This window comes from Cryptomeria japonica, chromosome 5 (assembly GCF_030272615.1).
Source record: "Cryptomeria japonica chromosome 5, Sugi_1.0, whole genome shotgun sequence".
In the NCBI taxonomy this organism is placed as follows: Eukaryota; Viridiplantae; Streptophyta; class Pinopsida; order Cupressales; family Cupressaceae; genus Cryptomeria; species Cryptomeria japonica.
The window spans coordinates 808,444,122-808,516,210 of record NC_081409.1 but is presented as its reverse complement, the minus strand read 5'-3'; the positions used below and the strand labels follow the sequence as shown (position 1 = coordinate 808,516,210).

At 35.7% G+C, this 72,089-nt stretch overlaps 3 protein-coding genes across 3 annotated transcripts; 2 read left to right on the top strand and 1 right to left on the bottom strand.

The window, feature by feature from the left end:
• Positions 1-16,623: 16,623 nt before the first annotated feature.
• LOC131876200 (uncharacterized) lies at positions 16,624-17,175 on the bottom strand. The gene has a single exon (XM_059221036.1). It carries the CDS (start codon positions 17,173-17,175, stop codon positions 16,624-16,626), a length of 552 nt encoding a protein of 183 aa, XP_059077019.1.
• Positions 17,176-22,028: 4,853 nt separating this feature from the next.
• Positions 22,029-25,294, top strand: LOC131042296 (polyphenol oxidase I, chloroplastic). Its single transcript, XM_057975640.2, has 2 exons — positions 22,029-22,989; positions 24,053-25,294. The coding sequence occupies exons 1-2, from the start codon at positions 22,076-22,078 to the stop codon at positions 24,897-24,899; spliced, it is 1,761 nt and encodes a 586-aa protein (XP_057831623.2). The 5' UTR covers positions 22,029-22,075; the 3' UTR covers positions 24,900-25,294.
• Positions 25,295-41,595: 16,301 nt separating this feature from the next.
• LOC131042285 (polyphenol oxidase I, chloroplastic) lies at positions 41,596-43,872 on the top strand. Its single transcript, XM_057975630.2, has 2 exons — positions 41,596-42,637; positions 42,766-43,872. Exons 1-2 carry the CDS (start codon positions 41,724-41,726, stop codon positions 43,610-43,612), a joined length of 1,761 nt encoding a protein of 586 aa, XP_057831613.2. The 5' UTR covers positions 41,596-41,723; the 3' UTR covers positions 43,613-43,872.
• Positions 43,873-72,089: the final 28,217 nt, after the last annotated feature.

The window sequence follows — 72,089 nt, the reverse complement described above, 5'->3', positions numbered from 1 at the left end:
GGAGATATTGATATTCAGAGCTATATGCAGGAGATTGTTGGTTGTCTTCCACAGGGGGAGACTTGTTTGGCATTTCTTGGTACTTAGATGTTTTTCACATCTGGTGTTGCCATCAATGCCAAAGGGGGCGATTGTTGGCAATATGGAGAAATTGATTATGTGTTGCATTGATGTTTTGTCATTGATGTCAACACTAGCTATTATGGTTGGTTACTGACATAGATGTTTTGGTGACCGGTAGAAGATCTTGTGTTACCGGTAAGGGTTTAAGGCTTAACCGAGAGAGCTTTTACTAAGAATCTTTGATAGAATGCATAAGTGGTGTTGGTGCAGCTTCTAGCTAGAAATCAAGATGCAGAAGGTGATCCTTGATCATGGCTCAATTGATTGGAGACATCTCTTTGGAATGGTGGACCCAGATTAGGTCTGGTACCTATCTAGGTTATGGACTGGTATCATGTTAACGTTTTCTCTACACATTACTAGGATGATTTATGGATTCGTTATTGTTGTTTTGGTCTTAAGCCGACATGAGATATAATTGTAATATGGATATATGTAATTATCTTATTTTAATATCTTTTAGGTGGCCAACCTAATTGGTTTAGGCCTTAGGGTTTGTATAAATTGATGTAAGATCTCATTGTAGATTAATGGAATGAGAATTAGAGTGTCGTTGTCATGGAATGTAATATCATATGCGAAGAAGATTTGGTCAATCATAGGTGATCAAATTGGGTTTAAGTAAGAGGTCAAAGGCCTCCGGTATTGAACTTAATCGAGACTGTAATCAGGCATGGTAGATGTTATCTCTGGGAGTTCATTATTCTAGATTGTTGTCCAATTATCTTGACATGGTTATAACCTCTCTGTAGTTAGTGAGACTCTTTTGTAATGAGAAGTATACCTTAAGAAGTGTTCCTTCCTGCATGTGTAGGCCCCTTATTGTATCACATACCTTCTGTAGAAGTATCATCTAACTGTGGGTAGGCTTCCCACTGTGGTTTTTCCCCTTATCAGGTTTTCCACGTACAAATCATGGTGTTATGTGGTATGGCTTAATTGTGTTAATTCTATGTTTCATTCTTAAGTTTTATTTCTTACCAGTTTCTATTTCTGCTATTCAGGTATTCAATGTTTATGTGCTCTGGTTAAAGGCTATAAAGTGGTTTGATTAATATAATCTATTAACAGCTGATTCACCCCCCCCCCGCCTCTCAGTTGTTCACCGGTTATCCTAACATAATAATTATTCACAAAGAAACATTGTTGAATCATACAAAAGTCCTTTTAATTTAAGAAAGCTAAAATATCTATGGGTTTCTCTAGGTTTTGGTTGGTCCTAAGCATGAAGATGAGCAGCATGGCGAGTAATATTTTCTTTCCCATTCATTGTAGGAGGACAAGATTAACAAGTGGGTGAGCTATTTTATTCTTAATATTTGGTAGGCACCCTAACAACTTATTGGATGCCTATCAATTTTTCTTTCCTATGTAGTTCTCCATAAATATGAAAAGTGTGGTGAGTATACGACTATGGGGATCTAAAAGTGGCGATAGGACAAGAAAATTATTTTTCATTTGCTAAAAAATGCAAAATATCATTTAAATTTTTACTTGGTGTAGATAAAAAGTACATGCTACCATGGTAAGAACCAAAGCAAAATGAATATACTTTTCTAATAGAAACATATGAGAAAAAAATATATATATTGTAATATATCATGTTATAAAATATATTTTATATTGTAACATATTAATGTCATATATTATATAATATAGTATAATATATTATATATTATAATACATTATGTAATATAATATACTATATTAGATGATATAATATAATGTATAATATATAAAATAACTTAACCAATGTTATTCTTTTAAATCACATATGACAAAATAAATATCTATTTGATATGGATACCCATTTTTTCGATAGTAAATAAAAAATATAATTGAAAGTGATGATTTTTTTCTAAACCATAACTACTACTATGAGAAGAGTGACCCCAACAATCAAATATTCAGGTATAATTGATATTTGTTTGATATATCTATCAATTTGTTTTTGATTAAGGAAAAACAGGTTTTGATGGGTCCTTAAAACCCAGTATAGAAGGAAGATCAAAAGATAAGCATTAACACACAGCTAAACAAAAGACATCAACTAAAGAAAAGATAGATGGCGTACGAAATGCCAGTAAGTAAAAGATCATAATAGACTATAAACCAAAAAATAACCGATAGAAGCCAGGCTTAGGTCAAATTTTGAAGAATCTTTGCTGCTTCCAGCTCCAACTAATCCATAGTTTTTGCAGCCCGCTTGATTTCCTCTATTTCTTTGCTCTGGTTTTGCATCCTTTTAGTACTAGCTCTGGTTCTTCTTTCAAGCCTAATTTACTTATCCTCAAGGGTGTCATCTTTGACCTTAATAATGTCCTCTGTAGCCTTTTCCCCTTGGTAGCTCTCCAGCTTGCGGACGAGGGTTTTCATGCTCCCCGAGGCAGCCTTCAGGATCCTGTGGCTCTATTCCCCAATTTTTTTAAGTGTGTTTTCAATACCATCCAGTCTGTGATCAATAGCATCTTCTCTATTTTCTAGGTAATTAAAACTGTTGTGGTTGGCATTTATAATCTCCTCCGCATTTCCAATCACCTTGCTTAGCTCACTAAGATATTCTGGGTGGGAGTTGAATTTTCTAGAACCTAGGGCCTATAAGGTTTCAATTTTCCCAGCTTCATGGGCTTTCTTGAATTTTATGCCCTCAATTTCCTTTTGAATCTAGTTGAGTGCTTGTTTGAAGTTCTTCATCCCGTTATTTATGCAAAGGCCTATGTCCACTTAATGCTCTTCCTGGTTCTTGACATCCATGGTATTAAGATTGACCTCCAGACTAACCTCTCTGTCCTTAGAGTTTTGATCATATTTCATTGTCGTGTCCTCCTCCATGATGCTCTTCTGCTTCAAATCAGACCTGAGAGGTGACCTTTCTTCCACCTCCTTGCCTTTTGAATTCTTCTTTTTCTGTTTCAGGCCCACCTAGGTTTGATCCTCCTCACTTCCAGTGTCTGTGTCATTGTTAGTCCCTTCCTCCTCATTCCAACTATAATCCTCCCCTTTGTTTATTTTTAGAAAACCCTCTATTTTGTCTCCCCTATTTTGATTTTTTCTTTCATCTGCTTGGTCTGGCCATTTGGGGGTCATCTTCAGTCTCTGCTTCCGTATCATAGCCGTCACCTTCTTCCTCTTCCAACTCATCAAAATCTTCATCCGAGTTAGAAATCTCTATAATATTCATCTAGACGATCGTGTTCTTGATGTGATTATATAGAATCACCATCAAGCCTTCATGCATTGTTGGGTTAATGTGGGGATTGGAAATGGCATCATTAATCCCCCCGTTAAGGGAGGAAAAAAGATTATAGGGAAGAGAAATATTATCCTTGTGCCTAAAATGATTTAGCAGAACAAAGTGGTAGCTATAAACCCTAGTATATCTACCATCAAGCATGATAAACTCCATAATAGCAAGTAAAACCTTTTGCCAAATTAATTTGATTACCTTAGGCAAAAAGTAGGTGTGGCTGCCCTTCACCAGCTTAGCCCTTTCCTCCTCATTCTTCGGGAACTTCTTCACAGCAGCATCGAAGATTTTTTTGTCCTTGTAAAACTTGATGCCCTCCATTGGAATGCCAGTGGACTCTGCTATCATTGTCTCAGTCACTTTAATCTTCATGTTTCCAATGGTGAGAATCCCTTCATTCTAGCCCTTCTTGAAAATCTTGGTGATTTCAGGCTGTTTCTCCTACATTTTCTCCATAAATTTTGTCATCTTGGTAGCATGGAGGATGCTTCAGACCTGCGAATGACTCTTCCATTTCTTAATGGTAGTCACCTCCAATCTCTTCCTTTTACCTCCCATGGTTCTATTAATTTCAATCCAAAGCTTCAAACTGATAACTTTCTTCTTGCCAAAGTTTCTGTGAGAGCCACTTCGATTACTACAAAACTTTCTATTTTAGTTGTTGGGGAGGATTAAAATTGCCCATAAAGAATGTGAGATTACACTTCCTCCTCGGTAACCTACATAACGAACACCTATTGCCACAACATTGTCTTTCGCTTGGGAAATGATACTAAATCTATCCCTGCTTACCATGTAATCTTTCATAAATAACTATATCACGTGCCACACACGATAGATCCCTTTCACCATTCTAGGTAATTATAGTTTCACTTTGGACTGTTGCATTGGCTACCCAGTCTGCACTTCGATTAGCCTCTCTGAAGACATGTGTGATGTGGCATTTCTTAAACCCCTTTAGCAGACCTCTGGCAGAGTCTATGATATTCTTGATGGTCCATGAGGGTTGATGATTGCCAATAAGGCAGTTAATTATGTTTTTAGAGTCACCTTCCAACCAAAGAAAATTAACCCCTAACTTGGAGGTTAATTTAATAGCTTGAAGTTCCCCCATAGATTTCGTTAAATGATTGGTTTGAATGCCTAAAGGATAGGCGACCACTCTTGTACAAAAGCCAGCCCCATTACGAATGATGCCACCACAACCAGCCAGGCTTGGGTTTCCTTTAGCTGCCCATCAAATTTGGCCTTGAACCACTCATTGGGGGAGAAAGACCAGCAACATAGGCTTCTTTTGATTTGGTTAATGTCAGTGCTCAAATAGGCAGGGATATTCCATCTTTTGAGAACATCAAAATCCTCCTTGTTGCTACAACACTACACTCCCCTGATCATCACATTCTCAACACAAATGTTTTTAATTTTGAACCAAACCACTTTTGGGGTATTAGTTTCATTCCTAAAAATTCTATTGTTTCTCTCCTTCCATATCCCCCAGAGGATATGGGCAAAGGAGAACTTCCAAATATTTCTTATGGTAATGTTATTGGTGGAGAAATCCTAACTTCCAAAGCAATCCTGCATCTCCTCTTGGAACACCCAATTTAATCTCCACATCTAAAAAACATTCCCCAAATAGAAGTGGAATAAAGATAGTGTAAAAAGATATGGTTCACTGATTCCTCATTATTCAAAGGTAACAAATATTTGGAAAATAGAAGCCCCTCTTTCTCAGGTTGTAAGTAGTCAAAATTTTGTTTTGCAAGAGGATACATAGAAAGATATTAATTTTGGTAATCAACCCATGATACCAAGCCTTCGCCCAACATGGAGTAGGAACTTGGGATTGAGCCAGTAAAAGGATAGAAGAAGAGACCGAGTAGGTCCCAGACAAAGTCCCATGCTACACCATCTAGTCTTTCCTTCCCAAATTTAAGACCGCATGGTTGATCATTAAGTTAATCTGCTTGAGTTTGGGATCAATGTAAGTGAGATCCACCCAAGAATGGTCTCTCCAATAGTCATCGAATTTGGTACCTATCTTCTCTTTGCAATTTTGGATGAGTGTATAAGTGGTCATCTTATTAAGAGGGGCCCCTCCAATCCTAGCCTCATCCCAAAATTTCACCTTCCTTCCATCACCAATGGTTCAGACATTGTCGAGAAGAGAAATATCTTTAGCCTAGGTAACGTTATTCTAAATGAATGAACCACTTGGAATTTGTTCTGAAGCTAGGAACTCCTCAATGGTGGGAGAATTCCTTAGGTATTTAGCCTTCCAAATTTCATTCAATTCCCCTCTTCCTTGATAAGTCCTATAGATTTGTTTGGCTAAGAGAGTTTTGTTCAAAGTTCGGATATTCCTGAGTCCCAATCCTCCCATCTTTTTAGGTTTACAAACATTTTCCCAGGCACTGAGGGCCATTTTATTCTTCTCCTCCACTCTTGACCACAGGAAAGCTTTCTAGATTTTCTCAATGGCATCAGCAAATTTACCAGAGATTTTAAAAAAGGCTTAAGGCATAAATTGGAAGGCTCTAGATGGAAAATTTTAAAATTTGGATTTTCCCTACTTGACTAAGAAGGGTTCCTTTCCATCCTGCCAGCTTTCTGCTTATTCTGTCAACAAGAGAATTCCAAAACAATTCTAAAGGTTTCAAACCCAAGGGAAGGCCAAGGTATATAGCAGGAGACTTACCCAATTGACAACCAAGGATCCAAGCCAATATATTCTTTCTATCTTCAGGGGTATTAAAGAAGAAAACAAAACTTTTCTCCCAGTTAATAGTTTGACCCGTAGCAATACTGTAGGTGTTAAGAAGGTGTTTAAAATTGGAGGATTCTTTGATGGTGGAGGTACCCATTAGAATGGTATCATCCACAAATTATTGGTGGGTGCAAGCTCTAAAGCTTGAGGAGCGAAATGCCGCAGAGGAGCCCTTCAGAAACAAAGTTGTTGATAAATCCTCTCAGACATTGTGCCAGAATAATGAAGAGTATGGGGGATATAAGATCTCCCTACCAAATGCTTCTAGAGGATTTAAAGAAGGTGGAAGGCACTCCATTGACAATGACCAAAAAAGAAGGGGTAGAGATGAGTTGGTCGATCAAATTAATGACTTTCCCATCAAAACCAAAAGCAAACAACACCTTGCCCAAAAAACTTCATTCCACCCAGTCATAGGCTTTAGACAGGTCCAACTTCATCAGAAATCCTTGGTTTTTTGTGTCCACCAATGAATGAATGTTTTCATGGATAGCAATGATAGAATCAAAGATTTGTCTTCCAAGAATAAATCCTCTTTTCTAGGGTGAAATGATCAGGCAAAGATTCTTCCATGAGATTTTGTAGAAGGAATTGCAAAGACTTATTGGTCGGAACTTATCCATAGAGTCCATACCCAAGCCTTTGGGAATGAGAACCAGAAAAGTAGCATTAAGTTCCTTTAAGATTCTTCTAGCTCCAAATAAATCCTGCACATCTTTAACCACATCAGCTTTGAGGATGTCCTTGAAAGTTTGAAAGAAGAAAAGCGGAAAGCCATCTAGGCACGGGGCCTTGTTCCCATCAAAAGAAAAGATAACTTTCTTGACTTCTTCCTCAGAGGGGATAGCCACAAGAGCCTTGTTTTGCTTCTTGCTAATGATAGGAGGGATGAAGTCAATGATAGTATTCTAAAATTGAGCATTGAACCATGGTCCGCCGAGAACATAGACGTAAAGAAATTCTTGGCTTCCTTCCCAATCTCCTCATCCTTCCTAATTTCATTTTCCCCATATTTTTACTTAGATATTCTATTAGCTGCTTTGTGTTTCAACACAATCATATGGAAGAATCTAGTGTTTCTATCCCTTTCTTTAAGCAATAGGGATTTGGATCTTTGTTTCCAGAATTCTTCCTCTCTTTTGATAATCCTATGGTAATTCATCAGAACTTCATTTTCCTCATTGATTGAGACTTCCTTATATCCGCTACTTTGGATTTTATCCTGCATTTCCTTCAGTTCCATTTGAGTTTTAGTTTTGGCAGCAAATAGGTCACTGAAAATCTCCTTATTCCAATTCTTGATGTTGTCCTTTACATTTCTAAGTTTCTTAGCAATTCTATACATAGTTGTACTTTTGACCTCAATAGACCACCACTTCTCAATGTCTTTTGTAAGGTTAGGGTGGTCTAGCCACATTCTTTCAAATTTGAACGATAAATTTCTTTTAACATTGGTGTTAGCTACAATAAAGATTACAGGAAAGTGGTCAGACCCTATACGGGAGATAGCTGAGAGGGAGCATTGATAGTGGTTAAACCATTCATTAGAGCTGAGGGCCCTATCAAGTCTGACTTGAATGAGATCATCCCCCATCCTTCTATTCGACCAAGTAAACTTGGCACCCTAAAGATCAATGTCATACAGGCCTTGATTGTTGATAAAGTTCAAAAGATCCATTCTACTATCCAACTGAGAGGGGACACCTCCAAACTTCTCATCATCATGGAGAGGAGTATTGAAGTCCCCGATAATGATCCACATATCATCCTTGTAAAGGGCCCTAATAGCCTCCAATTTTTTCCAGAATTTGCTTCTGCCAAGTCTTTTATTAGGGGCATAAATATTTATAAGAAGTAAGGATGTACCATCCCCAATGTGATTAAACCTAATGAAAGACAGATTTTTGTCTTGCATGACCAGCTCCTCTAACACCCACTTAAGGTTCCAAAAAATAGCTATACCCCCAGAGGCACCATCTGAGCTTCCCTCGCAAACTTCACCATACTTCAAAAGCTTCATTTTTTCAACTTCCTCTTTACTCATTTTAGTTTCTTGGATAATAATGATGTCCGATCTGTGATCTCAAACTAAATTTTTTAGAACATCCTGTTTATGTGGGCTATTCAGTCTAGGTATATTCCATGAGATTATTTTCATTTCTTGAGTAGGGAACATACCTCATGGATGGTCATTTGAGTACCATCTTCTATGTTCTTGCTGGCCTCTTGATCTCTGATCTGGCTTGCTCTTTTCCTTCTTGGAGGAGATGGGATGAAACTTGTGTCACCATTACTATGGTATCTTATTTTGATTGAGTTAGCTAGGGGTGTCGCCTTAGGCCCTTTTTTTCTCCCTCTCTTTCTATATGCTTCTTCATTCGTATAGCAATCTTTTTCTTCAATATTTGTCTGCTTGTCCCCAACATCATCATATGACCATCTTTCTTTAAGCACTGAGTCTGTAGGTGACAGGTGGTTGGTTTCTTGAACCGCATCCATAGATTGTTGTGATCCTAAAAGCAAGATACTTCCAAGGATCAAGCACTGCTAGGCTTCTTCAAAGTCATTGTTGAGGCTTGCTCCATTGGTATTTTCTACAATGTGGTTTGAATCAGCTTCCTCATTGTTCTGTATTACTACTTGTATTTCTCCTTCTTCCAAGTTATCACTCTTTTGATCCTACTGATTGGTATCATTTTTACCTTTAACACCTTTATCATTTAAAGGTATATCTAGTACTATTTTTCATTATTCTCCATTTGCTTAATAGGGTTTCTAGCTTTCCACTATAATGTCATCTCTTTATTTTCTTTCACTATGGATATCTATAGAGGGCATTTCTTTGCTATATGTCCCACTTTTTTACAATGAAAGCAAGTGAAGGGGATGCTTTCATATTCCAAAGGTTGGTTCCATTTTCCTATTCAAGACTTGATTTCAATGGATACTAGATAGAGGCATGTCTGTTCCTTTTGTAAGTCCAATGTAGATTCTGGCAAAAGTAAGTCTTCTTCTGGCCACAGTTATGGGGTCCATAGAGAGGAGTGTTGGCATTATGTGAACCGGCATGAAGACATAATGATATTGTATGTTGTCATTGATGTCAATATGAGACATGGTGTGAACCGGCACATGTGATAGGTGAAGAGAGAGAGGAACCGACATATGTATGAACCGGTTTATATGCCAAAGTGAAGCGGCATATTTGTTCAAGATGAACCGGCCTGTAGTTATGGGAACCAGCACATGGAAGCATTGTATGACTACCGGTTGGTAGGTAACTTCCACTTTAGGATTTCTAGTTGGAGTACATCAAGTCTGTGTGACTCAATCAGTGATCGTTGTGTGATGAGTCAGCAGTATGATGGAGGATAGATCATGTTGCCACATAAGCTTTGTATGCGTGAAGGATCTTGCATGAAGATGACTATTCCTATCTACCTCAGGAATGTGCGAAGTCTGTCAAACGGTGATAACACGTGCTGGGTTATCAGCTGCCCTGAAATCGGTGGATAATGGATGATGGAGAATGTCTTGAGATCGATTCAAGATTGTTGCATTTAATGTAGTATGATTCAACGGTTAGGATCGAACCGTTTGAATTGCTTAACCTAACAGGTTTAGGGTTTAGGGTTTTTGCTACCGACCTGTATGTTTCCTATAAGGTCGATGTTGTGTTTCTTTCTGAGGTTGTTGGCAAAAGTTGTGAGTGTGTATCCAAGGGAAGTGATACATGATTCTTGCCAGACCAACGGAGAGAAGAGATACCTGCAAAGTGAATGTGCAGAAGGTAAAGATGAGCCTAAACAGATCTGCATTAGCATTGAGTGTTGTTAATAGATCATTGTAATTCCTGTTGATCTCTAACCACTTCAATAGTTCTAAAATCTCCTAACAAGGTAGCCTTAACTGGCTTGATTCAAAATCCCTTAAATCAGGTGTTCCTAATAGGCTTGATTCAAATCCCTTAACTGAGTAACTCGAGGCTAATGAGTTTTGAGAAGCTATAGAGCTTAGGAGATCCTTTCAGCTATTGAGTTCTTGAAATCCTCTAACAAGGTGACCCTACCAGGTTTAACCCTTAACCGGGTGATCCCTAACAGGATCAATTCCTACCAGAACCTATTGTAATGTCCTTAATCGAACAAGGCTCCTAACAGAGCGGACTTCTAAAGAGTTCAAAAAGCAACTTGTGGGTATTCATCCCCACTATGGTTTTTCCTAGTTGGATTTTCAGGTGACAAATATGTGTGTTATGTGTGATGCTTTTATCTTGTGATGCTTTGTTTTACTTGTTAAGCATATGAAGGTTCTATGTTTTATGCATGTCTATAAAACATATTGAACTCACTGTTGTGAAGATCTGATGATTAAGTTTACCTGTTTATGCATGAGAGTATAATGATACTATAGTATTGAGCTAAGAGGGAGGCTTATTGAGTGACGAGTTCATGACTGATTGAGCTATACTTGATGTTACCAGTTGCACTCTATTTTACCAGTATCCTTGTTTGTCAGTCATTTGGGGTATTTGTTGACGAACCAGTTTTGGACTGTATTTGTGTTTGTACTGATTCACCCCCCCCTCTCAGTACTGGTTTGGTACTCGTGGTTCATCATTGAGTTATCAAATGGTATCAGAGTGCCTCCAGGTCCTCTATGTTGTAAGCTTAACCGCTTGAGGAAAGATCCTAGTTAAATGATGAAGAGGGAAGGTCCAAAGTTTAACAAGGAAAATTTTGGTATATGGAAAGACAGGATGAAGATATTCATCAAAATCATGGGTCTTCAACACTGGAGTTATGTTGAAAATGTATATGTTGTTCCTATCGGTACTCTCACCGATTACCAAAAGAGAGAGATACAAGAAAATGGGCAAGTCATGGAAGCCCTCATCAGTAGTCTATCTGACATTGAGTTTATTGATGTTCAGGACAAGGCAAATACCAAAGAGGTATGGGATGCTCTTGAAAATATCTATGGTGGTGATGAGCATGTAAAATAGGCTAAGGAAGAAAGCCTGAGAAGGAAGTTTGAAGACATGCAGATGGTTGAAGGAGAGACCATTCAACAGTATGGAATAAGAATCAAAATAGTTGTTGGAGAAATCAAGAGTACAGGTGGTAAAATAGAAGATTCCACTGTGGTAAGCAAAGTCCTGAGATCCCTGTTGCCGATCTATGCAATAAGGGTTGCTGCTATTCAAGAGCTGAGATCAATAGACAAGTCTAAGATGTCTTTGGACTCCATCATAGCCAAGTTGACAGCCTATGAGCTGAATAGTTTTGATGGCAGTGTTCAAAAGATAGAATCAGCTTTTAAAGCCTTTGCTATTCCTTCCAGAAAAGGAAAAGAGGCTAGCACTGGTGGGGAACCTAATCAGAGCAGAGAAATGAATGATGAAGAGTTTCTGATGGAATTTGAAACACTTCTTGCAAGGAAATTCTCAAAAGGAACTGGTAAATACAAAGGTAAGCTACCTTTGAAATGTTTCTCTTTTAACTAGATAGGACATATTGCTATGAATTGTCCTAATAGTAACAACAAGGATAAACTGGAAAGGTTTAAGAAATTCAAAGGAGGAAACCGGAGAAATTGTTTTGACTGGTGACCGGAGCAAGTTTCTATCCTTAGAGGAGTATGATGGTGGTGTGGTTCGCTTTGGCAGTGATGCACCATGCATGGTCAAAGGTAGAGGGTCCATCTCTTTGAATGGAAAGAGTAGTGCTGACAATGTGTACTAGGTTGATGGTCTCAGACACAACCTTCTAAGTGTTACCCAGCTAAATGACAATGGCCTCACTCTACAACTCAAGAATGGAGTTTGCAGAATCAAAGGAAAAGATGGTAAATTGGTAGCCACCAGCATGCAGACTAAAGGTAACCTATTTCATCTGAATGCAAATATAAGTACATGTCTTATGGCTAAGCTTGATGATAGCTAGATATGACATAGGAGACTCTGCCATGTGAACTTTGATAACATTGTGAAGGCTAGTAAGATCAAGGCAGTTAGAGGGTTGTTGGTGCTGAGCAAACCAGATAATACCTTGTGTAGAGAATGTCAATTGGAGAAAATGTCTTCCTCAACTTTTAAAGGTAAATCTTTCACTGCTGACAACTTGCTTGATTTTGTGCATACCGATTTATGTGGTCCTATGAAAAATAGAAGTGTGCAGGGTTATAGGTACTTCATGATTCTCACTGATGACTGCTCAAGAATGATGTGGGTCACATTCTTGAAAGACAAGTCTAAAGCTTTTGGGAAATTCAAATCTTTTAGAGCATTAGTGGAGAAGGAAAGTGGTAAAAGGATCAAGTGTCTCAGAACTGATCAAGGAGGGGAATTCACTTCTAGTGAATTCAACAAGTATTGTGAAGAATTTGGCATCAGGAGATAGCTGTCTGCCCCCCGGACTCCACAGCAGAATGGCCTAGCAGAGAGGAATAACCGGACTGTGGTTGAAGCAGCTAGAACCATGTTAATTCAAGGAAAGGTAGCTCACACCTTTTGGAGAGAAGCGGTGAGCACTGCAGTCTACACTATGAACCGAGTACTCATCAAAAAGGGTAAGGACAAAACTCCTTACAAGTATTGGACCGGTAAGACACATGTGGTTAACTACTTTAAGGTATTTGGTAGAAAATGTTACATCAAGAGGAGTGAACATCAAGGCAAATTTGAAGCTAAATGTGATGAAGGAATATTTCTAGGATATTCCACCAAGAGTAAAGCTTTCAAGTGCTACAACAATAGGACTCAAAGAATTATGGAAAGCATCAATGTAAGAGTTGATGAATCCTCTAAGAAGACTGAGGAAACCGATAGTGAGCAAGCTGTAAATGAATCGGTTGCAACCTTCTTGGAACCAGTTGTTAGCCAACCAAGTACCAATAATAGTGTCCCTGAACCGGTGAATGCTGATACTGATGAAGATGAGGATGAAGAAGAAAAGCAAGAAGAACCAGTTAAGACCATTCCTCGGTATGTAAAGTTGAATCATGATCCCAAGCAGATCATAGGTGATAAGGATGCAGGAATCCTTACTAGAAGAAAGATCAGAGAAAACTCATGTATGATCTCTAAATTTGAGCCTAAGTCATTCAAAGAGGCTCATAAAGATGAAGATTGGATCAAGGCAATGGAAGAAGAACTTGACCAGATAGAGAAAAATGGTACATGATCCTTGGTACCTAGACCAGAGCATAAAAAAGTCATTGGCACCAAATGGGTGTTCAGAAATAAGTTGAATGAGGATGGCACAGTGATTAGGAATAAAGCCAGATTGGTATGCAAAAGATATGCTCAAGAAGAAGGAGAAGACTATGGAGAAACCTTTGCTCCTATAGCTAGATTGGAAGGAGTTCGTATGCTTCTTGCATATGCAGCTTTTAAGAGGTTCAAGGTATATCAAATGGATGTAAAATCTACATTCCTAAATGGTGTACTTGAAGAGGAGGTGTATATTGAGCAACCAGATGGGTTTGCCCTATCTGAAGACAGTGACATGGTATGTAGGCTACATAAAGCATTATATGGTCTAAAGCAAGCACCTAGGGCATGGTATGAGCGCCTACATTCCCATCTTGTAAAGATTGGATTTGAGAGAACAAGTGAAGATAGCAATATCTACTTGAAGTCTGAAGGAGATTAGATCCTGATCTGTGAAGTTTTTGTTGATGACATCATCTTTGGTGGAGATGACAAGATGAGTCATGAGTTTGCTAATGAGATGAAGAAAGGGTTTGAGATGTCACTCATAGGGGAGATTAAGTTCTTCATTGGATTGCAGATCCAGCAAATGGAAGATGGAATCTTCATCACTCAGTCCAAATATGTCAAAGAGGTGTTGAATACTTTTGACATGGAAGATAGCAAACTAGTTGGTACACCGTTGGTGACCAGTTGAAAATTGACAAAAGAGGATGATTCTGCACTGGTTGATGAGAAGGAATATTGATCAATGATTGGTAAGTTGCATTATGTAGTGCATAGCAAACCAAATATTGCACATGCAGTTGGCATTACTGCAAGGTTCCAAAAGAGTCCAAGAGAATCTCACTTGATTGCAGTCAAGCAGATTCTTAGGTATCTAAAGGGAACAGATGACTATGGATTGTGGCACCCATACAACAATAATTTCAATCTGAAAGTGGTCACAGATGCTGATTGGGCAGGTAATGTGGATGACCGGAAAAGCACAACCGGTGGTGCATTCTTTCTCGGTGGTAGACTAGTCTCACAGATGAGTAAAAAGTAGAGTTGTATCTCTCAGTCTACAGTGGAAGCAGAGTATGTTGCAGCTTTCATGAACTGCACTCAAACAATTTGGATGAAGCATGTACTGGAAGGCTTCAAGATCCCTGTATCTAAACCGGTAAGTATATTCTGTGATAACACAAGTGCTATCAATATATCAAAGAATCCGGTTTTACATTCTAGAACCAAGCACTTTGATAAAAGTATCATTTCTTGAGGGAAAAGTTTCAGAATAAAGAGATTGCACTAGAGCATGTGTCCAGTAAGGAGAAGTTAGTAGACATATTCACCAAGCCTCTCCCAAAGACAACATTTGTGCATTTGAGAGGTGAATTAGGGGTATTGCCCCTTCAGGAGGTGAACTAAAAGTAATTGTTCCACAAAAGTCGGGTACTTGGAAAGACAAATTATTGGTTGATTGATGTGTTGAAGGATGCTACTCCTCAGGGGGAGTAGCATGATGAAACAGAGATGATTATACCTCCACTTTGGCATTGTTGTCAAAGGGGGAGAAGGAGTAAAGCAAAAAGATATCTGCAGCAAATGGGGAGAAGATATCTTTTGTATATTGCCATCAATGCCAAAGGAGGAGATTGTTGGCATTATGTGAACTGGCATGAAGACATAATGATATTGTATGTTGTCATTGATGTCAATATGAGACATGGTGTGAACCGGCACATGTGATAGGTGAAGAGAGAGAGGAACTGGCATATGTATGAACCGGTTTATATGCCAAAGTGAAGCGGCATATTTGTTCAAGATGAACGAACATGTAGTTATAGGAACTGGCACATGGAAGCATTATATGACTACTGGTTGATAGGTAGCTTCCACTTCAAGATTTCCGGTTGGAGTACCTCAAGTCTGTGTGACTCAATTGGTGATCTTTGTGTGATGAGTGAGCAGTATGATGGAGGACAGATCGTGTTGCCACGTAAGCTCTGTATGCATGAAGGATCTTGCATGAAGATGACTATTCCTATCTACCTCGAGAATGTGCGAAGTCTGTCAAATGGTGATAACGCGTGATGGATTATCAGCCGCCATGAAATCGGTGGATAATAGATGATGGAGAATGTCTTGAGATCAATTCGAGATTGTTGCATTTAATGCAATATGATTCAATGGTCAGGATCGAACCATTTGAATTTCTTAACCTAACAAGTTTAGGGTTTAGGGTTTTTGCTACCGACCTGTATGTTTCCTATAATGTCGATGTTGTGTTTCTTTTTGAGGTTGTTGGCAAAAGTTGTGAGTGTGTATCCAAGGGAAGTGATACGTGATTCTTGCCAAACCAAGGGAGAGAAGAGATACCTACAAAGTGAATGTGCAGAAGGTAAAGAGGAGCCTAAACAGATCTGCATTAGCATTGAGTGCTATTAACAGATCATTGTAATTCCTGTTGATCTCTAACCACTTCAATAGTTGTAAAATCCCCTAACAAGGTAGCCTTAACTGGCTTGATTCAAAATCCCTTAAATCAGGTGGTCCTAATAGGCTTGATTCAAATCCCTTAACCGAGTAACTTGAGGCTAATGAGTTCTGAGAAGCTCTAGAGATTAGGAGATCCTTTCAGCTATTGAGTTCTTGAAATCCTCTAACAAGGTGACCCTACCGGGTTTATCCCTTAACTGAGTGATCCCTAACAGGATTGGTTCCTACCAGAACCTATTGTAATGTCCTTAACCAGACAAGGCTCCTAACAAAGCAGACTTCTAAAGAGTTCAAAAAGCAGCTTGTGAGTATTCATCCCCACCATGGTTTTTCCCAGTTGGGTTTCCATGTGAAAAATATGTGTGTTATGTGTGATGCTTTTATCTTGTGATGCTTTGTTTTACCTGTTAAGCATATGAAGGTTCTATGTTTTATTCCTATCTATAAAACATATTGAACTCACTATTGTGAAGATCTAATGATTAAGTTTACCTATTTATGCATTAGAGTATAATGATACTATAGTATTGAGCTAAGAGGGAAGCTTATTGAGTGACCGGTTCATGACTGATTGAGTTGTACTAGATGTTACCAGTTGCACTCTGTTTTACCGATATCCCTGTTTGTCAGTCATTTGGGGTATTTGTTGTCGAACCAGTTTTGGACTGTATTTGTGTTTGTACTTATTCACCCCCCTCTCTCAGTACTGATTTGGTACTCATGGTTCATCATTGAGTTATCAAGGAGTTCACCAAATGACTTAGCGATTCCTTTAAACACATCTTCCACCTAGAATTCTAAGGGAAGCCCTGACAATCTAACCCAGAACGATGCCTGGATAAAAAAGGATTCATCGAGTGCCATCTTAGGTGCCCATTTTTGTAGAGCTAGCATAGCTTTACCAGTCAACCATGGACCATCACAAAGCACCCTTGACATATCTCCCTTGCATGAGAATGCTAAAGTCAAAGCCCCTTTTGGCATAGTTGTAATCTCCACTTGCCCTTTAAACGACCATTTACATTTAGCAAAAGCCCTAACAATATCAATATTCGGCCTAGGCCCCAGAAATTTTCCTACCAATGTCATTGCCATAAGGTTAATGTTATGGTCAATAACAGTGTCTAGGATTTCAATGGAAAATCTCCCCTTTTCTGCATTTGAGATATTGTGAACTGGGGAGAGTGAGAACTTTCCACTCGGTTTGACCTCAAATAGAGAAGTCCAAGACCTTCCACTATCCCTCCACACCGAGTCCAAACCAGGAGTGTCTTCCTCACGTGATTCATCATTTTTTTCCACCAGGATCGATGGGCTTGTCGCCTGCTTGTGGGTCCCCATCTACCGGGTCCTTTTTGCTTGGTTGAGTCTATCAATTTGTTACATTTCTTGCAAGGTATGTGAATTTATTTTTTTTCCTTAAACAAATTGTATCAACATTCTTTTTTAAGAATTTTAGTATTTATATTAGTTTTTTGTATACACATTTTACTTTATATTTAATTTTTTTAGTTTTTAACTTGTATCAAGTTAACCAATGGTTGAAAAACTATTCTCCCTTACCAAACCCTACCCTACAAACCATCCTTTAATTTAGGATTAATTAATGGAAATCCAATTGAATTGAAGAACATTCGCCAATTATGATGAAGGAAACCTCAATTTTTCTCAATGACAGCCACTTTAGAGGCAATCATTTCTCATGTTGAAGCACTGAAAAACCAATATAATTCCTTTTTAGAGTGGTGCGATGACAAGAGGTAATGTATATGCCATTAGCATATCATATTATCAAGTGAAGGAATTATGTATTTTTGAAGTACAATTAGCCCAATTTTTCATCAATACTAAAAATACACAACACATTGATGTGCATAAGTCTAAATTTTTTATCAAATTGTGCATGCATTAGGGTATCGAATATAATTTGTTAAAACTACAAATATTTCTATAATTTTAAACTTTTTTATTGTTGTGCTCTTTGTAGACTACTCTAGATAGAGCACCCCATGATGGTTAGATTATTTTTCACTATGAAAGGAGACCTTTCCTAGCATTCAACCACCTACCTTTATGTGTCACGTTTTCCATTTGTTAATATTACTAACAAGTTAACAATTTTCTATTTTTTCTCTTAGGACTTTTTAGAGACTACCCTAGATAGAGCACCCTAGAATCATTGAGTGGCTTGGGAAATGAAAAGGTTCCTTCCCTAGCATTTACCTTCATATCTTGATGTATCCACATTGCTCATTTGTCAAAATACTAAAAGTTTTACAAATTTGCATTTTTTCTCTTAGGGCTCCTTAAAGACTACCCCAAATTAGTGCACTCAATAATTATCAAGGGACTTAGAGAAGAATAGGAACCCTTTCCTAGAATTTAATTACCCACCTCGATGCATTCATATAGTTGATTTTTATCCATGATTTATAAAATTAAATACATTCTTACGTACATTTTTACTACTTTCAAGTAACAATATTTGCAAGTATCTATTTGAAGCTGGAGCACATGAACAATATTAAGTTGAAAAAAAATGAGAGAGGTTAGTTTGAATGGATTTGATAATATAATATATTAAATAATATATTATATATAATATATAGTATATAGTATATAGTATATAGTATATAATATATAATATATATTATAATATACAATATACAATATACAATATATAATATATAATATATAATATAACCTATTGAATGTTATTTTTTAAATCATATGACACGAAATAGATATTTGTTTCAAACAAATATTGTTGAAAGTGATCATTTTTTCCTAAACCATAACTACATCTGTGAGAAGAGTGAGGCCAACAATAAAATATTGAACTATAATTTATTTATTTTTCTATATCTATAAATTTGTCAGGTTTCTTGCAAGGTATGTGATTTTTTATTTTTTTCTACAAACAAATTTTTTCATCATTCTTCTTTAAGAATTTTACTATTAAAATTAGGTTTTTGTATATACATTTTACTTTAAAGTTGTTTTTTTTTAGTTTTTAACTTGTATCAAGTGTATAAATGGTTCACAAAATGAACCTTGCCCAGCCAAATCCTCCTCCCCTACCAAATCGTCCCAACAAGCCATCCTTCAAATCAAGATTAATTAATGGTAATCCAATTGAATAGAAGAACATTTGCAAATTATAATGAAGGATCCCTCAATTTTCTTCAATGAAAACAACTTTAGAGGCAATCATTTCTCATGTTGAAACACTCAAAAACCAACATAATTCCTTTTTAGAGTGGTGAGAGGACAAGAGGCAACAATATGCCAATGGCATGTCGTATGATCAAATGAAGGAATTATATATTTTTGAAGCACAATTAGCCCAACCATTCATCAATCCTAAAACTAGACAAATTATTGATGTGTATAAGGCCTATTTTTTAATCAAATTGTGCATGCATCAGGGTATCAAAGATCAATTTGTCAAAAATAGAAACATTTTAATAATTTTAAATTTTTCGCTCATTGGGCTCTTTATAGACTACTCTAGATAGAGCACCCTAGAATGATTTTATGATTTTCTATAATAAAAGGAAACCTTTAAAAGCATTCAACCACCTACCTTGATGTTTCATAATGCCCATTTGTAAAAATACTAACAAGTTAATAATTCTATATTTTTGCTCCTAGGGTTCTTTAGAGACTACCCTAGATAGAGAACCCTAGAATGATTAAGTGACTTGGGAAATGAAAAGAGGACTTCCCTAGCATTTTCCTACATACCTTGATGTATCCACACTGTACATTTGTCAAAAATACTAAAATTTTTACAACTTTGCATTTTTTCTCATAGGTCTACTTAAAGACTACCCCAAATTAGTGCACTCCATAATTATTAGGGGACTTAGACAATGGTAGTAACCATTTCCTAGCATTTACTTACCCACCTTGATGTGTTCATATAGCTGATTTTTCTCCATGATGCACAAAATAAAATATATCCTCCTTTACATTTTTGTACTAGTTTCCACTAACAGTTTTTGCAAGAATCTATTCGATGCTAGAGCACTTAAACAATATTGAGTTGACAAAAAATGAGGGAGTTTAGTTTGATATGATTTGATCTCCACTTGTAGGTCTAGACAAAACCTTTCCTACATGTCACAAGTTCCCAAAATAACTTCATCATAGTTTCTTCTTTTATGGCTTTTATGACTCTCTAGACACTACCCCAAATAGTGCAGTCAATAGTGAAATGGTGACATTGAAAACCAAATTAGGCCTTATGTAGTGTTTACCTACCAACCTTAACATGCTGGTTTAGTTTTTCTACAAGATGCATGAAACAAAAAATTCTCAATCTTGCCAATTTTGCATTGCTCTTGAGTGATAGTTTTGGAAAAGAAACAAAAATTCCTAATCTTGACATATTTGCATTGTCCATTTGTCAATGCTACTAATAATTTTACAATTTGAAAACTTTTGTTTGAACATGCAATTTCCCATGGACAACCTAGGTCTATCCTTTTTTTCTCATTTTAGAAGACATAATGACACCTCATACTTAGATGCTAGTATTTCCTAGCTTGTTCAACCAATATCTTTCATTCTTTTTATCATTAATTTATTGAAAACAATGATCTTGTCATATGTTTTGCCTTTTCCAATATGATAGTGTATTTTTATGTATATTATGGTAGTCCTAAACTCATAAAATGCAACCCATTTTTTATGAAGTTATCTATGATTAATAAGCATCCATTGGTTATGATTGATAACATTATAAAAATGGCAATAAAATTTGGTGATGTTGCCCAAGAAAACTAAATTTAACACTACTATTAATGGATTACCAAGTTTAATTCATAATTTCATTTATAGTGCAATATCAACAATCTATAACATGCTACTATTCATAACCCAACCATTCTAAACTGAGTATACATTTAAATTTTATGTTTCAAGTTAGTAAGACATGCATATAAGGAACAAATTAGATTGAATATCAACTTTAATATATCAAATTGTAGAATAATTAGGTATGTACATATACAAAATTGACATATATGCTAACTCAATAAATGTTTACAAAATGTGACACATGTCATCTCAAGATCTATATATAATATATATGTTGAATAGCAATGTCTCAATCCCTAAATGTCCAGAAGTGCCTCTATATGTCTCTAGAAAATCCTCAACTTGTTTTAGATCATCAAAATCAAGCCTATTTGAAGTCATGGTGCCTCTAAAGTTGGCCATAGAATAACAATTTAAACCACAAATTAAATTAATTATGACAATGTCGAACAAGTTGGACTACTAAAGAAAAACTTATATACTATAATGAGTATATAAGATTGGTAGAAACAAATATCCACAAGAATTAATATGTAGATTAAATCGACATGTCTTATTCCTGGCTATATATAAAAATATAGACAAACAATACTATAACAAAGGATAGAAAGATTCACATGATTAGAAAGGAACAACAGTTTCTGGTCAGCACTACTGAACGATGGACTTGTGATAGTGGAGTTCCTTATTTCTGTCGTCCCCATTCCCACCTTCTCAAATCTGTAAAGTCTGTAAAATCTGTCTAAAGAATGATTTGTCTAAAAATGTGAAGAAAAGTTTACACCATTAAGGGGTACTACTGGTTTTCTGGTCGGCACAGCTGAATAATAGGCTTGTGGCGTTAATTATCTTATGTTCTAGATGATAGGACGTTTTAGTTAGCTGCATAGCCCATTTCCTTGTTAGTGCGGTTAATTATATGATGTACTGGATGACAGGCTTGTGATAGGCTGCATACCCAATTTCCTTGTGAGTGGAGTTAATTATCTAATGTACTGCTTCTGCAAAATTTCAGTTGTCTCACGTTCATCTCGTGGTTTAAGAGTCTCTAAGTCCGGTCTTTCATGGTAAACATGAATTGGATAGCTTTAAGCTGACTTGTGGATTGCGCATATGCTGAAATCATTACATTCAATCGTCTCCCATTCCACATTTTCCGTAGATTTTGTAGTCATCGTAGACATGAATTGGAGAGTTTTAAGCTGAAGCAAAGCGAAGAACGACCTGATCTTCGTACTCGCTTTGTCTGGTTTTTCAACCAGCCCGTAAATACCCATTTAAATCTTTATAATTTTCATTAAATTTTTGTTTTCAAGAAGTTTAATACTAAATTTTTGCCCTAAGAAAACAACTATATATAGAGGATGGAATGCCTTAAGGTCTGCGTTCACAAGAGTAATATATAGAGTTTGAGGCGATGGAGAGTGCAATGCTTGCTTTGCCAATGTTCTCGCATGCACGCAACACAAATCAATGGCTTCCATTAGATTCGAAGCACCAGATTTCATGTGCAAGAAAAGTGAGGAAAACTCACGGTGCTCACACAAAGAATTTAGCATCAATGCGAGTTCGTTGTGAGAATAAAGAAGACGGTCGCATGGAAATGGAGCGCCGCCAGCTGCTGTTAACGTCATCGACATTGGGCGTTGTGGCTTTCACGAGCGGGAAGGCCATGTCCAAGCCATTTCCGGCGCCTGATCTGTCGAAATGTACGTACCCCACTGATCTTCCGACTGGCGCAACGGTAGATGGTGGGTGCTGTCCTCCATTCAAGGCTGGAGAAATTGCTGTGGACTTCAAACTTCCGACGTCTCTGCCATTGCGGACGCGTAAAGCGGCGCATCTGGTGGACACGGATTTCATCGAAAAGTACGATAAGGCATTGACGGCAATGAAGAACCTCCCTTCCGATGACCCTCGGAGTTTTGTCCAGCAAGGCAGAGTGCACTGCGCATATTGCAACGGAGCCTACAAGGTGGGATCAGATACTGTGCAGGTTCACAAGTCATGGATCTTTGCTCCTTTCCATCGCTGGTATATCTATTTCTACGAGCGCATTTTGGGATCTCTCATCCATGACGATACCTTTGCGCTGCCATTCTGGAACTGGGACCACGAGGATGGGATGGCGATTCCTGCCATGTTCGTCGACAAGAGCCGGTCCATGTACAACAGTAACAGGGATCCATGTCACCAGCCTCCCACGCTTCTCAATCTGGCGGAGTATAAGAACTGCGCGTCAGGCGATGTGAGTGCCAACTATGCTAACATCTATAACCACATGGTGTCTGGTGCGGGAACTGCAGAGCTCTTCCACGGTGCTGCTGTTCGGTGAGTTAAATTTATTGAATTTATTTATTTATTTTTAACTGGAATCCACTTAGCTTCTTTTAATCACATATTTAAATCATTGAATTTGACTTCATAGATGTTCTTTTATTTGATTAAAAAATAATTCTAATTCTAATATTAATGGTAATTTTAGTTATGATTTTAACATTAATAGTCATAAATAAAGGTATTTTATATTTTATATTTTAAATCTTAACAGAAATCTGATCCTAATCCCTAACCTTATCATAATAGAATCCTGACCAAATTCTAATTGAATGATAACTAAACCCTATTCCAAATCTTAAATGAATCCTAACACTTAACCTTGATCTTAACTCTTTTTGAACTCCAACTATAAGCCATTATCATGATAGAATCGTAGCCCAATATCATTGTCATTAGCTTTTTTTAGTCACACATTCAAATCATTGAATTTGTCTTAAATTTATTGTGAATCTAATATAGATGTTCTTTTATTTCATTAAAAAATGATTATAACTAATACTAACCATAATAGAATCCTAAACCATTATCATTTTAGCATCAAGGTTCAATCTAAATTAAGATTTAAGTTTACACATTATAAAAAGGTTAGTATTAGTGTTTAATTACAATTTAAATTAATTCTTGATTACAATTTGTTAGGTAACGATTTATTTGTTGTTCACAATTAGACATAAGATCCAATTATAATACAATTAGGGTTAAATCACAAAGAATTTTAATTTTTTTTCATTACTTCAACTAAAGATATTAGTTTTCCACAGTCCATGATAGTTCTTGCTACTACTTCTGAATTAGATCATTTGTGTTTATTTTGCATCTGTTTCCGATCACACTTTGTGATCCATCACTAGAATGATAGAAAGTTTTATTTCAAATAAATATTAAGTTAATTAAATTAATAATTAGACTTATACATTCGTATAATATACATAAGTTTCTTATAATTCATTTTTATTTAATTAACAATAATATAAAACTTAAAAATACAAAATGATAATACAATCTTTTGATATCTGACTGTATTTGCTACCATTAATACTGGTCAAACTGTCAGGTACGAGGGCGAAACAGATGTAACATTGACGGCGGGAGCGCTGGAAAGTTCTCCGCATAATCTTGTGCACCTTTGGGGCGGCTCTCCCAGTAACAAAAACCGTGAAGACATTGGCAGCTTATACTCGGCAGGCAGAGATCCTCTCTTCTATTCTCATCACTCCAATGTTGACCGCATGTGGTACATCTGGAACAACAAATTGGGTAACAAAAACTTTGACGACAAAGATCTTTTGGAAACCGAGTTCCTGTTCTACGATGAGAATAAGCAGCTTGTAAAGGTTAAAGCCAGCGACTGTTATGATATAAGCAAGCTTAAGTATCAATACCAGGATAGAGAGCTCCCCTGGTTGAATAAGGGGCGGTCATTGAAGAAGGCCGGAACGGCCGTTCCTAAGCCTAAAACATCCACCTTTGAAAAGGTTGTCGATGACAAGGCCAAGAATCTGTTTTCTCCCTTGACCTTTAAGGTTGAGAGGCCGAACAAGAGACCTGGGAAAGGACAATTGGAGGTTCTTAAGATTGAGGGAGTGGAGACTGACAGAAAGGCGTTTGCAGCATTCGAAATATTCATAAATTATCCCGGGGCCAACTCTAGCACTTCCTTCAACAACCCTCATTATGCAGGCTGCTTTACTTCTATCGGGCATGGCAAAATGACAGAAGGATCTATGAAGTCAATGACTACTAAGGAGAGTTTCAAGATTGGGATTTCTGAGACGCTGGAAGATTTGGGCATAGATAATGATGATGAAATAGTTGTTACGCTCGTCCCAAAGTCGGCCAAAGATTTGACTACATCTCCCATTAAGTTTACTTCCATAAAGATTGATTATATTAACAAGTAAATATATCCTGGTCAGAAGAAGAGGATTACTGCCTTTTCCACTTTCTTCATACTCCAGTAGTATGTTAGGAAGCATATTAGCAAGTAGATGTTCTATTTTATTCTGATAGTATGATATAGTTTGTTTCTCTTTGTTCTTAGCTGAAAGAAGATGGCAACTACCACATGCAACTGGAGAAAATCAAGTATCAGTTTTTGCAGCTTCATGATAAAGATATGGGTGTACCAAACAACTTCCAATGTTATTTAAGTATATGATGTAATAGTTTTTCTGCTATTGTAATAGTGTGTTTTTGTTACCGTTGGTCTTGTTATTGTAAGACTTCATCACTCTTGTGTGGGCTGGTTATAACAGTGGTTCTTGGTTGATAATGGTTATTTGTTGTTCTCTTCTCATTTGCAGCACCTTTATTGGACTCTTTTGTTTATGTACTTTTTATTTCAACTTTCTTCATTAAAAAAAAGTAAATTATATTAGCATAGTCTATCCTCCATCTTTACCTTAGGTGATATTATTTATCACAGTGATTAGTCTTCATAGATAGGATTTTTATACGAGCTGTAATATTTTCCTTACATGAAATGTTGAACTTGATACTAGTTCACTCTTAAATTTCTTTTCTTTAGTGTTTATCTGTATTCATATTTCAAATATAATAATTTTATTAATTATTTTTTACTTCACATTTTATTAGTTTTTGGATCTATCCTTATTTGTGATTTATTAATATCAAGTCATTAAGGTTTGAACTTTCATTTTGTGATATATTCTTAATCTCTATTCACCCACGCTTAGCTTTAGGTTTTGGTTTAGATTTAAAATTTGGATGTCCATTATTTATGTTTTAATTTAATTTAAGATCTCTACAACTTATCATACATTTATCTATTATTTTTCATGATAATTAATGTTTTTCTCTTCATGATATTGCCATGGCTAATAGTTTTATTTCTATTTTGACCACGTATATAATATCCTTCCTTGGTTTTGTTATTGGGTGTATGATAGTTAAATTAAATATATACTTTAAAATTCTAACAAGGAAGAACTTTAAGATGTCTACACATGTATATGCATTTTTATATATCTCTATTTTTCATGTATATAATGATAGATCTCTATTTTGACTCTATCATATCCCATTTAATATTTTATTAATTACTCTTCATATTATTAGTTGTGGATTATATTTGTATGTACACATGTTTCAATAATGTCAAAAAATACATAGTGTAAAATTTCACATTACATTTTGGACTCAATTTGGTGTCCATCTCTCGTAGCATAGTTTTAGGTCTATTTATTCCTTTCTTAGGTCTTTTTCCACACACGGTGAAAAGGTATTTCATCCCATGATCCTCCTTTTGTAATTATAATTTTTAATTGTGTTATCCTTGTGATTTTCTAGTATTTAGACTTTTTAATAGCTAAAACTATCCAAATTCTACTGTGATGCACTAATGTCCCATGATAATTTGTCGTTTTATAGTGACTTTAAAAATATTCAACACATCATACCTTCCTAGGTTAGTGGTAACCAATTTAGAATACATTTTAAGAACTTTCTAGCTATTATATTTTTCCAATTTTCTCATCTACTATTTCTTTAATTTATCTCTCTAATGATCTTTCAACATATTGAGCTTTAACACTCTTGATCTTTTACTACTAACTAAATTTATAGTATTTGTTGTGATTGTATTTTCTCATGGTAGAAATTTTGCATTTAGAGGCATTCTCCTTGAAAATTTTCTTATAATTTAATGATAGTCTTCTCTCTTTTGACTTCTCCAAGCATTTGAGATAGCATTTTCCTTTTTATTTTTGTCATTTTTATTGTCAAAATATTTGGTTGTTGCACTTGACACCTTGGGATTTATATTTCCTTTATTTTAATCAATTTTTATGCACTAGTTTGCTCTCTTTATACTTGTGTTTATAGCTTTATCACTATATTAACCCCTCCTAGATATATTTAGAATAGAAGTGCAAACTTTTACTTATCTTCTTTGGTACAAGTCGTGAGTATGAAAATACCAGAATAGGAGCTTAAAAATTTATGGATAGATCTTAAACAACCCTATTAGTTTATCTTTTCTTAGCATAGATAGATTTCATGAATGGATCTCTTCATCAAATGAGGGATTTTGTTATATTTTCTCTTTACTAATCATTGTATTTTTATTAATTCTACAAATTAAATTTGTTTAGTTTTATTTACTACATACCCGGAGTTCATTTTATGTGTGCTTCTAGTTCTATGTGTAGTTGGATATGACTTATGAAAGTTTAATGATTTTACCAACATCTTGAATTGTGATATTCATACAAACTACATATCATACAAAATTAATTTTACTTCATAGAAATTCTCCCCAGAATCCTTCAAATTTTGGCTCTAGTTTCTTTATTTTTTATAATTAAAAATGTTTGAATTTAATATATTCATTTAATTTCTTTCACTTCTTCTAATAAATAAATTTATGATGCACATATTTAAAACCCTTTTCAACTTAATTAATTTAATATTAAATTTAATTTAACACAAAAAAATTTTACAACCTAAATCATTTTATTCTTCTACTACACAAATCTTGTGATGATTTATGACATTCTTTCATCTTATTGAAAACCAAAAGTTTATGTCAATGATCCAAAGGTAAATACTCAAAATCCATGTCTATGAGTGTCTCCTAACTGAAAGAAAGAGGCATAAGCTAGAGCACATTTAAGAATGTTCATTTCAAGATATTTTCAATTTGATTTCTCTAATGATTTGGAAAAACATAATAATGTTAAATCATGAAGTGGGTAGGGCTTAAGAAATACTAAACTACCAGCATGAGCAATGAGATTAAAAATATAAGAAAAAAGTTTGACCATTTAACATTTTATGTCCAAGTCTCATCACCTTCCATCTTTCTCCTATCTACATTCTTGCAACCTTTCATCTTCCTCACCCAAGTCACTATTTCCTTTAGTATTGCTGGTAGTCTAGGTCCCACAAGGAATTTAGGACCAAGTCCCATCTACCTGACATGCACAATCCCATAGTCTTATGTCTTCCTTTCACCCAAGTTCTAGTCACCTTTCATCTTGGTGAAACTTCACATCTATTGGAACTTTTGGACCAAATCTTGTAACCTTTCATCTTCCTAATTCATATAGTCTCATAATATTTTGTCCTCCTATCACCTTTAGTTGTGAAGGAAAATCAAGCCTTGTAGGCAATTTTCGACCAAATCTCATTGCCTTGTATCTACCCAACATCTATTCTTGCAACCTTCTATAATATCGACATTCATTATCATGTTGTCTTTTATCCTCTTGTCATTTACATTATTGTCACCTTTGGTCCTACTAGAACATTGGATCACACAAAGGGTTTTTAGACTTTTACAGTAGTTTTTCATGTTTTCAAAACCAAATCTTGATCGAAGGAGATACAAGAGAGGTCTTAAATGAATTTTTACATGGATTTGAGTAAGGATATGAGTCCCATACTCATTTATTAAAATGTAGACTACTTTTTCTTAGAGGGTCATCCCTATTATGCTTTTTATATTTGATTTTATTGGGGGTTTTGTAGTTAAATGGATTAATCATTGTTTGGGGATGGCTATGGCATTAGAAATTTCTTTCTTTCTTCCATCTTGGCATTTAAAGTACACATGTTTAAATATGATAGGTTCTCCAAGAAACTGAGGTTTATGGCCTATTTTCATGTTCTAGCTTCTTCTAGCACCCAATAGATGAATAAAGGGCACTTTTGTGCTCATTGTATTTCTTCTTCCCTCATTTCTCTATAGATACTCATGTCTATTGGCACCTTTGTCACTAAAACCTTGCTTATGTCTTTCTATTAATGCAAATTTATTATTTTTCTATTCTCTCCTTATATGATGCTTATGTCTTTCTAGTCTAAATTCCTTTTTTCTATTTTATATGTTTATATGATGTGTTAACCATGTTTCTATGTACTGATTGTGAATATTTTACTTTCTTCTATCTAAGAGAGTAGAAGAGAACTTGATTTTTTAATCATTCACAACATCAAAATATATATACACCACATTTCATTGAGAAACTATGAAATGGAAGGGAACATAATAGAACATAATAGTTATGTAACAAAGAGAAAGAGTAGTCTCAAACTAATGCATAATGACACTAGCATACAACCCTTAATACATTAGTCCTACAAATGATCAGGCCCTAAAACAATTCAAATTTCACCTCGCTATAGGAGTTCGTAAGTATATCAATAATTTGAGAAATGGTGGGACAATAGTGGAGCTAAATGTGGTGTTGCATCACCTTCTCTTGAATGTAATGAAATTTGACCTATATGTGCTTGGTGCACTCATGGAAAATTGGATTCTTGACAACCTTCAATATACCCTAGTTGTCGCTAAAAAAATTGGCGATTGGTCTTCAAAAATACCCATATTTGCTAGTATGCAATGCAATCAAATTACTTCACACACAGCTAATCGTGTGACACAATATTCATCTTGGGTGAATGAGAGAGAAAAAAATAATCTACTTATTATTTATCCATGAAATAAGGCTAGATCCAAGATATAAATATATAGCCTAATGTTGATTTTTAATTATCTAGAGATCTAGCATATAATCAAAGTCATCATATACTTGCAAGAAGAACTAGTCATTCTTCTTATATTATAGATCATACTCAAGAGTACCTCAAACATATCAAAAAACATGCTAAGCTACACTAAAATGACATTTCATTGGCTCTTGCATGAACCTATGTAGATAGATGAAATCAAAGAATAAATCTAGTCTGGTATAGGTCAAGTAGATGAGACTTTGAAAGATCTACCTATAGAGAGTTGCATCAAATTGAGGTGAATCCTAGAAGAAAGATACTTGCAAACCTTTCTCCATGAGTGTGAGCATAGGTTTATAGTTAAACATGCCAAAACCTCTCTAGGAGTATCTTGGCATATTTTAATTGGGACATAAGAATATGATGTTCCTTCTACCATATCTCTAAGCCAAGATAATAGTGAAGTAGCCCCAAATTTGTCATGTCAAAGGATTTATTGAAATCATTCTTTGTGGGATCAATGATATTGTCTAAGCTTCATGTGATCACAAGATCATCTACATACAATATAAGAATGACTATTTTTGAAGCAACCTTCTTTATATTTAAATTAGGATCAGAGGCGCTATGAATAAAACCATGCTACAAAAGGTGACCATCTTTTTTGATGTACCATGCTTGAGAAAAAAATTTAATCCCACATAGTTACTTGATCAGATGACATAACTTGTGAGGATTATTTTTATTAATGAAACCTTTATGTTAGACCATGTAAACTTCTTCTTCAAGATAATCATTCAAAAATGCACTCTTGATATCCATCTATTGAAGCCTCCATCATTTCTGGGTGGCTAATGCACATACCACTTGGATAGTTTTGATATTTACAACTAGTGTAAAGGTATCCTAATTATCAATTCCCTCTCGCATAGCATATCCATTTTCAACAAGATGTTTTTGGTATTTGTTGATAGACCCATTCACCTTGTATTTTATTTTAAAAATCCATTTGTAGTCTATGAGTTTATTTCTTGTAGGAAAATCAAGAAGATCCCATGTTTAGTTCTTCATTAGAGTTTCATACTTAGTATCCATATTTTTCATCCAATGTGGATGAATAGGGGCCTCATGTGCTGAATCATGTTTATTCTTGTTCACAACTGAACTCATCTATACTAGATTCTCCTCATTTCTTGCTTGATTTTGTGTCCTTACTCCTATAGAGGGGCTTGAAAGAGAAATTTGGTGGGAATCCTTAATGATGCTTTGAACCAATTCAGATGTGGATTTTGCTACTTTTTAGAAGAATAATTTTCCATGGTACCAAGATCAAAAATTATCCTTGCAACTCACCTTCATCTTCTTTCTAAGAAGAATCCTTAATCACATCATCTAACTATGAGAGAAGTCAATGGAAAGAGGATGAATCTTCCTCATGTAGTAGGGAGTCAAAATATGACTCATCACAAATGAACTCTCATACATATTATTTGTATCAGGATCCATAAGATGATATGATTTTGAAGTCAAACTATAACCAAGAAATATGCATTGAAGTGTCTTGGAATCAAGATTCTTCTTTTTGTAAGTTGGGACATGCATATATGTTGTACAATCAAACACTTGAATATGAAAAATTGATGGTTTATAACCACTCCATGCCTCTTCTATTAACATGGCTTTTAAGTGCGTAGTATGAGCTCTATTGATAAGATACATAGTTGTCTAGACTACTTCTACCTGAAACCAATCCTCCATAGTTGTAGCAAACATTCATTGAACCACCTCCATGACAGTCTGACTGCATTTTCAACAATGCAATTCTATTGAGGTGTGTATAGAGAATTTAGGTGCTATTTGATATCATGAGACTTGAAGAACTCAACAAACTCCTTAGAAGTCAATTCCCCCCTCAATCAAAGTAGAGGAGAACAAGAGGCTTGTTGGACTCTCATACAACTTGATGGTATAAAGCTTGAAAATAGGAAATAGCTTCACCCTTTCTCATAAGAAAATACACCCAAGCTTTTGTGAGAGAAATTGTCTACAAAAAACTAGAGTTATTTGCATCCTTTAAAAGAGGCAAGAAACGATCCACACAAATTAGTATCTATATTTGCAAGACACTCAATGGTTTGATAGTTGCTAAGCTTGTATGGATTCCTATGTTGTTTTCCTATAAGACATTCATAGCACATAGGCAAAGAGGGGGAACATGAGGAATACTTCTTAAAATTGGAACTATGTTGATGGAGAGAGCGACAAGAAAGATGTCCATATCTGTAATGCTAGAGAGAAGTAGATACAACCATAGAGGTACAAAGAGAAACTTCAAAGGAGGAAACAACATGAAGGGAAAATAGGTGCCCTTTTATTAAACATCTAGAAATAACCTTACCATCTTAGGAAATGAGACAGGATTTCACACCATTTTTAATCTGAAACTCAACCTTAAGCTTATCGTTGAAAAGTTGATAGACAGATAAGAGATTGGTTGTCAAACCTAGGAGTACATTCATGAGAGAACATCTTCTCAAGCCAAGAGGGATGCTGATAGGTGCAATATTTATAAAACATATTCCATATCATCACCTATCTATATTAGATATCAAGTAGGTTGAGTAGTCAGAGTATCAAATAACTCTTTGTTTCTAGTCATATGTTTGTTGGTGCTAAAGTCAACCAACCAAACATCTCTTAATCATGGAAAGCTTTTGGGAGACAAGAAATAAGTTTTGATTGACACCACAATTTGGAGGATTTGGTGTATCCTTATTAGAAGCCTCTTCAGATGCCTCATCTTGTTGTGTAGCAATATTTCCTCTATGTCATCATTGATAAGAACATGCTCTTGATTGTCGAGAATGACTACAATCAAATGGAACTTCATTACTAAAATTACCTTATGTAAGGCCATTATACCAACAATGACCAATATCATGTGTAGAAATATGAAAAATGTGGCACCATAGTTGGCCCGTTGGTGGTTGTTTCTGCACTTGAGGCTACTTTTAGGAGGGTCCCTTTTGAGAAAAATTTTCTTGCTACTATCATGAGACTAGTTTTTTATCTTCAATTATCTTGTAAAGATTGAATGACCTCTTTTTGTTGAAGTAGGTTCACTAATTCTTCAAAAGACACCTTTTTGGTAATTTTCAAAACTATGACAAAGATCATGAATTGTGAAGGAAAAGCTCGCAAGGTGATTGCAACAACCATTTTTTCCTCCACCTTCCCACCAAGGGCAAGAAAATTTTCTCAGAGGGTGGACACATGACACATTAAGTTCTCAAATTTCTTGCTAGCTTACATATTAAGTGTATGAAGATTGGATTGAAGATGGAGAATCTTGGTCAAGTTCTCCACCTCGTAGACAGGGCAGAGAGAATCTTAGGCTACCTTCGATATTGTTTAATCTTGAACATATAGTTTAACTTCATTAGTGATCCCAAGTGCGAATAAAACTAAGGCTTTGGGATCAACTTTGTCAAACTTCTTCTATTCATCGACATCTTTGGGATGTGCTGTGGCAGTGATAACAATCTCCCATAATTCTTCAAACTAAATAATTATGAACATCTTAGTTTTCCATGTGAAATAATTGAACCATTTTAGAAGTTGTGCATCTAAAAGAAGAATCTTTAAAAAGGACATGATAAACACCAGAAGAAAATACACTTCACACTTCACCACAAAAAGAGTAATTTATTAATAATACGATGACATTCACACTTTTATTGAAACAAAATACATCCTTTTATGGATGAAGACAATCATTAAGCTGGGAACCATAGACTCGTGTTGTGAGATGGGGATGCTTAGGTGGTTGTTCTACCTCATCTTCATCATCAGCATCATAGCCCTCTTACTTTTCTTGCTTGACAACGTAGATTAAAAAAAAGTGAAATACTCCAACATGCCTTGTCGAATAATCTCGTCCAATTGTAAATTTCTATTGTTTTGAAGGGCATCTAATAAAGAAAAATAAAATCTAGTGCTGTCAGGAACTACATTTTGAGCTACTTGATTACTGACAGTACTATTGACGTCATCTGGTATGTGTGATATTCATAAGATTTTGTAAAATTTACTACTATGAAAACAATACAGCTTCTTAATGGTGCACTATAATCTTAATCCACATGTCTCTACGTACAGCCTTCACGTACTTCATGAGGGTGGTCCTCTACTCGTAGTCTCAATGTACCTTCTCAGGGTGGTTTGCAGGAGCAATTATATGTTAAACTGTAATCTCCATTGATTATGTAGACGGTGCATTCATACAACGTTCTTGTCACACGTTCTCTTACTTTCATCTGTGTAGGAACTGGATGCTTGCTCGCGTTTCTGTTGTGGAGAAAAACTAGAAATACCTTCACTCTCCCATAGCTGGTTGTACATTCTTCTCTTCATATTGCAGACCCATGTCAAATGCAGGCAGTAATAGTCAAAATCCGCAGGCCATCATGCTTATCACCGACAGCTGTTGCTCTGATACCAAGAGAGAAAGCAGAAGAGAACTTGATGTTTTATTCATTCACAACATTAAAATATATATACACCACATACCATTGAGAAATGGTGAAGATACAAGTAACAAAATAGAACTGAATAGCTACATGACAGAAAGAAAGTTTAGTCTCATGTTAATGTATTATGACGCTAAAAATAGCATCCTACCAAACCGTAACCTTCATATATACCTTTAGAAAATAGTAAAATAGATGATGGTGTAAGTTCTTCGAGTTATTTTATGTCGTTGTACTGTGCTATTCTAGGTAGGAAGAAACATGTTATAATCTTGGTGCATCACCGCACCTTTAAATTTTTGTACTTTCTTTCCCTTTCGCCTTGCAAGTTCATAGAATAGGACTAGCTTAGGCTTGTTTAGTGTTAATTTCTAACACTTTTGCATATATAATAGAAAGAAATTTTGCCTTCTCTAGAGATCCAGCTTCATTTGTAAAGGTCCCTCACCTTGAGCTTGTATCCTTTATGTCATTGGAATGTTGGATCTAGTCTAGTAGGGTACGATTTCTTGTAACAATAGTTCTAAGCATGCTGAGTGGGACCAAGTTTCATGAGCTTCTCATCACCCGCTATAGATTTCTTTTGTTTTAAATTAGGGAAAAAATAGGTTTTGAGGGGGACCCAAAACCCCATACAACAAGTTTTTGTGGGACCTAAAACTCTCAAATTTTACTAGGATCTGGAACCCACAATACAACGCTACCAATAGATATGATCATGGAAAACCAGCATCCCAAACTCAGCCAAGACTGACAAGGCCAGTGCACAAGGGTTTTAATAAGGCTCCCTTAACCTTCAACAGAAACCAAGGGTGTATCGAGACACCCATAACCTTCACAAACACCAGATTACCATACATTCACAATCTAGATACAAAGTGTTTTGAAAGGCTCCCCTAGCCTTTAACTTGGGTTTTAAATTGGCTCCCAAAACTAGCAAAGAAAGGTTGTACAAGGTTTTCTTAATCTGAAACAAAGACCATAGGCCACCCAAAGCAACACCTAATCCTAACCAAAAACATAAACTAGTCGGACTGGGCCCTTGAAAACTACTAGCAACCAGCCTGCCTATGGGTTTTACAAGGCTCCCACAACCTAAAGCAAACACCAAAAGGAAAAGAAAAGAGCAAAAACCTAAAAGAGGGGGGTTTTGAAAGGCTCCCCTAACCTTCAAGATGGGTTTTGTAGTGGCTCCCAAAACCAATAGGAAGAAGCTAGCAACCGCACAACATTTGATCAATGTCCATCTTCCAACACAACACCTCTCCACCTCTAAAGGATAGGGAACCCCCTCAACAAGAGCCGAAAAGATGTAGACCATCAACAAAAAGATCACGACTTCAGATCACAAAATGGAGTCCAACAATCAAATAATAACCCCACAAAGCTTAGCTGAAAAATGGGTTTTGAAAAGGCTCCCTAAACCTTGAACAAAAGAAGAGGTGAGAACCAAATAGATTCCCAATGACCAAGCACCACCAATATCTCCATCTCAAAAAGAGAAAAAGGAGAGAAACTCTACAGCAAGGGGAGAGAAGCTAACACATCACCATCGTTAAGAAATAGGGCATCCAAAACAAGAGAGAAGGCGACTCGAACTAAGAAAAGAGGGACTCCAATATCACCACCTCAATGGGGACAAAGGAGGGAGAAAAGCCATAAAAACAACCTCAGAACCTTACCATCCACAAGAAAAAGCACCAACAGCCTCCCACTAGCTCCTGATAACAAAATCTTGAGTCTTCATCTCCACCTCAATAGGAGAGAAGTTATCTCCAATACCCACCATCTCAATCTCAAATAAAAGATGGGGCCACCTCAATAGGAAAAACTAAAAATAACCTAGAGAACTGAGATAAAACTGACAAGACTAGGAACAGAGAGGTGGACAGGGTAAAAAAAATAACAGGGCAAAAGACCCCCTACAACCTCATAGCCCAAACCCAACGTGAAAGGAGACCGATCAAAGAAACAACCATAGGGGGGGAAATATTTGACGACAAAAATAGCTCCGCGTGGATCAAAAACACCCATAATGACAGAAGCCATCAAAGACTCCCCAGGCCAAGCAATGAAGACTGGAACAACAGTTGTAGAGAAGCCGTCACCACCTCTCCCATCAAGCACACGAACAGAAATGGTGAGGGAAAGTGAAAGAGACAAAGATGAGTCTTCATCTGTAAAAGCCCCTTCAACGCTTCTACAACCAACTCTGACTAAACCGCCCACAGTAGAAGAATGGCAACAAAAAAACAACACCCCCTCAATAGGACGCACCAAACATAGAAGCGTAGGCAAAAGAGGTCGCTGCCACCACTACCAAGCAAATGACAAGAAATGGTGGAGGGTTCCAAACAAAGCTTAGGCACATCCCCAACGTCGTTGTTGCCATCTTCTGAGTCCTCTGCTGCTACTTCAAAAACCCTAGCTCCAACCCTCGGACCTTTCCCGCTCTTGCTCTCGCCTTCCGTTGCCATCTTGAAATTTCAGTTTTCTATGTAGATTTTTGTTGTTACTTTAAACTTTAATATAATTAAAAAATATAATTACATAAACAAAAAAATATTTAATTATATCTGCTAAAATTTTAAATTTAAAAAATAAAAAATAAAAATTACAAAGACAAATCCTTAACTTAAAAATATTAACATTATCAATTTTAAAATAAAATTTATAAATTAAAATTATAATTATATATATATACTCCTACAAAATAATAATTAAATCTTTATATATCGGATACTCTATACTAAAAGAAAAATGAAAATAATGAGATGGCCATTTCTTTTCTTTTGTATTTAAATTTATATAGTTTGACTATTGTGAGGAGGTGAAATTTCTATTCACCACAACATTTCATTCTTAAAAGCACATTCAAAGAAGCTACCATTATTTCAGCAATCTCCACACCCACTACAATTTGAAGAAAAATAGTAAACTTTATTGCCTTTGTTAAAAAGTAAGAGTAAACTTTTAGTTTTTTAATTTTATTGTTTTTTTTTTATCAATGCTAAAATAGATATAATAAAAACAATTGTAGTCCAATGGGACTGCACAGAAAAAAAATAAATAAAAAAAATAAAAATAAAAAAAAAAAAAGAAGAAGAAGAAGAAGAAAATACATCTAGCTAAACCAACACAACAAAGTCAACAAGACTCTAACATATCAAGAAATACACAAATGTATGATAACCAACTATACATAGTTGAACCAGAACTCCTAGACTCACTTAGCAGCATACTAAATTGAAAATTTGAACATGTCTTGTAGTTGTACATCTAGCATATTTGATGTCACCTGTATTTTAAGCTGTAAAAACTGATACTTCGTCTCATTCAGTTGTCTACTATAGGTTTTCTTCTTCATCTGTGAACATAAAAATACGAAATGAAACATAATGTCATAGTAAAACTTTAGAATATCTACTCCCTGATGCAAAATGTGATCAGAAAACACTACAAAACATCTATTTTTCCAGATGTACAACAAAATACACTGCCTCATAGAATCGATAATCATATTCTTATGCAGTCTAAAACCAAAAAGTGCCTCTTTTCGTGGTACAGTAAAACCAAAAATAGAAGGAAAGTGATTGAATATGATATTCTATTTCCTTTATTCTCAAATAGTGCTAAAAAATGGGTAGTTAGCTGATTGTAATCTCAAATAGTTTAATTTCTCCCCTACTAGTAACTTATGATGCAAGATTTTCCATGACAATATTTGCACATTTTCTTCCACCTTAGTCTTCCAAATTTTAGAACTTAAGCTCCTCCAATTCTTTTCTTTCAATCTACAGTTCCATTTGTTATTGGGTCTTGGATTTAATTTCAATGATGGAAGCAATTTAAGGTAAATCTTCTTCAAAGCAAACCAATCAAATGGATAGTTAGCAAGCCACTACCAATCCTTGAAGAAATTACACTGCATGGGTGTGCAAGGATTGAGAAGAAGTTCCTTAAAGGACCAAGGATTTAACAAAAACCAACAACCCCTTGACTCTGTTATTTAGGTCAAAGGGACTTTTAGAAATTTGCTTTCTAGTCCAGTCAAGAGCATTGAAGTCCCAAATGTCTCCAAATTGTCTTATCCCTTTCTTGAAAAAATAATTGGCTTTTTTAGGAAAGATGGAAGCCAATGGTTTCCCTTGATATTGAATCAACCAATTCCACCAAATATAGGAGCTAGCAAAGATGAAACTATGCTGCAAAGAATCTTCCCTCCAATCTTTCCAAATGGATCACAATGGGAAGGAAGCTTTAAGATGAAAGAAGGGGGCTAATAAAATTTAATCTAGCCATCCCATGTTTTGCCTCCTATTATTCATATTAGCAAGTTCTATTTAGTGTTGCACCAATTTTTTCCATTGTTCATTGCCAAACAGATCTCTTATTATCCCCTTTGAGGATAAACAAATTCCTTGTGTCCTAGCGGTCCAAGAGACCCAAACCACCTCTATTTTTTGGTTGGATGCAATGTTCCCATGAAGAGGATTTGAAACCCATTTTTCCATCCCAATTAGTCCATAGGAATTGTCAAATGAGCTTGTTTGAAAAGTGAGATATGCCTACTTTTTAGGATTTAATTGTTCCTTGAATTATTTTTCTTGGTTTTCACCCCATTAATAGTGCATGCAACTATTACTATGAAGAATAGATGACATCACATGGGCAAGAAACATGGTGGGTGTTGGTTTGTCTGTCACACTCTATCCAATCAATAATAAATAATGTAAATACTTTAAATAAATATAAAATAACCTAAAATAGCCACTTGTCTAATAGTAAATTGTACCTGTTTTGAAATTTGATAATTTTTTTTGGAAAAATAATATTTTTCAATTACTATAACCAATAGGAAGGAAGAAATAACGAAACAATTTTTTTTTTAAAATAAAAATTAAACTTACACTATACATTATAAAGTAGAGATACCTAGGTGGAAATGGAGATAGAGAACGTGATGTAGATGGAGAGGACAAAGGAATGGAAAGAGATGTAAAAGATTAAGTTAGGATCATGATAAAAATATTCAAAAAATAAATTGTTTAGCACATTATAATAGAGGGGGTTGCATCAACATTTAATATTGTAAGGAAAGGCAATTATTTGCATTACTATGCTTTGTGTTAAAGACATTAGATTTCCACAATCCATGTTTATTAATTTTTAGAGCTTCTCGATTTGACTATGTGAGAAGTTAGTTACCTTCCTCCATAATAAAATAAATTTTAGTGAGGCTCTTAATAATTGTCATTTTTAAATAGAAAAGATGAATGAATTCTAAAAGATCAAGAGTGGAAATTTTAGGGCCACAAACTAGGGTTAATACAATATAAAATAGATCATAAGTATGTAGATTAAATTTTTAAATACAAGATGAAACAAATAATAAAGTGGAAATTATTTATCAATTTATTAAAATTGAATATTTTTCAATTATAACACAAAATCAAAATTAAATCATTAAATATCCATAACAACAAAACATCTTCCTATTATACACTACACAAAATACTTTAATCCTCTTAATCAATTTCTATGATATATTGTATAATATTCATCAACTCAACTCTTTAATATAAAACAATCTAATCATTACTTATTATATTAATTCTATAATAAAATAGGAATAAAAAGCATTGTATTTATTTTCAATTGTTCACTACAATTAATCATAAAACAAGGCCCTAAAATTTGGGTACACTCTAATGGGCCCTACCTTCCCTAATTTCATTGCTTCACAAAACAATATTAATCTTGAAAAAATAATTATTTTGTAAGATCTTTATACCAATATCCTTAGAATGCAATGATAATTAATCACTTTGTAACATTATTGAGGGCAGAGGAACACGTTAAATTGCAAAATTGCAGCTGGTGATTGAGAGCATGAACTTCCTATTATTTCGACACGCTCAATATCCGTTATAAATATCTATTATAAATATCTGATTTTAACACGCTCAATATTGACGGACAACAAACTAAGGCTATTGCCAGCTAACTATTTATGATGAAAACTTAACTATAGATGTTTGAAACCTAACTGGGACTCTCGACAGGAGCGTATATTCCAACACAAGGTGAAATATACAAGGTGGTTGTTGTCTCACAACTTAGGGTTTGGCTTGACCGACTATTTTTACTTGCTTCTCTCTCTCACTTTTTTAGAATCGGACGATACTGAGATGCAGAAGAATAATCCAAAAGAGCAGAATTCTACATAAAACCATTTCAAAGCACTTGTAACGAGGTAGAGATTGTGTAGGACTATTGACAGAATATTATGTCGTCATGTTTGAGTGCCATTTGTCCACTATTGTATTGTCATATTCAGAAAACGTACTAATTTTAAACGTGCAGAAGAGTTTGGACCATTAAAGGAGACCACTAATTCACATGATTTAAAATGTACAAGAGTTTCAGGTCGGTGTGCAACTGGATGATGGGCTTGTGATAGTTTTAAGCTGACTTGGGGATTGTATGGTGCTGTGAATGGTCACCTTACCTTACCTTACCTTATCTTATCTTCTTGGAAATGAATACAAAGGACAAATCATTTTCTTATTTGATTTTTTGCTTGAAAGATTGTATAGTGATGTGAATGGCCACCATATCTTCTCTTACCTGGTTGGAAATGAAGATAAAAGATCTTTTTGCTTGAAAGTTTCTAAGGCCGCCTCCAGAAATCTATTTTGTCCATATACTGAAATTATTAAATTCCATGAAATTGACACCTCTTTAACGTATTCTGTGAGATATTTCATATGCCTCTTGGGGGAGGGGAAGCAAAGCGAAGGACGACCTCATCATCGTACTGCCTTCGTCTTGTTTCTCAACGAGCCCATGAATAAATGTAAATGCCAATAAATGTATGCGTTAATAAAAGTTCATTCCTCTTTTCAACAAGTTTAATATTAAATCATATTATTATTATTTTTCGATCTGTAAATGATACTTTATATTGATATTTAAAAAATAGTCTATTACATACGACTTGCCGCAAAAAAAGAGACCACCAAAACACTAGCCACCAAAAAACTAAACTCATGAAGTCTGATAATTACATACGAAGGCTGGCTAAAGATCAAATCAAAAACCAACAAAACATTAACTACTGTGGCGCAGTAACCACCACAATCTCCTTGCCTTTCTCGCATCCTTCCATAGCACACTCACGCTGATCCTCCTCGTCGACATGGTCACCATGGGCTTCCGGGGGGGAAGCCAATCCACATCGACCTAGCACCCGTGGTGTTCTTGGAGCCTCGAGGCCTTCCAATATTAAATTATATTATTCACAATGGAATTAAGTCTTAAATAAAACTTAAAAGATACAATAATTAAACTAGCATCAGCTTTCTCATCAAAATTCTTGTGAACTGACATATATACAAACTAAAAAAATACAACAATTAAACTGATAACAATTTTAAATCAAGATTCTTGTAGACTACCACTACTTTCTTTACAATCAATTTTGATCACTTAAAAAAAAAAATGAAATCCAAACATCAACAAAATATTGTCGTCAATGAACTTCAAGACAATAAGCACACTTTCCTCTACACCCTTGATAAATTTTCACTGAATTTGAGTTACTTTATTAAAGACCTGTTAATTTAGTGGGGACACGATGTACATAGGGGCGGAAAAATTATATATAGCGGATAGAAAACTTTGAAGTGTGCGTTCACAAGAGGAAGAGAGTTTGAGGCGATGGAGAGTGCAAAGGCAGCCGTGCCAATGTTCTCGCATGCACGCAACACAAAACAATGGTTTCCATTAGATCCGAAGCACCAGGTTTTATGTACAAGCAAAGAGAGGAAAGCTCACGGTGCTTCCACAAAGAATTTAGCATCAATGCGTGTGTGTTGTGAGAATAGAGAAGACGGTCGCATGGAAATGGACCGCCGGCGGCTGCTGTTATCGTCGTCGACATTGAGCGTTACGGCTTTAAGTAGCGGGAAGGCCATGTCCAAACCATTTCCGGCGCCTGATCTGTCTACGTGTACGTACCCAACTGATCTTCCGACTTGCGCAACGGTAAATGGCGGGTGCTGTCCTCCATTCAAGGCGGGAGAAACTGCCGTAGACTTCAAATTTCCGACGTCTCTCCCAATGAGGACGCGTAAAGCGGCGCACCTGCTGGACGACAAGTTCATCGAAAAGTACGATAAGGCATTGACGGCAATGAAGAAGCTCCCCTTAGATGACCCTCGGAGTTTTGTCCAGCAAGGCAGAGTGCACTGCGCATATTGCAACGGAGGCTACAAGGTGGGATCAGATAACGTGCAGGTTCACAAGTCGTGGGTCTTTGCGCCTTTCCATCGCTGGTATCTCTATTTCTACGAGCGCATTTTGGCATCTCTCATCCAAGACGATACCTTTGCGCTGCCATTCTGGAACTGGGACACCAAGGAAGGGATGTCGATTCCCCCCATCTACATCAACAAGTGCAGCTCCTTGTACGACAATAACAGGGATCCATGTCACCAGCCTCCCACGCTTATCAATCTGGCGGCCACAACCAGCTGTGACTCAGGCGTTGTGGAGGCCAATTATGCTAACATCTATAACCACATGGTGTCAGGTGCGGAAACGGCGGAGCTCTTCCACGTTGCGACTATTCGGTGAGCTAAATTTATTGGTTTATTTTTAAAGTAATGGAATCGGCCTAGCTTCTTAGTTATAGATTATACTATAAATTCTTTTAATATCTGATTGCACTTACTACCACTAATACTTGTTGAACTGTCAGGTTCGAGTCCGCTGAACCGACAACATTGACGGCGGGAGCGCTGGAAGCTTCTCCGCATAATTCTCTGCACCTCTGGACCGGCTCTTCCAGTAACCCAAACCGTGAAGACATGGGCAGCTTATACTCGTCAGGAAAAGATTCCCTGTTCTATTCCCACCACTCCAATGTGGACCGCATGTGGTTCATCTGGAATGATAAATTGGGCAAAAAGAACTTCGAGGACAAAGACCTTTTGGAGACAGAGTTTCTGTTCTACGATGAGAATAAGAAGCTTATAAAGGTTAAAGCCGGAGACTGTTATGATATAAGCAAGCTTAGGTATCAATACCAGGAAGTAGAGCTCCCCTGGTTGAAGCAGGGGCGGTCATTGAAGAAGGCCGGAAAGGTCATTCCTAAGCCTAAAACATCCACGTTTGAAACGGCTGTCGCTAAGAAGCCCAAGAATCTGTCGTCTCCTTTGACGTTTAAGGTTGAGAGGCCGAACAAGAGTCTTGGGAAAGGGCAGGTGGAGGCTCTTCGAATTGAGGGACTGGAGACTGACAGAAAGGGGTTTTCAGGGTTCGAAATATTCATAAATTATCCTGAAGCCAACTCCAGCACTCCCTTTAATAGCCCCCATTATGTGGGTTCCTTTACGAGTCTTGGGCACGGCATCATGGCAGAAGAATCTATGAAGTCAATGACTACTAAGGAGATTTTCAAGATGGCGATTTCTGAGACGCTGGAAGATTTGGGCGTAGAGAATGACGATGAAATACTCGTTACGCTCGTCCCAAAGCCGGCCAAAGATTTGCGTACGATTCCCATTACTTTTACTTCTATAAAGATTGAGTATCTTAGCAAGTAATATCAGAAAAAGAGGGTTACTCCCTTACCCACTTTCCTATCATTCTAGTAGTATATTAGCATAGTCCAGCCTAGATCTTTACCCTAGGTAATATCATTTAGGATGGGGATTAGTTTCTATGGATAGGATTTTTATATAAGGTGTAATATTTTCTTATATGAAATGTTCAATTTGATATTGTTACACTATTAAAAAAAAAAATCTTTAGTATTTACGTTTATGGTGACGATTTCAAATATACTATTTTTACTAGTTTTTTACTTCATATTGTATTAGTTTTTAGATCTATTTTCATTTGTGATTTATTTCTATCATATCATTAAGGTTTGAACTTTCATTTTGTGATATATGTTTAATCTTTATCCACCCACCCTTAGCTTTAGGGTTTGAATTAGATTTAAAATTTGGATGCCCGTCATTTATGTTTTTAATTTTATTTTAGATCTCTAAAACTTATTATTCATCTATCTATTCTTTTTCATGATATCCTTCCTTGGTTTTATTATTAGGTGTATGACATCAAAATTACATGTATACTTTAAAGTTCTAACAAGGAAGAACTTTAAGATGTGTACACATATATATATGCATTTTTACATATCTTTATTTTCAAGTATATAGTGCTAGATCCCTATCTTTTTCCCCTAGTTTTACTCTATGGTATCCTACTTAATATTTATTATTCTTCATGTTATTACACATATTATATTTGTCTTCACATACGCTTCAATAATGTCAACAATCACATTCCATGCAATTTAACATACCATTTTGGACTCACTATGGTGCCCATCTCTCCTAGCATAGTCTTAGGCTCATTTATCCATTTATTAGGCCATTCTCCACCCATGATGCCAAGGTCTTTCCTCTCGTGGCCCCCTTTTATGTAATTTTATATTTGAATTATGTTATCCTTGTGATTTTCTAGCATTTAGATTTTTTAATAGCTAAAACTATTCAAATTCTATTGTGATGCACTAATATCCCATGACAAATTGTTATTTTGTAACCATTTTCAAAAAATTCACCACATAACACCTTCTAGGTTAGCTATAACTAATCTAGAATACTTTTTAAGAACTATCCAACTACTATGTTTTTTCTATTTTTTCTCCCACTAATTTTTCTAATTTATCTCTCACGATCTTTCAATCTATCAAGGTTGTACACTCTTAATCTATTAATAACTAAACTTATAGCACTTGTTGGAATTATATTTTCTCATGCGAGAACTTTAACATTCAAAGGCATTATCTTTTAAAAAATTATTATAATCTAATAATATCTGTGTCTCTTTTGACTTCTTAATGCATTTGAGGTAGTATTTCTCTAATTTACATTTATGTTGCCTTTGTATTCCTATTGCCTTTTTATTTTAACATAACTATAATGAAATAGTTACACCAACATGTCAATGCATTAACAATCTAAACATGTGCTAAGTAGGTGGTTAATCCTTTGAACATGAGCCGAGTAAAATGGGCCAAGGCTACCGCCTTTATATAGATAGCTTTTTTAGGGGCTAACAAGGACTGATATGCATACCTATCTAGCTTAGACTTGTTCATATGTATTGTGTGTCTTTTGATATTTAGATCACCACTCTTCACTTCAAACCAATCCAAAGTGGTAGTTTATCCATCTTTAGTCCTAGTAATTTATTTATTTTACTATGAATCACAACTTTGTTATAAGCTATAAATTTGATCTAAATTAAAAAATAATAGTAAAAAACATCCCCTATAATTAAATTGATAATCATACGCCATCCCCACCAAGAGTTGTCACTTCAATCAAGCACAACCCAAGGTCTTAAACAAGATAAACCTTAGCCAATACAAAGAGCTATATCTATGAATTTTAAATCACTTTTCTTGAGGTGTCCTAGAATTATGATTATCTTCATTTCCTCTTCTATTGTAACCTAGGAGGATAAAAAAATGATTGGTTTACTCATATACCTAAAGGGACAATAAACACACTTCCTAAACACATTGAGTATTTTTTAGAACTCTTCGTACAACATTGAGCATAAAATGATAATGCTTGATCTTTGCAAAACAAAATCATGGTAAGCAATTTTTTCCTATCTTTCAATGATTTAAAAGCCTAGCTAATATGTTTATGTGGTCTATATCTAAGAGAAAACATCTACATGTACATTTTTTTTACAAATGTTAATATCAAAATAACCTTCCATTTATGTACATATTATGAATCCATGTTTTAAGAGATCACTAAAGAACATGTTGAAATCAATAAGGCATTAATCACTAAATGGTTAGTCCAAATGTTTACAAAGGATAAAGACAAAAAAATGATTAAAATGAGAATCCCAACTTCTTCATAACAAATAAAAAAAATAATCAATGATGAGATGACTAGTGTAAGACATGTACAAATCATTAAAACCAAAATGAAATGTGTATTTCATATAGGTAAAACCAAAAAGGAGCACAATAAAAATCAATTTATGAACTTCTACAAATATTTAGAGAATGTATTGAAGAAACTCTTACAAGAAGACATCATAGAATGCCAATTAATATTTTTTATGATGAAAATAAATTAAAAACCACATAAAGACCATTAATACTATGAATACCACAAAGTCAAAATAAATACATGAAACTAAAGAATTATGTATCTATGATTTGATAGACTAGGGTGAAATTGAACAAGAAGGCACAAAACCGAATTTACATATGCAAACCTAGGAATTTACCGAAAGCCCCTTTTTAAAGAATGATCATGGTAAAGGCTATATCGAATAGAACATGGGATGGGATAACTATAAATAAAATATATATTCCAACAAATTCTCTCATAACTACAAATTTTCATATGGTACAAGAAAAAATTATAGTTATACATAAGCACAACCATAATAAATAAATAAAAATATTGTTCCTAAAAAACATGAAGGGACATGATCACTATTTTAGGAGCCCTTTTTCCTAATCCCACAACTGTATATGATCATATTAACATCTTGAGAGGACTTTATGAAGTATTTTGAGATTAGATATTCTTAAATTATATAATGCTCATTGAAACATTGGATTAAAACTTGAAAGAGTTGAGAGTTCAAAATGCCATTAACTTCTCTTAGTTATTGTCACTGATAGAATGCCTTATTTCTAATCACTATAACACCTTTAATATTGAATATATGACATTTATTGAACCGTACCATAATCATTTGCATCATATTGAATCCTTCATTGCCAAACGTAAGATCAAATGGGTACTTATAGATAATTACTATGGACTAAACCTCTACAACTTGAAACAAGTTAAACTCTTAGGATAAATTGAAGCTTTACTTTAGAACTCCATTAACTTATAATAGAAAAAAATGATAATAGATAATGTGAGATGAATAGTATGACCAATGTTTCCCTCTAAGTTGAATCTATTAGCCATAATACCCTCTATAATTTTGTAAATCTTTATCATCAATATTATATCCTCATGTTGCCAATGTGATGTTTATGGTGTGTGAGTATGATTGTCATTGATGTCAACTTACTGATTCTATGTTTACATGGTTGATTTGGTGCTCTGGAAGTTGTTCTCTAGAAGTGTGTTTAGTGATGATGGTGTTTAACAATATTTGTAGTCTTCCGCATTTCTAGTTCTCATGATGATATTTTGGATTTATATAGTTTATTTCTTTATCTTTGTTATCCTGATTTGGAATATGATGATGTGCTCCAGAGTTGTGGTTGAGGATATGATCATTTTAGGTCTAATTGACCTCAAATATTTTTATTTTTCTCTAGTGATTATGGCATATGGATAACGTGTTGTTTTGGTTGATGAAGTGCATTGTGGTATGGTCCACTTCTCATTCCTTTCCACCATGGGAATGTTTAGTGTAGACCTATTTTAAATTGTGTTCTAGTGAATCGTTCTTGGCCAACTTGGGAAATTTCTTGTTCAAGTGAATTAAAAAAGGTAAATTTGTTGGTGTGAATTTGTGTGAGGTTATGTGAAGTTGTGGTTAAGAATTTTTATAGTGTGTTGTTGATGTTTTGTACTAGAGGTAGTGAGATAAAGGTTTATTCTGGTATCGTAGCATTGTGGCAGTTGTTCTTCAGTAGTGGATTATTTCTTTTTCTTTCTTCTTCTTTCGAGTAGTCGGTCCTTCTTTTTCTTGTGGTTTTAGCTTAACAATGATCCCACCTATATTGAGCATTTTGGTAGTGAGCCACCCTTTGTAAAAAATACCTTAACTAATGTTACCCTAATAGGTGTTTCATAATTAAGAATTAGCAATCTCTGTGGTTTTTCCCTTTTTGGGTTTTCCATGTAGAATTTGTTGTTTCATGTGTATATATCAATTGTGTTGTATGTCATGCTTATATCTATTTATATTTAAGTAGTCAAAAGTTTGTTTATTGGATCTTGTTTTGTGGAATAAGTAAAAATTTTAAATTGACAACTGATTCAGCCCCCCTCTTAGTTGTCTAAGATATTCAACAATTGGTTCCTAGAAAGTGAGCCTAACTGCTCGAGGAAGATTTGATGGCACATAAATTGACTATTCCTACTTTGAAGAATCCAACTATAGTTTCTAGAGAGTGAAGATGAGAGGATAATTTATTTATCTAAGTGACAAGACTTAGAAAGCTATGGAGACAAAGTATGTGATGTTGGTAAATGGTCCTACTACCCTAGATGAGATGGAAGCCTATGAAGAAAATGAATGAGCAAGGTGTGCTATCTTTAGTGCCCTATCTAAACTAAATTTGCAAAGGTTTTTGCATTAGACATTACTATGAAGTTTGGAAAATATTGAAAAATATCTATAAAGGGAATGATAAAGTTAAGCTAGCTAAGATGTAGATTGCTAAAGGTAGATATGAGAACTTCAAGATGGAAGAAGGTGAAGACATAAAAAGTTGTTTTCAGAATGTTGACAGTCCATTGAATGAGATCAAAGGTCTTTGTGAAGCATTGGATGATAAGGATGTGATATAAAAGATCACGAGGACTTTACCAAAATGTTATAGTGACAATATTTCAACTATTGAAGAAACTTATGATCCGTCTAGATTCACTAGAGAACAATTGTATGACACCCTAACTGCATTCGAGATAAGGTAGTTTGGTAAAGACAAAGAAAGAACTAAGACAACATTTAAAACTACAAAAGCTTCAGATGATGAAAACCTAGATGAAATGGAAGCAACCTTTGTAAGAAAGTTGAAGAGAGGAGCTGGCAAGTATAAAAGTATGTTACCCCTTAAATGTTTTAAGTATGGAAAGATTAGTCATTATACATCTAGATGTCTGGAGACATGAACAAAACAAAAGTTTAAAGAAAATAAAGGAAAGTTTAATAAGAAAGCCCACTATGTTAAAGATGATGCTAGTATTTCATATGATGAGTCAAATTATGAAGATAGAGATTATTTGTTCTTGGTAGAAAAATATGAATCTAAACCTAGTAATAATATGAAGATATCTAAGGTTTTTGAAACTGTTACATCAACATTTCATGTTAGAGGAGATAAAAATTAATGGTTGTTTGATACTGGATGTTGAAATTGTATGACCAATGACAAAAGTAAGTTTGTAAAACTTGGAAAGTATGATGGTAGTTCAGTTAGATTTGGAGATGATCAGACTGCTTGGATTGTTGGAATAGGTTCTATTACTTTTAATGACAATCATAACACTGACAATGTATACCATATGAAAGGATTACATCATAATCTCTTGAGTGTTGGACAATGTGTAAGAATGGTTACAATGTTATTTTCTAGCATTGTGGTTGTGAGATCTAAAAGAGTCAAAACTATTATTGTTGTAGAAAAAAGGACAAATGGAAACATGTATCAATTGGAGGCTACTATAGTTTTTTCTTGTTATCTTAATTCAATGAAATTTGGCAATGACACTGATGGATGTGTCACATCAATTTTGACAATTTGGTGAAGATTAGTTTGAAAAGAGTTGTGAGAGATTTACCAAGGCTAACTATGTTGGGATTTTTAGTTTGTTGGCATTTTGCATATAGATTGGATTAATGATATGTTGTCATTTATGTCAATTGAACCGGTAATGGTATTTATGTTATTGTTGATATTGTTGTTTTTGATATTGGCTAGTAACCTATAGGAAGAGCTTTGTGGAAGATGTTGTAAACCAGTATGTTAAGTTTGTGAGTTGAACCGGTAAACCAGTGAAAAGGGTTAAACCTTTCTATGCAATATAACCGGTAAACCTTACCTGTTGTTTTTGTTAAACCCTAACCAATCAAGTTTGTTGGTTTATTATCTAATGAGCGGTAATGATGGAGACACATGTGATCATTGTATGAGGATGAGTTTAGATTTTTTTGGCACGTTTGTTTGATGTCTTGGGAAGGAGCAAAGTGGATTGCATCTAATGCATAGCGCGTGATGAATTAAAAAGTCTGATGAAGCGGTGATCATGGAGCGGTCAGAATTTTCTTAAAGGATGTGAAGAGATTGTTATGATTTCTAACGGTCAAGATTGTACCGACTTGTTTGTAATCTCGATGATGAGAATTAGGTTTTTGTTGTGTTACCGACCTAATTGATTTGTATTTAAGGTCGATGAAGTTGTTTGTAAAAGTAGTTGGCAAGATTGGCAGAAACCTATTGAGTGTCTAGTTGCTTAACCGATGAATGGATCTGCACTTTGAGTAAAGGAAGATTGAAGCTTAAAAGGATCTGATCAAGCAAATATAGTGCTATTCAAATAGATCATGAAAACCTATTATTTTCTAACAATTACAACAGAAGTGAAATCCCTTAACTGGGTAAGCTCTAACAAGCTTGGTTACTTATTAAATCCTCTAACAAGGTGGTCCATTAGCTTGGATTCTTAAATCCTCTAGCAAGGTTACTCCTAATAGGGTATTATGCTTTTCATCAAGGCATATTTGTAAATCCCTTAACCGGGTGATTCCTAACCGAAATTAGTTCTTAACAAGACTTATTGTAAATCTTTAACAGGCTTGGCTCCTAACAGGGCGAACTTTAGAAGAGTTAAGATAGCTATCCTTGTGAGTCTCATCTCATCGTTGTTTTTACCTATTTGGGTTTTCCATGTATAAAAATTTGTGTCAAGTGGTGAATGTTTTTGTGGTTATGATCTTATTTGTTAATTTGATTAACTTCTGATAAGGCATGATAACTAGAAGCATTGAGAGATGAATATGTTGAGATATGATTAAGCATTGTTGATGTTTACAAAGATTGAAGTTGTTTACTGTTAAGTTGTCATAACAGTCAATCGGTTGATATCAAGTATTCTTATGAATATTGATCTTGACTGTGATAAGTTTACTTTGTATGGTTGAATTTGAGTTTGGGAACTTTGTTCAGTTTTTCAGTATACTAATTCACCCCCCCTCTTAGTATTCTACCGTGTTAGTGAATAGATTTGTCCTTCAACAAATACATACACATACTAACTCTAAATGCCCGGGATAAAGGACAAAGAGCACCAACAGTTGGATAGATTATCATTGAATTGATAATCTTCCTCTGAATTAAGAGGTACAGCTCCCTCTTTACAAGATTTACAATGAATTTTGACCAAATTTTATCATATAATTCACTTTTAACTAGAAAGCAAAGAAAAGCTTTAACATTCACTTGTCAACACAAAATGAACACCTCACAATGATTATCGAAACGTATAACAAAAAATTAAACTTCAAATAACAATTAACCTATATAAAGTGATAAAAATATTTGAACTCTGATTGATACTCGCTCATGCCTCACAGGACAAGGGGAATCAGAATATTCAAATGCTTTCAGCTAATTTCATTCATCAGATTGATTCACAGACTTGATATTAGATAAAAATCAGAGAAAGGAATCCAATACATGAACATATAAATATCCCAACAGAAATCTTTTATATATTCAAATGCATAGGTTTCAAAAGCTGTATCAGACAGTCCATTCCATTCAAAGATGGAGTATTTCACTGAAATTAACAAGTAAAACAGTCTGCTATCATTTACACTTCCCATAATTATTAAAAAAAACCTCTTCTATTGTTTCCAAAATCACAGTTTCAGAACCCTCTCTCTTTTCTTTCATTACATATATATAGATAAGAATATCAGTTATCAATAACTGATTCTTGAAAATATTATTAATTAATCTTTTCCTTTATCCTCTTCTTCCGACAACTTTTTTTTTATTTTACTTCAAATCTTTTATCTTGAAATTTTTGATAGACCTGTACTCAGAGATAAATAGCTTTTTAACTTGAATATTTTTCAAATCGCTCTGGCGACAATTTAGAAAACTAGGTTTTCTAAAACATATTAAAATTTCAGCATGATCCAACGGTTCAATTGAAAGTTATTCCCCCCGCACCGAGCCTCCGTTTTTCCATCTCAGAAAATCTGTGGTTCCAAATTACTTTGAAAATTACAAACATTAGCCATGCCAATGTTATTGGATTTTTGAACTTTTTTTTTTTTTTTTAAATCTGGAACTCACACACTTTGAACCTGCATCTGATGAATCTTTGAATTCTGAATTTGAACTTTTGAAATCGAACCTTGAACCTTGAACCTACGTGCTTGAACCTGTGGGCTTGAACCTGCAGGCTTGAACCAAAGAAGGTTCAAAGTTCAAGTTCAAAGACCAAAAATTACAATGAACCCGAAATTTGAACTTTGAATTTTTTAAACTTTTTGAACCGCTTGAACCTTGAACCTGCGGGGTTCAATCAAAAGGTTCAAAAACACAAACTGCACTCATATTATATTTGCTTTATCACTTTGTTTTCATATTTGGCTGCACGTTGAACCTTGAACCTTTTGAACTACTTGAACCTAAGGAGGTTCAAGGTTCAAGTTCAATGATAATTGTTCCTTTGGGCTGCCATAGAAAAACCTTCATAACTTTTTAGTGAAAACTCTGTTTCTTGTGAAATTTTAACCGTAGAATAAATGAGCCAAGTAGAGCATAACCCAGAAATAATTTTGGCATAAGAGACAAAAGACTTGAGATTTAATTGTTTGGACATATGGGTAACTCGAATATTAAAGAATTAAAATATCTAAGCTGATATGGAGTTTGGCCACAAAAACTTCAGCAAACAATAACTAATTTTTAGCTGATTGTGAGACTTTAGGCACGAGAAAAAATATGGGGGTAACATACCGGATACTTATTCTTTCATCATACCATCAAACTAAACTGGATAACAATGTTCACAAAGAATGTCAAATGGGGAAATAGATAGAGGGAACATTCAAAGGAAAGGAACAATCTTCTACCTGACTATTAGATCTAGTGCACACAAACTTATGTGATTCAACCAGAACAAGGAACTTTCAAGGTGAGAGGTATTTTATGGTCTTGATCATTCTAGAAGAACTTGGGTTGCCTTTTTAAGAGAAAAGGTAGATGCATTAGAGAAGTTTAAGATATTTAAATCTAGAGTTTAAAATGAAGTTGATAGAAGAATCAAAATGTTCAGAGCAGATTGAGGAGGAGGGTTTTCTTTTATGATTTGGATATTTTTTATGAGAAATATGGGAATAGGAGATATTTGTCTAGCCATAGGACACCTCAGCAGAATGGTGTAGTGGAAATTGTGAATAGGGCTATACAAGAAGCATCAAGAACTATGATAAAAGAAGCAAAATTACCATAAGTTTATTGGAGAGAAGCAATACATACTACAATATACACTCACAATAGAGTTATATTTCAGAATAAATATAGGAACACATCATATGAGTTATGGTAATGGAAGGATTCCATTAGTGAGGGATTTCAAAGTGTTTAGAAGTAATTGCTATATCTGGAGAGATGAAGGAAATCTTGGAAAGTTTGACAACGGAGAAAATGAAGGTATATTTGTAGGATATTCTATAAAGAGCAAGGCTTGCTGATGTACAACAAGAGAGTGAATAAAATTGTTAAAAGTGAAAATGTGAAGGTTGACTAATTTTTTTGTAAAGACTTAGATATACAAGAAGGATATGAATCTGATGAGTTTGCAAGTGGAGAAGAAGAAGAAGAGAAGAGTAAAGAAGAAGAAAAGCAAAGAGAAACTCAAGTTTCTTCGACAAATGTATCTCAAATTTTGAGGTTGTTGGACATTGCTACTACTAGATATGTTGTTGTCATTGATGTCAACATATTCTTGTGATTTATTGTTTCAGTGGTTGCAGATTGGTTTATTGGGATCATGGTTCGGTGTATGGAATATTTCTAGTATCATTATATCTTTTTGTATTGTTTTTGGTGATCCGAAAGCTTAATTGATCATATCATATGATCTGATTTGCAGTTTGTTTTTTCTGATCAGTGCTTTGCAAAGTTTGATATTTCCTCTAGTATATTCCAGTGTGATCAGATCTTGAGTTGAGTTTTTGGGAGATTGTTTGGGATTTTATTGTGTATCTTCATTTCAAATGGTTCATGATTTGGTTCTCTCCATGTTATCTTTCCTTGTGGCAGTTCCTATTGTTTGAGTATTCCTGAGCTTCAGATGTTGATCGATGAAGATTTGATAAGTGGTGTTGGTATAGTTATTACAGGTGATTCTAACATGCTTGCCGATGTTTCCTAATTGTGTCCTATTTGTTTTGATGGTCCACATTGATCGTTGTGCAAGCTTTAGGTGATTTTTTTGAACCGGTGATATTCTTCATGTTATGTGGTATTCTTGGTGGTGTAGCATGTTGTGGTTGATCTTGGTGTAATTTTTGGTTGTGTTGAGTTTTTAGCATTTGGTTTAGGTCCTTGTTATGTCATGTATGTCATTATATTGGTCTAGTGGTTGATCTTTGTATCGTGTGATGTAATTTTGTAATTGTTAGATGAGGGTTTAGTCGACCTTGTTTCCAAGGTTGATAATTGCTATATATAGGTTTTCTATTCATATAATTTGGGTATCGGTGTAATGTCTGCATTATCGAAGAGTTGTGTATGTGTGAGTAAATGGGTTCATCTTTTTGTGAAGTGATTGAGCCAAGATTGGAGAGTTTTGAGAACAGACAAATGTGCTTAACCAGCACTGTCATCAGGCATTTGGAGATGCTATTCTATTAGTTCATTCCTTCCGGATTGTAGTCTGAATCTTGTTGTAAGTCAGTGAGATTTCTGTGAGGGTTGTAGCCTTACATGTTATTATAACTTGAGCACTGAGCTCTAGGCACTGAGTTTGAATGCATGTGCATTCCCCATTGTAATATTTATACTACTACAGAGTATCATCTTATTGTGGGTAGGTTCCCACCATGATTTTTCCCTTAACCGATTTTTCCACATCAAAATATTGGTGTTGTGTGTTGTGATATCAATTTTCTTACCTTTGTCGTTGTTGCAGTTTATCAAATTTCTTTTGAGATTAAGTTTGTTAATCTGGTGAAAAATGATTCACCCCGCTTCTCAGTTTTCCTTCATTGTTGTTGCCAATAATTGGTATCAGAGCTAGATCCTCTAAAAGAATCTTGATTTCTTGAGGAGATCCGAGATAGAAAATAGAGGTGTTATCTTTAAGAAGGAGAGTCTAAGATTTGATGGAAGTAACTAGGACAACCGGATGAAGGTGCACTTGAAATGTCTTGGAGAAGATTATTGGAAGATTACAAAGGATGCCTATTTTATTCCTCAAAATGGACCGGTTATTGTTGCTGAGATCAAGGATACTGAAAATAACATTAGAGCTAAGGAAGCATTGCTGAGTGCCCTAACTAATTCTAAGATGACTAATGTAATGGGACTTCAGACTACACATGAGATTTGGGAGAATCTTGAGACCTTGTATGAAGGAGATAAACAAGTCAAAGTTACTAAGTTGTAGAGTTTGAAAGGGAAGTATGAGATGCTAAAGATGGGATTAGATGAGAACATAAACGCCTTTATGGATGAGGTGAATGAACTTGTCCTAGGTATCAAATGTGTTGATGGAACCCTTGAAGAAGATGAAATTGTTGCTTAGGTGTTGATATCATTGCCTCCTACTTATAAACATAAGGTAGCTTCTATTGATGAGATCTTGAGTGTAACTACTGTGACAAGAGATATGTTGATTGGATAGATTGCTATATTTGAACTAAGCAAATTTGGTGAATCACATGGAAACTCTGACACAACATTTAGAGCATCTATATTCGAAAAGAAAAAGTATTATCCTGATGAATGCAGAGTATGCAGATATGAAAGAGAGAGAATAGAGATGGTAGAGCAAGAAAGAGAATTGGATGAGCTTGAAGCATTGATTTCCTGAAGATTGCCTAAAGGAGTTGGTAAGTGTGATGGAAAATTGCCTTTGAAATATTTTTCTTGCAACAAGATAAGACATTTTTCTTCTAGGTGCCCAGAGAGAATGCCTAAGTATGATAGGCATGAAAAATTTGATAAGAATGAGAAGTATGCTAAGCCTTACAAGTCTAACCAGAAGTATAAGCATTAGAAGAACTATTATTATGTTGTTGATTAAGGTGTTATAGATGAAGAGTCTGAAGGAGATGAAATTGTGTTTATTTATGTTAGATAAGATGGACCAGTACCTGTTGATTCCACAAGGTGCTCTATTAAGGAGAAACCTTTAGCTGCTAAAGTTGAAGAGAAAGATGAATGGGTGATTAATGATCATTGTTCACATCATATGACTAGTGATAAAATCAAATTTGTGAATATAGAGAGATATGATAGTGGAATAGTAATATTTGGAGATGACAAAGCCTATGTGATCTGTGGTAGAGGTTCTATTTTCTTTGATGGTAAGCATAACATTGATGATGTCCTATATATTGAAGGTTTGAAGCATAATCTTTTAAGTGTTGGATAGATGGTTGACAAAGGCTATGATTTGCAATTCAAGAATGGAAAATGCAAGATCCTAAATGGCTTCGGTATGGAGATTGCATTAGGAACTAAAGACTAAAGGTAATATATTTCATTTGAATGCTAGTGAGAAAAGTTGTTTGATTGCTTAGATTGATGAAAGTTGGTTGTGGCATAGAAGAATGTGTCATGTTAATTTTGATTCAACGATTAAGTTCAATTCTACTCAAGTTGATAGATATTTGCCTAAAATTGTTAAGATAGCTAATCTGGCATGTAAGGAATGCCAAATGGGAAAGCAAATAAGAATTTATTTCAAGAGTAAGTAGTATTCATCTAATGGATTACTAGATCTTGTGCATCTGACCTATGTGGACCAAAAAGTATAAGAAGTGTGTAGGGTGACATATATTTTATGTTATTGATTGATGATTATTCCAGGATGATGTGGGTTGCCTTTTTGAGGGAGAAATCAGAAGCATTAGACAAATTCAAGATATTGAAAGCAAAGGTTGAGACTAAGACAAGACTGAAGGTGAAATGTCTTTGATTTGAAGAAGGAGGATAATTTTGTTTTGGTGAGTTTGATTCATTCGGTGAGAAGCATGAGATTAGAAGACAATTATTTGCTCCTAGAACCCCACAGTAGAATGGAGTTGTTGAAAGGAAAAATAGGACTATCTTGGATGTTGCAAGGACTATGTTGATTGAACGGAATGTTCTGAAGATCTACTAGAGAGAAGTTGTTAGAACTATTGTTTACAAATTCAGTCATGTACATATAAAAGGTGCTACTAGTAAGACTCCTAGGTAAGTGCAAAAAGATGGTGGTCAAAAAGGGGGGTATAAGTGGACACTTTTTTTTTTCTGAAATCAGGTGAACTTGAACTTGGAGGCAAAATTTGAAAGCCATCCACTCAAGATATGAAGATAATCAAAGAACAAATATTATATTACTCTGAATCTAGTTTCCAAACTACTAAACTTTTTCAAAATTGGATAAGATTAAGGGGGTCAAATCCTTCGCGCATGAAAAATAGACCCTGATTTTTTCTAAAAAACATAACATAGTGTCTGATGTGCACATCAAAAAAGTCATAGTTAGATTTAGTATTTTGACAAATCCTTTGTCAGAAAGATAGTTAAGAGTGAGCACTAGAAGATGTGTACTTTTTTGTAATTTTTTGTTGAGTTTTTTTTTAATGATTTTTCCAATTGAGCACATCCTGAAAATTAGGTACCTGTTCGTGCGCAAAGCATAAGTTGCACTAAACAAATCAAAAATACAGTTTTTTTTTTAAAATTGTAAAGAATCAAGTGCACTACAATAATATATAAAGTTTTTTAAATTTGGATAAGTATATCAAAATTTATTAAAAAAATGGTGCACCTATGTCTATGAGAACTATGGAGACACTGGTAAAAGAAATTCAATAATAATATACTATTGTTATTCAAATTTTTAAAAAATTATATGGTTAGAAAGCTCAGAAGATGGGTGAAAATATGGTGGAAATTTTAGAAATACCCACTTGATGAAGTGTAAACCTGATGATGTCAAAGATGAGAAACCAAGTTGATAAAATAAAACATGTCAAAAAGGAGGGAAATAGAGGGAAATCAAACTTCCAAACCATAGCTATCATCCAGGGCTGTTTCCAAGCCTAAATAATCAAAAGTGCATATGGAGTACTTATGGTATAAAAAGAATGTGTGGGGTGCTTATGGTGTAAGAGGTGCGTACACTCTATCTTAACTATAAACAGTGCATACGCGCTACATTTGTTTAAATTTTGGGTGTATGTATAACATGATATTTTATATATAATATGTGTATATACATATAATATATAATTTATATATATAATATATAATTTATATATATAATATATAATTTATATATATAATATATAATATATATATATATATGTATATAATATATAATATTTATGTATATATATATATGTATATAATAATATAGAATATAATAAGTATATATATACACACACATATAAGTGTATTTTCTCCCCTTCTCAAGCACGTACAAGGTGCCTCTCTTTCTCTCCCTCTCACTCTCTCTCTTTCTCTCTCTCTCCCTCCCTCTCCCTCTCTCCCCCTCTCTCACTTTCTCCCTCTCTATATCCCTCTCTCTCTCCCTCTCTCCCCTTCTCCCTTCCTCCATACCCCATCCCTCTCTCTCTTCTCCTCTCCCTCCCTCCCTCCATACCCCACTGCAACTATGTCTACACTTCTATAGAAGTAAGTGAATTTATTTCTTATCTACAACTTCCTCTTTTATTTCTATCCTGTATGCTCTCCTAAGAAAATTGACTAATGGATTTGTGTGTATATATTAAATAGGAGGAAGAAGGGTCTGAAATTGAACCATGGGTGCATTACCATGACAAACAAGGAAACCTGCAACAATATTCTTCTTGAATGTGTTGTTAATGAGCAGAGAAGATGTAGAAAATAGTGTCAACAATGAAAAACAATAATCCAGACTACCTGCAATATGTTTTTTAGAAGGAAACAACCGGTAGGAAGAGAAAGAGGGAGAGTAACACAAATGATATCACAGAGAATGATAGTGGTGGGTATGCAAGAGTTCCCATGTTGTTACACAATGCCTGTCATCTAAAGAAATTGGAGTTTGTTGTAAGCATGGCAGTCGTAGTATATGATGATCATCACTTGTCAAAAGGCCTAGAAGGGTAAATACCCATGAAAGAAATCAAGTGTGTAATTCCTATAGTCACAATCGAGATCAATCCTATAGCCTTGCAAATTTAAGAGCATCATATGTTTTATAAAGGCAGTACTCTAAGGGTTAGGTCAAGCTCTTACACTTGATTTTTAGCAAAGCCTTGTTGTTTGTTTGCTTGGAGTCTCTCTTATGCTGAAAATGGTCTAACTTAGCTATATCAAAACTAAACTACTAATGTTCTATTGTATGATGTTCTATTCATAACTTTAAATAATATATCATTTTATTAGCCAACCATATGACCCCTTAGGTGTCATTAGAGCTCATATTGTTTCCTAAGAGGTCATATGGTGTCCTATGATCCCTTAGGACACCATATGACCCCTTAAGACACCATAAAACCCATAAAGATGCCATATGGTGTCCTAAGGGGTCATAGGATGCCATATGACCCCTCAGGACACCATACGACCCATAACAATACCATATGGTGTCCTAAAGGGTCATATGGTGTTCTATGACCCCTTAGGACACTATTTGTTGTCGTTATAGGTCCTATGGTGTGCTAAGGGATCATATAGTGTCCTATGACACCTTAGATGTTGTTAGGGGTCATATTGTGTTCTAAGGGTCTGTGTGGGGGAAAAAGTGACACTAAGCAAACATGCCCTAATTTCACTTTCAATCACACACTTGTGGAATACGAAAGAGCCTAGAGGTATCACACAATTGGCTACTTCTTTTTGTGGAAGAGAGAGCCATGGGCTACCTATTAGGATTTCTATTCCTTTGTTGCAAATGATAGATAGAATGATGCAAGTTCAACTATTAACCCTAAAGTGTAAGTATGAACTAGTAACAAGATTGTAGAATTGAGATTAAACAATAGAAAGCTGTAAACACAAGGACAAGATAAGAATGTAGATGTGTACCCGGAGTTAAAATCTAAGTGAAAATGTTTGGGACCGGGGCGTGGGCGCCACTGTCCTGATTCTGCTCCTAAAACTGCTGTTTTGCAACCTGAAAAGCTGTCGGAAATGTTGAAACTTGCTGTCTGATAGAAGGAACAGGGTGCCCAGCGCCCCTGTCCCAGGGACCAGGGCGCCCAACGCCCCTGTCCTGGCAGGACCACGGCGCCCCACGCCCCTGTCCTAGCTTTCTGGACTGGAATTTGGTGTGAAGTTCAGTCTTCGTCTGCTTCCGTTGGATCTGCAAGTTGCGGCATCGTCCGAATCCCGAAACCTGCACTTATATCTGAAAAGGTATGGTGGGCGGCTATATAGGGTTTTGCCTTAGTCAAACCCCCACTTTGGTGATTTCCACCTCCACGAATAGCCAAGTTGTATTGTAAAAGTAGTGTGTGTGCAGACCTTGTGTGTGTGCAAGATCCTAAAATGCAAGTAAGCAAACTAGAGCAACCCAGAAAGTAAACCCTAATTGCTTGTAAATGATAATGTAAATGCTCCAAATCAAGATGCAAAGTGATCTAAAGCATGAATACAAATGATATAATGAGGCTTATGCAAAGACATGAAAACAACATGAAATCATACCCAACCCCAAAGGAGGGGTACAAGCCAATCTTCAGTCGGTGATCCCTTATTGCTCTTCAATGCCTTCAAAGCCCTAAATGGATGATTGAAATTGATGAATGCTTGATGGATGGATATTGAATGTTGTTGAAGTCTTCAAAGATCTTCTCTTTCGCTGCATAGAAGGTCCCTGAAAAACCCAATTCGGATCCTTTCAAATGAAGAAAGAGAGCTCTTATATATGAAACCCTAGGTCTTAATTTCAACTTTTGGCCGACCTATAAATTGAATCTCCCACCAATTTCTTGGGGTTAAGCTTTATTTTATGATTGGATCGCGCTCCTAAAATTTCGGGAAAAATGTCCGGGACCGTGTGCACTCCGGGCGCCACGGTCCCGACAACTTTTCACCAAATTTTCAAGGCCATCGGATATGATGATTTTAAAGAGAATCCCAAAGTTACAGGTGATTTCAAGATGTTTTGACCCCGAAATCAAGCCCCCAAGTTCAAAACAGGACCTAATTAGGGTTTTTGATTAAATGATGCATTGGAAAAATAAAATGAAAAGGGGCACACTTTAATGAAAGGGCCCAACTTTATGATGTGGAAGATGATGAAATAGAACCTTAGACCTAATTAATTTGATTAATTAGGTGCTAAAGGGGAAAATGCAATGCAAATGCAAAATGCGCCAAGGCGGGTGCTAAACTAGGTGTGAAATTGTACCACCCTAGCAAGTGAGTACAATTTATGATGTTACATTTAGCCCCCACTTTAGCGGTCATATGAACACTACGTGCATATGCAAGATAAATTACAAAAAAGTAAACATTATTTGAAAAAGGATATATCCATAAGTCGTCGAACGAAGCCCCTAGCGGTATCTGCAGTACTTAGTTAGGAACCACAACCTACAAAACCACATGTTAGATCACAAAATCACCTAATGCTTACTAAGGAAGGTGATGAAAATTTGAGGGTAGCTATATGCCCCCCCCTGTTTCGGCTTGCTAATTTTAGTGAGTTGAAATAGGGTATCATGTTTACCACTTCGAATTGTTAAAGAATATTGATGACAAATGCTCACAAGAAGATTTGATATGAGATCAAAAACTAATGGAGAATCATTTGGTAAGAAAGAGGAATAAATCTCAATTCCAACACAACAAAGAGTGTGAGGATTTGAGAGTTCTCTAACACAAGATGAAGGATGTAAATGGAAACAAAATGCAAAGAGAAGAAAAGAAAGGAAAAAAAGCATGAATACACACATTGGTGATCCATGAGAAGAATAGTGAGAGAGAAAACATGGACTTCTCACCCCTAGACCTTGTCTAGGTGATCCATGGGAAAAAGGACAGGGAAAACTAGCCCCTAGAGTCTGTCTAGGTGATCCATTTAAGGGAGGAGAGTGAGAAAGTCTAGCCTTATGCCGCTAGTTCCACTCAACCTCGTGCATGTATGTGTAAGGGAGGTTAGAAGCACCTCATAGGAGTCTATGCCTGAGTATGCTACAACCTGTATATGTATAGTAAAAAAATGTGACATCTCGCTCTAAGAGTCTGTGCTCTAGTTCCGAGAATGATCAATTGCTCAAAAAGTGTAATGTTTATGTCATAAGCAAAGTAGAACAAGGATACCTACCTTCATCACAAAAGAAGATACCCCAAAAATGCAACAATGTCCTAGATCCAAGCAAGAGAGTTTTGCACTCTTTAAGAAAGGATAAGATAGTTGAAAAAGGGATATCTTGTAGTATGTGTAAAGGAGATCCTTAGAGGAGAAGAGATCTTTGTACAAAAGACACCTATCCCCGAGAGGAATTGTCTTAAACAAATATAACATCTTCTAGAATAAGACAAAGAAGAAAATAAGAATGCAATACTTCCTTCTTTTGTGAGGTGAAAGTGATTCTTAATGAAGGATGACACTCTTTTTAACCCAATTGGGAGAGTGAATTCATTATGGATGTATTTGACCAAGTACAAAAGAGGTTGTAGTCAAGGACTTACACCTCTTGTAAGAGAGAATCCTTGAACAAACAACAACAAATGCATACAAGGAATAACATCAAGTAATAAAGTTCACACCATCCACGAAATAGGAAAAAGTGGATCCTTAGATAAAAATAAGGAAAGATCATTGCCTCCCAAGGATAAGGACAATGAGAAGGACTTACACAATCTTCTAGGGAGAGATTTAGACATAAGCAAAATGTACTACATACTCACATGAGTTCATGCAAGCAAGAAATTAGTGAATGTAAAATTCTCCTCACAAGAAGTGGGTAGGATAAGAAAGAGAATACACATCTTCTCCCATATCTGGGAAAAGAGGATTATAAAGAAAAGATGATCAATATTTCCACACTATTACCCCAAAGGGAAATTTTAATCATAAAAAGAAGAGATGTATGAAATCACTCTTGTCTCCATAGGAAGAAGAAAATTAGGCTATTATGTTGCTTCAAAAATATGATTGCACTTGGAATTGTACCATCATGAATGACAATGAGCCCCCAGTAAATGAGCTACCAATGTCACATAATAATGAGCAACATAATAGCCATTAATGTTATTTAAAGACATGATAGATTGAATGAGGTATTTGAATATGACATGCTAAATGCTCAACTATAAGTGAGATCAAAAACATGTATAAAGTGATAAAAATTGAAGAAGGAAAGTTACGAGAAATCTTAGAAGAAAGATGAGTGTAATTTATTAGAGCCTTATCCCTAGAGGAAAGGACTTTATGATGAATAGGAGATAAAGATTCATAAGTGGATTTAGAAATTTGAGGGGAGTCATAAAGAGATTTTTTCATCGCCAAGATTTCCTTATGAGGGGAATGAGAGTTGATAGAAGTAGAAGATGATTTAGTTGAAGTGAGATCATCATCACTACTAAATATAGCATTCACACTGAGAGATGGTCTTTTAGATGCTTTGGTGGGCTTAGAAAGATTATATCCAAGTCCAAATGAATATTCATGCATGTTATGTTCTAAAGGAACTTTAATTCCTTGTTCATTTGTGCCACAACCATTTCCACTATAGCCACTCTTAGCCAAAATATGAAAACCACGACCATAACGATTAGCCATTTCAGAAAGAAAAGGTGGTTTTTCATAAGACAAAGAATCAAATTCTTCATAATTAGAGGTGTGAGGAGAAGAAGTTTGAGAAGCAGCCACAAAATTATTGCTCATAGGTTCAGGTAAGACTGATTGATCTCTAGTTTCTTCCTTCTTTTTAAATTTAAGCTCTCTAGGAGGAACCCTATACTCACCTACGAAGGTGGGATTGAAATCAAGAGATCCCCAATCGTCTTCTGCGAGAACCTTCTCAGGATCAAAAGCCTTTTCATGTGTAGATTCAAGTTGAGAAGAATCTTCTTCAGAACTTCAGACTCGTCCAAAGAATTTTGATTATCAGAGGGTAATGATTCATCCATAGGTGTCTTGTTTAACGAGTCATCACTAGAAGAGGAAGGATTAGAAGAACTCCCTTTGGAAGTAGATGTTTGCAAACAAGCTTGAAAATTAGTATCACCTATCAAGGTATATGTCTTATTATTATAAATAAATTTAACTTGTCTATGCAATGTAGAGGGGACAGCTTGCATACTGTGAATCCAAGGTCTCCCCAATAACAAGTTGTATGTTAGATTTCCCAACATAACATGGATAGGAGTAGGCAAAGTAACAGGTCCCACTGTGATGGGTAAGGTGATAATACCTAATGAAGACTTAGCCACATTATCAAAGCCTCGAATGGGACGAGAGTCAGGCTCAATAAGGGATGTATCCACATTCATCTTATGCAATAGATTAATGCTACACACATTAAGGCCATAGCCATTATCTACCAGTGTTTGTCTTATAGTAGTGTCCTTTATGATAACCACAATCATCAAGGGATCATATTGATTATGAATTTCACTAGTAGGCAATTCATCTTGGGTAAACACAATTTGAGCTTTAGGATTCATCACAGAGTTAACCAAAGACACTATATTACTAGATGCATTAGGTGGAGGAACATTCAAATCTTTCAAGGGATCTTGTAACATTCCATGATGAGCGGAAGAAGTTTGGATCAAATCCCAAAGGGATATCTTAGCATGGGTAGCTTTAAGTTGTTCTATGAGATCATAGTCCTTACTAAGCATTTGTGAAATACGAGGAGCTTGAGGAAGAATAGGTTGGGAAGGAGGAAGTGAAGTTGGGATAACTGGAAGAGGATTAGGTTGCCTATTGTTTCTTGTGTTATAGGTATGAGCAACCGCATTATAACTCTCTCTAGTCAGTTGCTTAGCATACTCATAAGGGCTCTTAGTAGAATAACCTCCTTGCACAGTAATAATAGGTTTCTTAGGAGTGCAAAAAGAATCATTAGCATAACCACCTTGGACCACTAAGATAGGCTTATTTAAAGGTTGAGAATTTTGAGAAGGACAGGCACCTTGGATAGTGAAGAGAGGTTTGTTAGGTGTTTCATTCACACGTATCAAATTAATTGAGGATGGTTTAGAGGAATGAACAAAAGTGTTGGAAGAATTATTGATAGTCTTCTCTTGCACTAAAATCTTATCACGGATTAAATCAATTTTAGGAGAGAGACAAGGGGTAGGCATTGATGTTCCAGTAGGAAGAGTAATACTAGGAAAGGTCATATCATCCTCTATCATCAAAGGACCTACATGGGGAATAAACTCTCTAGGAGAAGGATCAACATTACTCTCTAAAGTCTCACTTTTGAGATGGAGATCTTTGAAAGAGATGTTAACCATCTTGTTTTGAACTAAGGTTTCCTTATGAGTAGAACCAAGTTGAGGAGAGGGAGATGCTTTATTTTTAGAGGGAGAATGATTGAGATTCAAGGAAAGTGAGAAACTATCAAGGGAGTTTTCAATCTTGATTTCATCCCCTTTGGCTAGGGGTAGAGAATAATCTATACCTTCTTCTAATGGTTCATCCCAAATAGTGAGGTTGTTGAAAGGAATGTTTGAAGTATTGTCAGTTTCGGGAGAGGAGATAACATTGTTTATTAATTCCTCATCCTTAGGAGGGAGAGAATCAATAGATGTGTTAAACTCATCCTCTTCCTCAAAATATGTTCAATATGATCTTTAGGGGAGAGAGAATTAAGGAAATTGCTTTTTATTTCATCTTCTTTCTCTAAGGGATGCTTATGGGTAAGACAAACTTTAGGAGAAGGGTAAGCATTTATCATTAATTCATCATCTCTAGTGGGAATTTTGTTGGAAAAGGAAATGCCATCACTAGAAAATGTAGGGATAATGTCATCTTCTTGCACAAAAGGATCCTCATGAAGGGAGCGTTTTTTAGGAGCCACAAAGTCATCAAGGGCATCATCCAACAAAGCATGATCATATCTATTAAAAGGTTTATCTCTTGATTCAAAAGGAGATATCTCTTCATAGAGGGGATCATTGAAAACAACCATGTTACTAGATTTAGTGGAAGAGTTGATAGGAATGTACCCTTGAGAGGAATCATTTGACTTATCTTTCTCATCACAACGAAATGGCATAGTAACAATGTTTATGAGTTTTTGGTAAAATGAAGGTTTGGTATCTTTAGGTTTCAATAACTCATCTAAAGCTTCATCTAACTCATAATCATCACAAATATGAACATCTTGCAAATAAAAATCTGACATTTTGAAATAAAAATTGCACACAATGCAAAGAAACAAAACACACTCTTTCTTTTCCTTCTTTTTTTTTTTCTTTTTTTTTTTGAAAATGAAACTTAAATGAAACACGCTAAATCTAGATTTAGATCTAACAAATGTAATGCAAGAGAAAGCAATAATAAGATTCATGTCGGGTTCACCAAAATGTGTGGGGGAAAAAGTGACACTAAGCAAACATGCCCTAATTTCACTTTCAATCACACACTTGTGGAATACGAAAGAGCCTAGAGGTATCACACAATTGGCTACTTCTTTTTGTGGAAGAGAGAGCCACAGGCTACCTATTAGGATTTCTATTCCTTTGTTGCAAATGATAGATAGAATGATGCAAGTTCAACTATTAACCCTAAAGTGTAAGTATGAACTAGTAACAAGATTGCAGAATTGAGATTAAACAATGGAAAGATGTAAACACAAGGACAAGATAAGAATGCAGATGTGTACCCAGAGTTAAAATCTAAGTGAAAATTTTCAGGATGGGGGCGTGGGCGCCACTGTCCTGATTCTGCTCCTGAAACTGTTGTTTTGCAACCTGAAAAGCTGTCGGAAATGCTAAAACTTGTTGTTTGACAGAAGGACCAGGGCACCCAGCGCCCCTGTCCTGGCAGGACCAGGGTGCCCCATGCCCCTGTCCTAGCTTTCTGGGCTAGAATTTGGTGTGAAGTTCAGTCTCCGTCTGCTTCCGTCGGAAATACAACTTGCGGCATCGTCCAAATCCTGAAACCTACACTTATATCTAAAAAAGGTATGGTGGGCGGCTATATAGGGTTTTGCCTTAGTCAAACCCCCGCTTTGGTGATTTCCACCTCCACGAATAGCCAAGTTGTATTGTAAAAGTAGTGTGTGTGCAGACCTTGTGTGTGTGCAAGATCCTAAAATGCAAGTAAGCAAACTAGAGCAACCCAAAAAGTAAACCCTAATTGCTTGTAAATGATAATGTAAATGCTCCAAATTAAGATGCAAAGTGATCTAAAGCATGAATACAAATGATATAATGAGGCTTATGCAAAGACATGAAAACAACATGAAATCATACCCAACCCCAAAGGAGGGGTACAAGCCAATCTTTAGTCGGTGATCCCTTATTGCTCTTCAATGCCTTCAAAGCCCTAAATGGATGAATGAAATTGATGAATGCTTGATGGATGGATATTGAATGTTGTTGAAGTCTTCAAAGATCTGCTCTTTCGCTGCATAGAAGGTCCTTGAAAAACCCAATTCGGATCCTTTCAAATGAAGAAAGAGAGCTCTTATATATGAAACCCTAGGTCTTAATTTCAACTTTTGGCCGACCTAGAGATTGAATCTCCCACCAATTTCTTGGGGTTAAAATTTATTTTATGATTGGATCGCGCTCCTAAAATTTCAAGAAAAATGTCCGGGACCGTGTGCACTCCGGGCGCCACGGTCCCGGCAACTTTTCACCAAATTTTCAGGGCCGTCGGATAAGATGATTTTAAAGAGAATCCCGAAGTTACAGGTAATTTTGAGATGTTTTGACCTCGAAATGAAGCCCCCAAGTTCAAAACAGGACCTAATTAGGGTTTTTGATTAAATGATGCATTGGAAAAATAAAATGAAAAGGGGCGCACTTTAATGAAAGGGCCCAACTTTATGATGTGGAAGATGATGAAATAGAACCTTAGACCTAATTAATTTGATTAATTAGGTGCTAGAGGGGAAAATGCAATGCAAATGCAAAATGCGCCAAGGCGGGTGCTAAACTAGGTGTGAAATTGTACCACCCTAGCAAGTGCGTACAATTTATGATGTTACAGGGTCATATGGTGTCCTATGACCCCTTACAACACCATATGGTGTCGTTATGTGTCTTATGGTGTCCTATGACCCCTAGGATGCCTTATGGCCCCTTAGGACACCATATGGTGTCGTTAGGGCTCATATGGTGTCCTAAGCAGTCATATGGTGTCCTAAGCGGTCATATGGTCTCCAACGATCCCTTAAGACACCATTTAACCCCTTAAGACTCTATATGGTGTCGTTATGGGTTGTATGGTGTCCTAAAAGGTCATATAGTGTTTTATGACCCCTTAGGACATCATTTGGTGTCATTATGGATCGTATGGTGTGCTAAGGGGTCATATGGTGTTCTATGACCCCTTAGGACTCCATACGACCTCTTATGTGTTGTTATGAGTCATGTGGTCTCCTAAGGAATCATATCATGTCCTATGACCCCTTATGACACATGCATGGATCCCTACGATACCATATGACCCCTAAGAATACCATATGACCCTAGAGATGGAGAGAGGGGGAGGAGATGGATAGAATGGGAGAGAGATACACCCAAGAGAGGAGGAGAGTGAGATAGATAGATAGAGATTGAGAGGGAGAGACAAGAGATAAATGAGAGAAAGAGAGATGGAGAGAGAGAGAGAGGGGGAGATAGAGATAGAGAAAGGGAAAGGGAGGGGGAGAGAGAGATGGAGAGAGAGAGAAATAAAGGGAGAGATAGAGATAGAGAGCAACATAGAGAAGGGGACTCAAAGAGAGAGAGAGAGAGAGAGAGAGAGAGAGAGAGATCTAAGAGGTGGATAGAGGGATTGGGAGAGAAAAAGAGACTTGAGAGGTGGAGGGAGGGAAGGAGAGAGAGGGTAAGAGATAGAGAGAGTCTGAGTGAGACGGAGGAAGGGATGGAATGAGATTACAAGAGACTAGAGAGAGAGGCGTGAAGAGAGGGAGAGAGTAAGAAAGAGAGGTCATGAGAAAGGGAGAGAGGGAGGGGGATGAGAGAGGAAGATAATGAGAGAGAGATACACCTGAGAGAAGGGGGGAGAGATAGAGTGATAGAGGATGAGAGGAAGAGATAAAGAGATAAAGAGATAGAGGATGAGAGGAAGAGACTTCAGAGACAAAGAATGTGAGAGAGAGAGAGAGAGACTTAAGTGAAAAATAGAGACTTGATTCTCTCCCCTTCTCTCTTCCTCCATACCCCTTCTTCTCTCCCTCCTTCCCTCCCTCCCTCTCTCTCTCTCTCTCTCTCTCTCTCTCTCTCTCTCTCTCTCTCTCTCTCTCCCTCCCTCCCTCCACCCTCCTTCTCTCTCCCTCCCCCCCTCTCTCTTCCTCTCCCTCTCTCTCTCCCCTCTCTTTTCATCTCCCTCCCTCTCTCCCTCCCTCTACCTCTCTCTCCCCTTCTCTATTCCTCCAGACCACTTCTTCTCTCCCTCCCTCCCTCCCTCCTACTCTCCCCTCTCTCTCCCTCCCTCCTCCCTCCCTCCCCCCTACTCTCCCCTCTCTCTCCCTCCCTCCCTTCTCTCTTCCTCTCTCTCTCTCTCTCTCCCTCTCTTCCTCTCCCTCCCTCCCTCCCCCCCTCCTCTCTCTCTCTCTCTCTCTCTCTCTCTCTCTCTCTCTCTCTCTCTCTCTCTCCCTCCCTCCCTCCCTCCCCCCCTCCTCTCTCTCTCTCTCTCTCTCTCTCTCTCTCTCTCTCTCTCTCTCTCCCTCCCTTTTCCTTCACATTTTATTTACTACAAATAACATGTACGGGGTACTAAACCTATTATTTCACTACACTTCCATAACATTTTTAAGGCATAGGAGCATGTATATGCTACTTATTACTTGTAAGCATGTATGGGGTACTAATCCTATTAGTTCACTGCCCTGCCATAACATTTTTAAGGCGTAAGAGCACGTACGTACTACTTATTAGTACAGAGTGGGAAAAAAATACCGTTGGGCTTGCCAACATTTTATGGACTAACAACACGCATGTGGTTATTAATATAGCACATATGGGGTACTTAGACATAGTTTTATTTTCCCAAGGGCCTCAAAGACCTCAAAAGAAATTTTTGAGGTCATTGAAGGCCTCACTGCAACTATGTCTGCACTTCTATAACTATTTTATACATAGAAGTAAGTGAATTTTTTAATTTTTACATGATTTCAAATGATTGAATTGTTGTTCTTATTAGTTTTGTCAATATTATTGTGATTGTTTAATAGTTTTGACTCAAAAAAATAATGATAAGATGCATATTTATGGTTATTTGTTTGTTTATGAACTTTTATTTACATATATATGTAATATGATTCTATTTAGGACAAGCGAAATCAACCATGGGAAAGAACAAGCGAGGAATGATGGAACAACAAGAGGCTGAAAATGAAAGACAAAGGAAACGTATGAATAAACTACGTGACATAAGAACAATAGGAGAAGAAGGTATGCCATCCTCAACATCTCAATTGAATTTACCAAACGAACATAATGCACCTAATGTAATTGAAGAAGATACATTTGATTTATCGTATGAACCTAATGCAATTGAAGAAGATACCACATTGAATAATCAATTAAATGATGAACATACACCTTCTCTATTTGATGAATTGAATGTACATAATTTACCGATGTTAACACCTCCTAGAATCATTTGTAGGAAACCAAAGTATCTAATTGACATTGATGAGAATATATTGAAGCCAATGCCCGATAAAATGAATGAACGAATTTGTAGGAGAATGGTTAAAACAATATGGAAAAACTATTTTGAAAACTTAAATCAAACCGCAAGATCTCAACTAATTGTTCAAATGATTAAAAATTTGAATTTTAGAGAGACAATGAAAACTCTAGGCCTAAGATCATCTGAAAGTAACAGTGAAAGAACTATTGTGAGAAATCTATTTGATTCATATCAAGCTATTGGTTCAAAATCATGTACTAAATATTCTAATGCTACTCGATGTGTCATTACATCAACCATAATGAGCAAGAAAATAAAAAGATCATTTGATAAGCAAAACAAGTAAGTCATTAAATTTTAGTAGAACAACATTAAGTAAAATATTATAGAGGCGAGAAAAAATAGAGGAACCTGACAATAATTCTCTTTGGGAATTCTTGGGTAGACTACCATGCAAAGACAAGGTTATTGTTGATGCACTAAGAACATTAATTGAAATTTTTTGGCATGACAAGACAAGATTTTCACCCAACCAAAGAGATGTTGTTAGAAGGTGAATCAGGTCTACAAATCATGAGCCACATGCCAAACACTATTTGGATATGACTCAAACTAAATTTTATGAAAGATTCCTTCAAAAGTTTCCTCAAATAAGAATTTCTCAAAGATTTTTTGAAATGGCAAAACCTTTTTATATTAAGATTAATCATGTACGCACCATGTGTTGTTGTAGGATGCATATTGAATTTTCCATGCACTATGATATTTTTTGTCATATTTGTTCTACTTTGCACACTAACAATGTTTTGCAGGAATGCAATATACAAGCACCTTCTAAGTCAATAAGAGAATTTAATTCAAGTGTGTTATGTAATAGACATGATGGTTGCATTTAATATAAGATGCCTTGTTTGGAAGTTTCTTGTGCTATATGTGGTGGTTTGCAACATTTACCAAGATGTGTACATTTGGAGAGCACACATGAAATTGGTAGGAAACTAGTTTCTTTTGGAAAATACATGATAGGCACATATGGAACTAAAGACGGAAAAGATTTGAAGAGATGTGAGCTAGTGAAAAATGTTATATGTGTAGCTGAATTTATGAAAATGTTTCAAGAGAAACTAGTTTATGATTACATAATGCATACACATAGAGCTCGATGGTTAGATGAGCAATTCAAGTTATGTAAGGACACATTTCCTCTTGGCACCATTGTCTCTATAATTGATTTTGCTGAAAATTATACACTACAACCTCAAAATGAAGT

Coding starts and splice junctions, on each gene's coding strand:
- LOC131042296 (XM_057975640.2), top strand. CDS start 22,076: ATGGAGAGTGCAATGCTTGCTTTGCCAATGTTCTCGCATGCACGCAAC. Junction 22,990..24,052: donor TTCCACGGTGCTGCTGTTCG/GTGAGTTAAATT, acceptor TCAAACTGTCAG/GTACGAGGGCGAAACAGATG.
- LOC131042285 (XM_057975630.2), top strand. CDS start 41,724: ATGGAGAGTGCAAAGGCAGCCGTGCCAATGTTCTCGCATGCACGCAAC. Junction 42,638..42,765: donor TTCCACGTTGCGACTATTCG/GTGAGCTAAATT, acceptor TTGAACTGTCAG/GTTCGAGTCCGCTGAACCGA.
- LOC131876200 (XM_059221036.1), bottom strand. CDS start 17,175: ATGGGGACCCACAAGCAGGCGACAAGCCCATCGATCCTGGTGGAAAAA.